This window comes from Myotis daubentonii, chromosome 8 (genome assembly GCF_963259705.1).
Source record: "Myotis daubentonii chromosome 8, mMyoDau2.1, whole genome shotgun sequence".
Classification (NCBI taxonomy): domain Eukaryota; kingdom Metazoa; phylum Chordata; class Mammalia; order Chiroptera; family Vespertilionidae; genus Myotis; species Myotis daubentonii.
Window position 1 is genome coordinate 6,324,459 of NC_081847.1, and position 60,948 is coordinate 6,385,406.

At 45.0% G+C, this 60,948-nt stretch overlaps 1 protein-coding gene across 1 annotated transcript; it reads right to left on the minus strand.

The window, feature by feature from the left end:
* Nucleotides 1–29,706: 29,706 nt before the first annotated feature.
* On the minus strand, nucleotides 29,707–58,745 carry NPEPL1 (aminopeptidase like 1). Its single transcript, XM_059705192.1, has 12 exons — nucleotides 58,344–58,745; nucleotides 57,719–57,904; nucleotides 57,190–57,360; nucleotides 54,211–54,300; nucleotides 53,661–53,742; nucleotides 51,896–52,038; nucleotides 33,673–33,750; nucleotides 32,717–32,817; nucleotides 31,989–32,112; nucleotides 31,589–31,765; nucleotides 30,959–31,069; nucleotides 29,707–30,446 (listed from the first exon to the last, which is right to left on the minus strand). Exons 1-12 carry the CDS (start codon nucleotides 58,491–58,493, stop codon nucleotides 30,288–30,290), a joined length of 1,572 nt encoding a protein of 523 aa, XP_059561175.1. The 5' UTR covers nucleotides 58,494–58,745; the 3' UTR covers nucleotides 29,707–30,287.
* Between the last annotated feature and the right edge of the window lie 2,203 nt (nucleotides 58,746–60,948).

Here is a 60,948-nt window from a genome sequence, read left to right on the forward strand (position 1 = left end):
AAGGAATTGTACAATTTTATATACTCATCAGCACTGTCTGAGAATTCCAGTTGTTCCCTGCCCTCTCCAACATTCTGTGGTCAGTTTAAACATTTCAGACATTCTAATGGCTAAAACAACCTTTAATATGATCGTTTTTAAATTACAGTTTTAATTTTATCATATTGTTTTAATTTGCAGTTACTGAAAAATGATGTTCAGCATCCTTTCATGTGTTTATTTGCCATCTATATATCTTCTCCAGTGAAGTGTCTGTTCAAATCTTTAGGCCATTTTAAAGTTGGTTGTTTGTCTTCTTGTTAAAGAGTTATAAGAGGTCTTTATATATTTTGGATAAAAGTCTTTTGTCAATTATGTGTTTTGCAAATATTTTCTCCCAGGCTGTGGCTTGCCTTTGTCTTTTATTAACAGTGTCTTTTGGCAAACAAAGCTTTTTAATTGTGATGAAGTCCATTCGGCATGATTCTCTTGAGTACATCCAAGTTGTCACATATGTCAATAGGACCACTGAGTAGTATTGCATGGTACAGATGTACCACAGTTATTTAACTGTTCACCCAGTCAAGTTCATCTGGGTTGTCTTTTTTTTTTTTTTGGTCTATTACAACTGAAGCTGCTATGAACATTTGTGTATGGGTTTTTGTGAAATCTGTTCCCATTTCTCTGAGTGAATGCCCAAGAGTGCAATTGCTGGGTCATGCCTGCATGCTTAGTTTCCTAAAAAGCTGCCAAACTGTTTTCCAGGTTGGCTATCCCTTCCTGTCAATGTATGAGTGATCTAATTGGGTTGTATGGTAAGAGTCTCTCTAGTGTTGTAAGAAACTGCCAAACTATCTTCCAAAGTGGCTGTACCATTCGGCATTCTCACCAGCAGTGAATGAGTGTTCCTGTTCTCCACCTTCCCAGCAACTGCCATTATCAATGTTCTGAATTTTGGCCATTCTGACAGGTATGCAGTGGTATCTCTTTGTTTTAATTTACATTTCCCTGATGGCGTATGATGTGGAGCGTCTTTTCATATGCTTAGTTGCTGTCTGTATATCTTTGGTGAGGTGTCTGTTTAAGTCTTAGGACCTAGGACCTAAACAAATCGGGTTATTTGTTTTCTTACTGAATTTTAAGAATTGATGAGGTCTTTACTGTGAATAGATATTGAATTTTGTCAAAGGCCTTTCCTGTACCTGTTAAGATGGTCATATACTTTTCTTGTATGGTCTGTAGATATTAATTACATTCATTCATTTTCTAACATTAAAATATCCTGAGTTCCCAGGATAAACCCTACTTCATCATGAGGCATTACATATATATATATTATTACATAAATCTGAGAGAACCTTGTTGAGGAATTTTGCATCTATGCTTACGAGGGTTATTGTTCTGTTGCTTTATCCTTGTAATGCATGTGTGTGGTTTTGGTTTCAGCGATGCTGGCTTCATAAAGTAAGTTTGGAAGTACACTCTCCTATTTTCTGGAAGAGTTTGCATAGAATTGATATTATCTGGTTCTTAAATGTTAGCAACAAAGCTATTTGGGCCTGGTGTTGTCTTTGTGAGAATTTTTTAAAGTTCAAATTCAATTTATTTAATAGTTACATGGCTATTCAGGCTTTATATTTCATCATGGGTAAGTTCTTGTAGACTGTCTTTCAAGCAATTTGTCCATTTTATCTTAGTTACTGAATTTATTGAAAAAACATTGTTCATAATACTCACTTAATATCTATAGGATCTTTAATGATTACATCTAGTTCGATATTAATAATTTATGTCTCCTTTTTCTCCTGATCAATCTTACCATACGTTTATAAATTATATTGATATTCTTTTGAAATGAGCTTTTGCTTTTATTGTTTCCTATACTGTTTTTCAGTTTTCTCTTGTACTTTGGGTTTAACTTACCTTTTTTTTTTTCCAGTGGAAGTTTAGGTCATTCAAGTTTTTTCCTACTTTTCTAATATAAGCACTTTATGCTTAAAATTTCCCTCTAAGCATTAACTGCATGTCAAAATTTTAAGTATGTTTTCATTTTTATTCAATTCAAATATTTTATCATTTTTATTGTGATTTCTTCTTTAACTCATAAATTAAATATAAGTATGTTTTTTAGCCGTGGCTGGTTTTCTCAGTGGTGAGAGCATCAGCCCCCAGACCGAAGTGTCAGTTTTAATTCCCGGTTAAGGGCACATACCTCTGTTGCAAGCTCGATCCCTGATCCCGGTTGGAGTGCAAATGGGAGACAACCAATCAATGAGTCTCTCTCACATCAATGTTTCTCTCTCTCTTTCTTTCTCTCTTTTCTCACTCTTCACCCCCCCCTCCACGCTCTCTAAAAAAGCCAATGGAGAAAAAATATCCTCCATTGAGGATGGGGGAAAATTATATAAACAAAATTATCTTTTGAATTTATACAATTTAACAAAAGGGAAAAAAAAAATTTGGGGGAGAACCAAGATGGCGGCATAGGTTAACGCCGGAGTTTGCTGCTTTGAACAACTACTTCAAAAGTGAAACCAAAAAACGGAAAGGACATCACCCAGAACCACAGGAACGCTGGCTGAGTGGAAGTCCTACAACTAGGAGGAAAGAGAAACGCACACGGACACTCAGAGGAGGCGCAGTGCTGAAGTCAAATTCTGAGGTGCGGAGTGCGCGGAGCGGGCTGGCGGCGGAGGGCGTGGTTGTTGTTTTCAATCGGGAGGGAGTCGCAGACTCTGAGAACCAGATCCGGGCAAGTCTTTAGGGACCCAGACTCAAAAGGGAGAAGCGGGACTGTCTGGCTTCGGTCAGAGCGAGTGCAGCTTTCTCTCCCAGCTTTGCAGCGGGTGCTGGGACTCAGAGAGGCAGAGCCCCTGGGGACAGGACTGAGAGCCACCATAACTGCTCTCTCCGGCCCACCCTGTTGATCCTGTGCGACCCGCCCCGCCCAAGCCCTGCACAGAGGCATTTGCCGGATAGCCTCAGGCAAAGGCTAGATTAGCACCTCCCTAGAGGACAGAAGTTCTCTCACCGCTGACACAGCTGATTCTCATAGCCACTTGGCCTGGAGGTCAAACCCTCCCTGGAATTAGCTACAACAATCAAGATTTAACTATAAGACTGCGAACAAAGACCACTAGGGGGTGCACCAAGGAAGCATAACAAAATGCGGAGACAAAGAAACAGGACAAAATTGTCAAAGGAAGATATAGAGTTCAGAACCACACTTTTAAGGTCTCTCAAGAACTGTTTAGAAGCTGCCGATAAACTTAATGAGATCTACACGAAAACTAATAAGACCCTCGATCTTATATTGGGGAACCAACGAGAAATTAAGCATATACGGACTGAAATAACGAATATTATACAGATGCCCGACAGCAGACCAGAGGAGCGCAAGAATCAAGTCAATGATTTGAAATGCGAGGAAGCAAAAAACATCCAACCGGAAAAGCAAAATGAAAAAAGAATCCAAAAATGCGAGGATAGTGTAAGGAGCCTCTGGGACAGCTTCAAGCGTACCAACATCAGAATTATAGGGGTGCCAGAAGATGAGAGAGAGCAAGATATTGAAAACCTATTTGAAGAAATAATGACAGAAAACTTCCCCCACCTGGTGAAAGAAATGGACTTACAGGTCCAAGAAGCGCGGAGAACCCCAAACAAAAGGAACCCGAAGAGGACCACACCAAGACACATCATAATTAAAATGCCAAGAGCAAAAGATAAAGAAAGAATCTTAAAAACAGCAAGAGAAAGAAACTCAGTTACCTACAAGGGGATACCCATACGACTGTCAGCTGATTTCTCAACAGAAACTTTGCAGGCCAGAAGGGAGTGGCAAGAAATATTCAAAGTGATGAATACCAAGAACCTACAACCAAGATTACTTTATCCAGCAAAGCTATCATTCAGAATTGAAGGTCAGATAAAGAGCTTCACAGATAAGGAAAAGCTAAAGGAGTTCATCACCACCAAACCAGGATTATATGAAATGCTGAAAGGTATCCTTTAAGAAGAGGAAGAGGAAGAAAAAGGTAAAGATACACATTATGAACAACAAATATGCATCTATCAACAAGTGAATCTAAGAATCAAGTGAATAAATAATCTGATGAACAGAATGAACTGTTGATTATAATAGAATCAGGGACATAGAAAGGGAATGGACTGACTATTCTTGGGGGGGAAAGGGGTGTGGGAGATGTGGGAAGAGACTGGACAAAAATGGTGCACCTATGGATGAGGACAGTGGGTGGGGAGTGAGGGCGGAGGGTGGGGCGGGAACTGGGAGGAGGGGAGATATGGGGGGGGGGGGAAAAAGAGGAACAAATATAATAATCTGAACAATAAAGATTTAATTTAAAAAAAAAAGGAAGACAAAGAAGCCAATTAAAAAATGGGCAAAGCACCTACATAGACACTTCTCCAAAGTGGACACTCAGATGGCCCAGAGACATATGAAAGAATGCTCAAAGTCACTGATGATCAGAGAGATGCAAATTAAAACGACAATGAGGCATCACCTCACACCTGTCAGAATGGCTACCATCAACAAATCAACAAATGACAAGTGCTGGTGAGGATATGGAGAAAAGGGAACCCTACCATAGTACATATGCTGGTGGGAATCCAGACTGGTGCAGCCACTGTGGAAAAGAGTATGGAGTTTCCTCAGAAAATTAAACATGGATCTTCCATTTGACCCAGTCATCCCACTTCGAGGAATATATCCTAAGAAACCCGAAACACTAATCAGAAAGAATATATGCACCCCTAGTTCATAGCAGCATTAATTTGCAATAGCTAAGATCTGGAAACAGCCCAAGTGCCCATCAATAGATGAGTGGATAAAAAGCTGTGGTACATTTACACCATGGAATACTATGTAGCAGTAAAAAAGAAGGATCTCTTACCCTTTGAGACAGCATGGAGGGACCTGGAGAGTATCATGCTAAGTGAAATAAGTCAGTCAGAGAAAGACAAGTATCACATGATCTCACTTATAACAAAATAAATAACAAAATAAACTGATGAACTGAGTGGATCCAGAGACATGAAAACATGGAACAGAGTTTGGAATCTCAGAGGGAAGGCGGAGATGAGAGTAGGGGGATGGGAAGTAATCAACCAAGGACCTTATATGCATATATGGATAACCCATGGACATAGACAATGGGGTGGTGAGGGCCTGGACCACGGATGGGGTGAGCTGGAGGGGTTTAATGCAGGGAAAAGGGGGACATATTTAATACTTTCAATAATAAAAAATTATTTAAAAAACAAATAAAATAAATATCAATAAAACCATATTTTGAAAAAAGAAAAAGCATTTCAGATTAATAACCTAATTGTACATATTAAGGGGCTAGATAAAGAAGATAAAACTCAACCCAAAACTAACAAGAGAAAGGAAATAATAAAGATTTGTGCAGAGATAAATACAATGGATAATAGAAAAACAATACAGAAGTCAATGAGACCAAAAAACAACAAAAAGATCAACAAAACTGTCAAACTATATTGACTAAAAAAAAAGGGGGGGGGGAGAAGACCCCAAAAACTAAAATTAGAAATTGGCAAGGGGACATTACAACTGATGCCACAGAAAACAAAGGATTATAAGAGTATACTAAGAACAACTGTACACCAACAAAATGGATAACCCAGACAAAACAGACAACCTCCTACTAACACAAAACCTACCAAGACTGAATCAGAAACAGAAACAGAAAATCTGAACAGACCCATAATTAGTAAGAAGATTGGATCAGAAATCAAACCGTCCCAACAAGCCTGGCCGCTGTGCTCAATGGTTCAGCGTGACACATGCACCGATGTCGCCTATTTGATTTCAGTTAGGGCACAGCCCAGGCTGACAGCTCATTCCCCAGTATAGGGCATGCAGGAGGCAGCCAGTTTCTCTCCTACTGATATTTCATTCTTTTTCTCTCCCCGACCCACACCCCCCCACCCCCCGCCATCAATGTTTCTATCTCTCTCACCCTCTTCCTTCCTCTTTCTCTAAAATCAATTTTAAAATTAACCAAACAAAAATACTAAATGTCCCAACACAGAAAAGCCTAGGATCAGATGAGGGTCACTGGTGATTCTACCAACATTAAAGAGTGAACACAAATCCTCTTCAAACGTTTCACAAAAAAAAAAAAAAGGCACTTTTCCAAACTCAAATAAATCAACACCCTAGCATTACCCTGATACCATAAAGTAGACAAAGACACTACAAGAAAAGAAAACCTATCCAACTAGAGGATATAAACCTGGTAAACATATATGCACCAATTATAGGAGCACCTAAATCTATAAAAAATCTTCTGAGAAGAACACAGTAGGTGGGATCTCAATACCTGATATCAAGCTGTATTACAAAGCCACTGTTCTCAAAACTGCCTGGTACTGGCACAAAAACAGACATATAGATCAATGGAATAGAATAGAGAACCCAGAAATCGACGCGAACCAATATGCTCAACTAATATTTGACAAAGGAGGCAAGAACATACAATGGAGTCAAGATAGTCTCTTCAATAAATGGTGTCGGGAAAATTGGACAGATACATGCAAAAAAAAATAAAACTAGACCACCAACTTAAACCATACACAAAAATAAACTCAAAATGGATAAAGGACTTAAATGTAAGACGGGAAACCATAAAAATACTAGAGGAATCCAAAGGCAACAAAATCTCAGACATATGCCGAAGCAATTTCTTCACTGATACTGCTCCTAGGGCATTGGAAACTAAAGAGAAAATAAACAAATGGGACTACATCAAAATAAAAAGCTTCTGCACAGCAAAAGAAACCATCAACAAAAACAACAAGAAACCCACTGAATGGGAGAACATATTTGCCAATGTTATCACCGATAAGGGTTTAATCTCCAACATTTATAGGGAACGCATACAACTTTAACAAAAGGAAGATAAACAATCCAATAAAAAAATGGGCAAAGGGCCCTAACCAGTTAGGCTCAGTGGATAGAGCATAGGCCTGTGGACTGAAGGGTCCCAGGTTCGATTCCGGTCAAGGGCATGTACCTTGGTTGCGGACATAACCTCAGTAGGGGGTGTGCAGGAGGCAGCTGATCGATGTTTCTCTCTGATCGATGTTTCTAACTCTCTATCCCTCTCCCTTCCTCTCTGTAAAAAATCAATAAAATATATTTTAAAAAAATGGGCAAAGGACCTAAATAGACACTTTTCAAAAGAGGACATTCAGAAAGCCAAGAGACATATGAAAACATGCTCAAAGTCACTGATCATCAGAGAGATGCAAATCAAAATAGCAATGAGGTACCATCTCACACCTGTCAGAATGGCTATCATCAACAAATCAACAAACGACAAGTGCTGGACAGGATGCGGAGAAAAGGGAACACTCGTGCACTGCTGGTGGGAATGCAGACTGGTGCAGCCACTATGGAAGACAGTATGGAGTTTCCTCAAAAAGTTAAAAATGCAATTCCCATTTGACCCAGTGATCCCACTTCTAGGACTATATCCCAAGAAACCAGAAACACCAATCAGAAAGGATATATGCATCCCTATGTTCACAGCAGCACAATTTACCATAGCAAAGATCTGGAAACAGCCTAAGTGCCCATCAGCAGATGAATGGATTAGAAAACTGTGGTACATCTACACAATGGAATACTATGCTGCTGTAAAAAAGAAGGAATTCTTACCATTTGCAACAGCATGGATGGAACTGGAGAGCATTATGCTAAGTGAAATAAGCCAGTCAACGATAGAAAAATACCACATGATCTCATTTATGGATAATAAAGACCATTATAAACTTATGAACAAAATAGATACAAAGGCAGAGCAACATCGAACAGACTGTCAAACTACAGCGGGAAGGCCAGGGAGGGTTGGGGGTGGATAGGTGGGGTAAGCGATCAACCGAAGGACTTGTATGCATGCATATAAGCATAACCAATGGACACAAGACACTGGGGGTAGGGGAGGCCGGGGGAATGTCAAGGGGGAGGGAAAGGAAACATATGTAATACTCTTTGTAATACTTTAAGCAATTAAAAAAATAAAATAAATAAAGTCAAACTTTATATATAAAGCTACTTTTATTAGAGGAGAATTATATTGCTTAAGTAAACAGTTTATTTTGTAATTGAGTTTAATTTAAATATATATAATATTATTGTGAATCAAAGTATTACTTTAATAATGTGATACAAATTTTACAGTTTAATATAGAATAAAATCAAGATTATCAAATTTTAAAGTAAATGAAATTAAAATTTTTCATGGGAAAAATATAGCAAATTAAAGATGATAAAAAAGATTAGAGAGCAAAAAAAAAAAAAAAACTTCCGGAGGACTTTAACAGAGAGATCCATAATAATACATACATAGTAGGGGACTTGAACACCCCGCTGACTTCACTGGATAGATCTTCCAGACAAAAACTTAGCAAGGAAACAGTGACGCTAAAGGACACACTGGATCAGGTGGATTTAACTGACATTTATAGAACATTTCACCCCAAAACTGCAGGATATACATTCTTCTCAAGTGCACGTGGATTATTCACAAAGATAGACCACATGTTAGGAAACAAAACAAGTCTCCACAAGTTCAAGAAGACAGAAATCACATGAAGCATCTTCTCAGATCACAGTGGAATGAAATTAGAAATCAACTATAGTAAAAACATCTAAACACATGGAGACTAAATAGCATGTTATTAAACAATGAATCGTTTACCAACAAGATCAAGAAAGAAATAAAAAAAACTTCCTGGAAACAAATGAAAATGAACACACAATAACAACCCCAAAACTCTGGGTCACAGCAAATACAGTCCTGAGAGGGAAGTTCATAGCACTACAGGCATACCTCAAAAAAAAACCACAAGAAAAATGAACAATAAACTATTTTACACTAAACCTTAAAGAACTAGAAAGAGAACAACAAGAAAAGCCCAGAGTAAGTAGAAGGAAGGAAACAATAAAGATCAGAGCAAAAATAAATAACATAAATATTAAAAAAAAATTAAAAAAAATAAATGACACCAAGAGCTGGTCGTTTGAAAGGATAAACAAAATTGATGAACCATTAGCCAGACACATCAAGAAACAGAAAGGACCCAAAGAAATAAAATCTGAAATCAAAGCAGAGAACTAACCACAGAAATACACAGGATTGTATGAAAATACTATGAACAACTATATGCCAACAAGCTGGACAATGTGGATGAAATGGACAAATTCCTAGAAAAATATAATCTCCCCAAACTGAATCAGGAAGAATCAGGAAAACTGAATAGGCCAATAACAACTGATGAAATAGAAGCAGTAATCAAAACACTCCCAGCAAACAAAAGCCCAGTCCGGACAAACTCACAGGGGAGTTTTACCAAACTTTCAAAGAAGAACTAACACCTCTACTCCTCACACTATTCCAAAACATCCAAAAGGAAGAAACTCCTCCAAGTTCTTTTTATGAGGCCAGCATTACCCTAATTCCAAAATCACATAAAGACACTACAAAGAAAAAGAATTACAGGCCAATATCCCTGATGAACATAGATGCTGAAATCCTCAACAAAATAATAGCAAATTGCATGCAGCAATATATTAAAAAATCATACACCATGACCAAGTGGGATTTATTCTGGGGATGCAAAGCTGGTACAATCTTTGCAAATCAATAAACATGATACATCACATAAACAAATTGAGAGATAAAAATCACATAGTCATATGAATTGATGTAGAAAAAGCATTTGACAAAATCCAACCCCCTTTCTTGATAAAAACCATAAGCAAAATGGGAATAGAGGGATCATATCTCAACATAATAAAAGCCCTATATGACAACCCTACAATCAACATCATACTCAATGGGCAAAAACTAAAAACATTTCACCTAAAAATAGAAACGAGACAGGGATGCCCACTTTCACCACTCCTGTTGGACATAGTTCTGGAAGTGCTAGCCGTAGCAATTAGACAAGAAGAAGAAATAAAAGGTATCCAAATTGGAAAAGAAGAGGTAAAATTGTCATTATTCGCAGATGACATGATACTGTACATAGCATACCCTAAAGACTCCCTCAAAAAATTAGGAGACTTAATAAATAAATTCGGCAATGTAGCAAGGATACAAAATTAATGCCAAGAAATCTATGGCATTTCTATACACCAACAGTGAACTTACAGAAAGAGAGACTAAAAAAACAATCCCATTTACCATCACACCAAAAAATTAAGATCCCTAGAAATAAACTTAACTAAGGAGGTAAAAGAACTGTCCCCGGAAAACTACAGGACACTGAAAAAAGAGGAAGACATAAACAGATGGAAGAACATACCGTGTTCATGGATTGGTAGAATCAATATCATTAAAATGTCCATACTACCCAAAGCAATCTATAGATTCAATACACTCCCCATTAAAATACCAATGGCATATTTCACAGACCTAGAAAAAACTCTCCAAAAATTCACCTGGAATAAAAGAAGATCCCGAATAGCTGCAGTGATCCTGAGAAAGAAGAACAAAGTAGGAGGGATCTCAACACCAGATATCAAGCTGTATTATAAAGCCACTGTTCTCAGAACTGCCTGGTACTGGCACAAGGACAGACATATAGATCAATGGAATAGAATAGAGAACCCAGAAATCGACCCAAATCACTATGCTCAATTAATATTTGACAAAGGAGGCAAGAACATACAATGTAGTAAAGACAGTCTCTTCAATAAATGGTGTTGGGAAAATTGGACAGACACATGCAAAAAAATGAAACTAGACCACCAACTTACACCATACACAAGAATAAACTCAAAATGGATAAAGGACTTAAACATAAGACAGGAAAACCATAAAAATATCAGAGGAATCCACAGGCAGCAAAATCTCAGACATATGCTGAAGCAATTTCTTCACCCATACAGCTTCCAGGGCAATGGAAACTAAAGAGAAAATAAACAAATGGGACTACATCAAAATAAAAAGCTTCTTCACAGCAAAAGAAACCATCAACAAAACAACAAGAAAGCCCACTGCATGGGAGAACATATTTGCCAATGTTATCACTGATAAGGGTTTAATCTCCAACATTTACAGGGAACTCATACAACTTAACAAAAGGAAGATAAACAATCCAATCAAAAAATGGGAAACGGACCTAAATAGATACTTTTTGAAAGAAGACAGAAGGAAGGCCAAGAGACATATGAAAACATGCTCAACGTCACTAATCATCCGAGAGATGCAAATCCAAACGACAATTCGGTATCATCTCACACCTGTCAGAATGGCTATCATGAACAAATCAACAAATGACAAGTGCTGGAGAGGATGCGGAGAAAAAGGAATCCTCGTGCACTGCTGCTGGGAATGCAGACTGGTGCAGCCACTGTGGAGAATAGTATGGCGTTTTCTCAAAAAATTAAAAATGGAACTCCCATTTGACCCAGTGATTCTACTTCTAGGAATATATCCCAAGAAACTAGAAACACCAATGAGAAAGGATATATGCACCCCTATGCTTACATTAGCAAAATTTACAATAGCTAAGATTTGGAAACAGCCTAAGGGCCCATTAGCTGATGAGTGGATTAGAAAACTATGGTACATCTACACAATGGAATACTATGCTGCGGTAAAAAAGAAGGAATTCTTGCCATTTGCAACAGCATGGATGGACCTGGAGAGCATTATGCTAAGTGAAATAAGCCAGTCAGAGAAGGATAAATACCACATGATCTCACTCATTGGAATATAATGGACAACATAAACTGAAGAACAAAAACAGATCCAGAGACAGAAAAGCATCGATCAGACAGTGAAACCTCAGAGGGAAGGTAGAGGAGGGTGAGGGTAAGGGGGAGAGATCAACCAAAGGACTTGTATGCATGCATATAAGCCTAACCAATGGACACAGACACTAAAGGGGTGAGGGCATGAGGGGGGAGGCTATGGGAGGATAAGAACACATATGTAATACCTTAATCAATAAAGAAAAAAAATAAATGACACCAAGAGCTGCTCCTTTGAAAGGATAAACAAAATTGATGAACCATTAGCCAGACACATCAAGAAACAGAGAGAAAGGACCCAAAAAAATAAAATCAGAAATCAAAGCAGAGAACTAACCACTGACACCACAGAAATACAAAGGATTGTATGAAAATATTATGAACAACTATATGCCAAAAGCTGGACAATGTAGGTGAAATGGACAAATTCCTAGAAAAATAATCTCCAAAACTGAATCAGGAAGAATCAGGAAAACTGAGCAGGCCAATAACAACTGATGAAATAGAAGCAGTAATCAAAACACTCCCAGCAAACAAAAGCCTGGTCTGGATGGACTCACAGGGGAGTTTTACCAAACTTTCAAAGAACTAACACCTCTACTCCTCACACTATTCCAAAACATCCAAAAGGAAGAAACTCCTCCAAGCTCTATTATGAGGCCAGCATTACCCTAATTCCAAAATCACATAAAGACACTACAAAGAAAGAGAATTACAGGCCAATATCCCTGATGAACATAGTTGTTAAAATCCTCAACAAAATAGTAACAAATTGTATCCAGCAACATATTAAAAAATCATACACCATGACCAAGTGGGATTTATTCCGGGGATGCAAGGCTGGTACAATCTTTGCAAATCAATAAACGTGATACATCATATAAACAAATTGAAAGACCAAAATCACATGGTAATATCAATAGATGCAGAAAAAGCATTTGACAAAATCCAACACCCATTTTTTAAAAAATATTTTTATTGATTTCAGAGAGGGAGTGAAAGGGACAAAGAGATATAAATATCAATGATGAAAGAGAAACATTGATTGGCTGCCTCCTGCACACCCCACACTGGGGATCGAGTCTGCAACCCAGGCATGTGCCCTTGGCTGGAACTGAACCCGGGGCCCTTCAGTCCACAGTCCGATGCTCTACTCACTGAGCCAAACCAACTAGGGCCCAACACCCATTTTCAAAAAAACTCCCAGCAAAGTGGGAACAGAAGGAGCATATCTCAACCTGATGAAGGCCATATATGACAAACCTACAGTGAACATCAAACTCAATGGCCAAAAACTAAAACCATTTCCCCTAAACAGGAACAAGACAGGGATGTCCCCTTTCACCACTCTTATTCAACATAGTGCTGGAAGTCCAAGCCACAGAAATCAGACAAGAAGAAAAAAAAAGGCATCCAAATTGAAAAGGAGGAAGCTAAACTCTCATTACTCCCACATGACATGATATTGTGCATAATTAACCCTGAAGACTCCACCAAAAACTACTAGATTTAATCCATGAATGTGGCAATGGAGCAGGATATAAAATCAACACTCAAAAAACAGTGGCCTTTTTATACACCAATAATGAATTCTCAGATAGAGAAACTAAACAAGCAATCCCATTTACCACTGCAACAACAACAACAACAAACAAACTAAGATACTTAGGAATAAATTTAACCAAGGAGGCAAAAGACCTGTATTCGGAAAACTAAAGGATGCTGAAAAAAGTGATAGAAGAAGATATAAACTAGTGGAAGAATATACCATGTTCATGGGTTGGTAGAATCAACATCATTAAAATGTCCATACTACCCAAGGCAATCTACAGCTTCAATGCAATCCCTATCAAAATACCAACCACATATTTCACAGATCTAGAACAAATACTCCAAAAATTTATATGGAATCAAAAAAGACCCCAAATATCTGCAACAATCTTGAGAAAGAAGAACCAAGAGGGAGGAATCATAATACCAGATTTCAAGTTATCCTACAAAGCCACCATAATCAAAACAGCCTGGTACTGGCACAAGAACAGGCATATAGATCAATGGAACAGAACAGAGACCCCAGAAATCAACCCAAGCCATTACGCTCAATTAATATTTGACAAAGGAGGCAAGAGCTTACAATGGAGTCAAGACAGTCTCTTCAATAAATGGTGTTGGAAAAATTGGACAGATACATGCAAAAAAAAATGAAACTAACCGCTAACATATACCCTACACAAGAATAAACACAAAATGAACAAAACACTTAAATGTAAGTCAGTTAACCTTAAAAGTCCTAGAAGAAATCATTGCAAAATCTCAGACTCTATCGTAGCAACATGTTTACGGATACATCTCCCAGGGCAAAGGAAGCAAAGGAGAAAATAAACAAATGAGACCGCGTCAAAATAAAAAGCTTCTGCACAGCAAAGGAAACCATCAACAAGACGAAAAGGGAGCCCACTGTATGGAAGAACATATTTGACAATAATAAATCTGATAAAGGGTTAATATCCAAAACATATAAGGAACTCATACAATTTAACAAAAGGAAGGCAAAGAAGCCAATTGAAAAATGGGCAAAGGATCTAAATAGACACTTCTCCAAGGAGGACATAGGGATGGACAAGAGACATATGAAAACAAGCTCAAAGTCACTATTCATCTGAGAGATGCAAATCGAAACAACAATGAGATACCATCTCACTCCTGTCAGAATGGCTACCATCAACAAATCAACAAATGACAAGTGCTGGCAAGGATGTGGAGAAAAGGGAATCCTAGTACACTGCTGGTGAGAATGCAGACTGGTGCAGCCATTATGGAAAACAGTATGGAGTTTCCTCAGAAAATTAAATATGGATCTGCCATTTGACCCAGTGATCCCACTTCTAGGAATATATCCTAAGAAACCCGAAGCACCAATCAGAAAGAATGTACGCATCCCTAGTTCATAGCAGCACAATTTACAATAGCTAAGATCTGGAAACAGCCCAAGTGCCCATCAGTAGATGAGTGGATAAAAAAGCTTTGGGACATTTACACCATGGAATACTATGCAGCAGTAAAAAAGAAGGGTCTCTTACCTTTTGAGACAGCATGGAGGGACCTGGAGAGTATTATGCTGGGTGAAATAAGTCAGTCAGAGAAAGACAAGTATCACATGATCTCACTCATGTGGAATCTAATGAACAAAATAAACTGATGAACGGAGTGAATCCAGAGACATGGAAGCAGGGAACAGAGTGCTGACTCTCAAAGGGAAGGCCAGAGAGGGTGAGTGGGTGGGAGCAATCAATCAAGGATCTTGTTTGCATATATATGGCCTATGGACACAGACAATGGGGGATGAGGGTCTGGGGTGGGGGCGGGGGTGGGCTGGAAGAGGCCAATGGGGGAAGAAGGGAACATATATAATACTTTCAACAATAAGGAATTATAAAGTAAAAAAAAAAGAAGAAAAAAAGAAAACCACGGACCAATATCCCTTATGAACATAGCTATAAAAATCTTCTACAAAATACCTGCAAACAGAATTCAACAGAATATGAAAAGAATGATGCACAATAACCAATTGGGATTTATTTCTGGAATGTAAGGGTGAGTCAACATACAAAATTCAATAAATGCAATATACCACAGTAATAGAATGAAGAAATACCTCATGCAGACTTAATATAACTCATGCCTGCCATTTTGCTGTTCTCTATATGCCACATGCTTTTGTTCCTCTTTTACTGTCTTTTGTTATATTTGATAAATATTTTTTGTTCCATTAAAAAAAAACCAAAAGTATCTTTTTTAGTTTCAAATATTTGTGATTTTCTAGATATTTGATGCTAATTTCTAATGTAATTCTGTTGTGTTCAGAGAATATTACTTGTGTAATTTCAGTGCTTTTAAATTTATTAAGAATTGTTATAGGGCCCAAAATATAATCTATCTTGATAAATGTTTCATCTGCCCCTGAGATGAATATGTATTCTACTACCGTTGACAGTGTTGTTCATGTCTTCTGTATCTTTACTGACTTCCTGTCTGCCTGTTTTATCAACTATTAAGAGAAGGCTGTCAAAAACTGCAATTAATTCTGGATTTGTCTATTCCTCCTTTGAAATCTGTCAGTTTTTGCTTCATGTATTTTGAAGTTCTATTACTTGGTGCATAAATATTTAAGATGATTAGGTCTTCTTGATGAATCATCCCTTTAATCATTACGAAATGGTCCTCTTTATCCTTGTAATATCCCCTGCTCTTAAATTCACCTTGTCTTGTTTAATATAGCAGCTCCAGTTTTCTTTTAGTTAGTGTTACGATTGTATCTTTTTCCACCATTTTACTTAGAAGTCTTGAAGCGAGTTTCTGATTAGACAGTGTAGAATTGGGTATTATTTTTATTTCCAATCTCTTCCTTTTAACTGGTACATCTAGAGTACTTGCATTTTGTGCGATAATTGATATGGTTGAATTTAAATGATGTTGTTGCATGTTTCATAAGTCCATTTGCTTTATTGTTTTTGTTTTTTTTGTTTTTTTAAAGAGAGATTTATTTTTAAAAATATATTTTATTGATTTTTTATAGAGAGGGAGAAGGATAGTTAGAAACATCGATGAGAGAGAAACATTGATCAGCTGCCTCCTGCACACACCCCACTGGGGATGTGCCCGCAACCAAGGTACATGCCTTGACTGGAATTGAACCTGGGACCCTTCAGCCACAGGCCAACGCTCTATCCACTGAGCCAAACCGGTCAGAGCTATAAGTCCATTTGTTTTTCATTTCCTGTGTGTGTGAGTCTGCCATTTAAAGAATGAACACCAATCCTCTTCAAACGCTTCCAAAAAATAAAAAGAAAGATGAAAGAAAGAAAGAGGGAGGGAGAGAGGGAGGGAGGGAGGGGGGGAGAGAGAGAGAGAGAGAGAGAGAGAGAGAGAGAGAGAGAGAGAGAGAGAGAGAGAAGAAAGAAAGAAAGAAAGAAAGAAAGAAAGAAAGAAAGAAAGAAAGAAAGAAAGAAAGAAAGAAAGAAAGAAAGAAAGGGAGAGAAGGAGTGTGTGTGTGTCTGGAGAAAGTTTCAGGGCCACAGCACAGGGAATGGGGATGCAAACATAGTCCAGTGACTCCATGAGTTGAGCAGAGTTTGGGGTTCAGGGAGCCCAAGGTGGTAAGAATTTGCAAGTCAGAGTAGAGAGAAGAGAAAGCTGAACACAGGGAAAAAATTAACATCTGCAGAGGTTCCCCTTGAGTCTGTAGCTGAGTGTTGATCATAAAGTGTGTGTGAGAAAACTGTCAAGGTGGTAGGAAAAAAACCATTGGAAAGCAACAGAAAGAATAATTTCTGGAGCTCAAAGTAGGCCAGGAATAATTTGTATTCCCATGATTCCTGGTGGAAAGGCCTCATAATGCATGGGGCGCAGAGCATGGCTTCAGGGATTGCTGTCTTGTCTGCTGCTTGTTCTTTATTTCACTGGTTTCTGCTTTTATCTTTATTTCCTTTATTCTCTCACTCGGGCTTAACTTGCTCTTCTTCCTCTAGCTTCTTAAATGGTAATTTATATCATTGATTTTTCAACCTTTCTCTCTTTTCCAATACAAATTAAAATCTATGAATATCTCTCGAAGCACTGTTTCAACAGCATCTGACAAATTTTATGTCAAAATGTCATTCAGTTGGAAGTATTTTTTACAATGTTCTCTGAGATTTCATTTTTGATCCATGTCTCATTTGAACATGTGTTGCTTAATTTCCAGATATTTAGGAGCTCTTCTATATATCTTTTTTATTGATTTCTAATTGAACTCCATTGTGTTGATACAATGGGAAAAAACCTAAGTTTTCAATCTTTTGAAATTTACAGAGATAATTCATGGCCTAACATGTTCTATCTTTTTTGTTGTTATTATTAATCCTCACCCAAGGATATTTCCCCATTGATTTTAGATAGAGTGGAAGGGAGGGAGGGAAACATTGATGTGAGACACATGGATTGCCTCCCACACTTGCACGGACTGGAGCTGGGGATCGAACCTGCACCCCAGGTAGGTGCCCTTGACTGCGTGCGAATCAAATCCATGACCCCATAGTCCAAAGGCCGATGCTCTAACTACTGAGTTACACTGGCCAGGGCCTATGTTCTATCTTGACGTATATCCATGTTTATGTGAAAAATGTATACTCTGTTGTTGCTGGGTATGGTGTTCTATAAATGTCAAAAAGGGAAGGTGGTTAAATATTGGAATCTTTTATGTTTATTTTTTGTCTAATTTTATCACCAATTTCAGAGAGGAAGTATTAAAATCCGTCTACAGATCTTCCCATACTTATGGCTGTTAAGTTTTGACTTCATGCATTTGAAATTTTGGTATTAGATCATATACATTTATGGCTATGTTTCCCTGATGAATTGTGTAATGTTCTCATCATTATTATAAAGTGTTTCATCATTATGACATGTTCCTTACAATCTCAGGTAATACTTTCTTTTTGTTTAAAATTTTTTATTTTTAATACTTATTTACTTGTAGTCCATATTGTTATATTAATGTAACCCTATGAACTGAATTGTGCTTGCTATTTGCATAATATATATTTTTTTACCCTTTTACTTTTAACCTGTTTCTTTATGTCTCGACTGTTGTAAATTATTTAATTTAGCATGTAGTTGAATCCTGTGTTTTTAAATCTAATTGAACAATATTTGCCTTTTAATTAGAGTGTTTAGTCCATTTGTATTTTAAGATAGTGATTTATAAGGTCACGTTTAAGCTTACTATTTCCTATTTGTTTTTGTGGGTTTTTTTGTTAATCCTCACCAGAGGATATTTTTTTTCCATTCATTTTTCTAGAGAGAGAGTGGAAGTGAGGGGGAGAGATCGAGAAAGAGAAACATCGATGTGAGAGACACATCGATCAGCTGTCTCCTGCATGAGTCCCAACCAGGGTCAGAGATAGAGTCTGCAATCGAGATTCGTGCTCTTGACTGGGAATCGAACCTCCAATCCTTCAGTCTGAGGGCAACACTCTAACCACTGCGCAAAACCAGCGAGGGCCCTATTTGTTTTTAATGTTTTTTGGGGTTTTTTTGCTTCTCTGTATTTTTCTCTCTCTTCAGTTAACAGGAGCATTTTAGTATTTTTAAAATCCCATTTTAATTCCTTGTTATCTTTTAAAATATGCAACTTTACACTTTGTTTTTAATGTCTGTTCCAGGGATTATAAACAGAATTTACCATATAATCATTTTTAAATGTACAGTTCAATGGTATTAAATATGTACATATATAATGTGCTACCATCACCACCATCCGTCTCTAGAATTCTTTTCATCTTGTGAAACTGAAACTGTGTCCCCATTAAACACTACCTCCCTATTCTCTCCCCGCCCTCAGTACCTGGTAACCACCATTTTCCTTTCTGTCTCTATGAATTTGACTACTCTTAGTACCTCATATATAAGTGAAATCAGATGGTGTTTGTCTTTTTTTGACTAGCTTATTTAATTTAGCATGTTGTCCTCAAGATTCATCCATGTTGCAGCATGTGTCAGAATTTCCCTCCTATTTAAAGCTCAGTAACATTCCATTGTATGAATATACCATACTTTGCTTATCTGTTATCCATTAATGGACACTTGGATTACTTCCACATGTTGTGAATAATGCTGCTATGAACACGGGTATACAGATATCTCTTTGAGACCCCGTTTTCAATTCTTCTGGGTATGTAGCTAGAAGTGGAATTGCTGGATCATACGATAATTTTATTTTTAATTGTTTTAGAGACCACCATACTGTCTTCCACAGAGGCTGTCCTGTTTTACATTCCCACCAACAGTGCACACGAGTTTCAATCTATCCACATTCACACCAGCCATTTTACTTCCCGGGTTGCTTGTTGTTGTTGTTTTATACTGGCCATCCTAATGGGCATTAGGTAATATCTCGTAGTTTTGATTTGCATTTCCCAAATGATTAGTGATGTTGATCATCTTTTCATGTGGTTGTTGGCCATTTGTATATCTTCTTTGCCTATTTTTGAATCAAGTTGTTTTGTTGTTGAGTTTAGGATATTAATTATCCTATATATTTAATATATATTAATATTCTGGATATTAATGATCAGATATATGATTTGCAAATATTTTCTCCCATTCTATGGGTTCCCCTTTTACTCTAAGAAAGTGCCTTTTGCTGTACCAATTTTTAAAATTTTCATGAAATCTGTTTTTTTTCTTTTGTTGCATGTGTCTTTGGTGTCATATCCAAGAAATTAATGACAAATCCAACGTCATAAAGCTTTTGCCCTATGCTTTCTTCTGAGAGTTTTATAGTTTTAGGTTTTACATTTAAGCTTTTGACACATTTTGAGTTAGTTTTTGTATGTGGTGTTAGGTAAGGTTCCAACATCATTATTTTGCATGTAGATATTCAGTTTTCCCAGCATCATTTGTTGAAAAGACTGTCTTTTCCCCACTGAATAGTCTTGACACACCTGTCAAAAATCATTTGACCATACATGCAAGAGTTTATTTATAGGCTCTCTATTCTATTCTATTCTGTATGCCAGTACTACACTATTTTGATTACTGTAGTTTTATGCTAAGTTTTGAAATCAGAAGTATGGGTCCTGGCAGTTTTCTCAGTGGTTAGAGCATCTGCCTGCAGACTGAAGGGTCTCAGGTTCCATTCCTGGTCAATGGAACACACCTTGGTTGCAGGTTCCCCAGTCCCAATAGGGGCTCACGGGGAAGGCAACCAATTCATGTGTCTTTCCCATGTGGCCATTTCTCTCTCCCCCTCCTCCCTCCTTTCCATTCTCTATAGAAATCAATGGAAAAATACCCTTGGATGAGGATTAAAAAAAAAGAAAGAAAAAAGAAAAGAAGAAGTATGAGTCTTCTGGCTATGTTCTCCTTTTTCAAGATTGTTTTGGCTATTTGTTATGGAGTCACTCAAGAGTCCATATGAATTTTAGAAGGGGTTTTTCTATTTCTGCAAAAAATAATATCACTGGGGTTTTGATAGAAATTCCATTGAATATGTAGATAGATTTGGGTAGCACTGACATCTTAGCAATATTGTCTTCCAATCTATGAGCATAGGATGTGTTTATGTAATCTTTAATTTTTTTTCAGCAATGCCTTTTAATTTTGATTGTATAGTCTTTTATATCCTTGGTTAATTCCTAAAAATTTTATTCTTTTTCATGATAATGTAAAATGAAGGTGCTTCCTAAATTTCTTTTTTGGATTGTGTGTTGTTAGTGTATAGAAATGCCACTGATTTTTGTGTGCTGACTTTGTATCCTGCTACTTGGCTGAATTCATTTATTCTAAAAATTGTTTTGTGGCATCTTTAGGATTTCCTACATATTTGATCATATCATCTGTGAACAGAGATAATTTTACTTTTTTCTTTCCAATTTGGATGCCTTTCCCCCCCTTTTTCTTGACTAACTACTCTGGCAAGAACTTCTAGTACTATGTTGAATAGAAATGGCAAAATTGACATCCTTGCCTTGTTTTCATCTTCAGGAAAATCTTGAAGTCTTTTACCACGGAATACAATTTTATTTATCCATTCATCTGTTGATAGACACTTGAGTAGCTTTTACTTTTGACTATTGTGAATAATGCTACTCTCTATGAACATAGATGTCTGATTTTTTAAAATTTACATATCAAATATTCATTGCTAATATACAGAAATATAGTATTGGCCTTGTATCCTTTACCTTCCTTAAAATAATTTCATATTCTAGGGACTTTTTGTAGATTTCAGTAGATCTCAGAATTTTATATGTAGACAATCATGTCATCTGTGAATAAATATCATTTTGCCTCCTCCTTGCCAATGCTATTTCTTACTGATCTTAGGGGAAGACTTTCAGCCTTTCACCATTAAGTGTGATGTTAGCTGCAGTTTTTTTTATAGATGCCCTTAACCGGATTAAGAAAGCACCCTCTGTTCGCAGTTTGCTGAGAATTTTTATCATATATACATGTTGAATCTGTCAAATACTTTTCCCTCATCTATTGAAATATGATCCATCTTCTTTAGTCTTAGTCTGTCAATATGATGAATTATATTGATTTACTTTGTAATGTTCAAACCCATTTGGTAAAGATGTCTTACCTTTTTATATATTGTTGGATTCGATTTACTAATATTTGATTGAGGATTTTTATGTATATATTGATGAGGTATATTGGTTGTTTCTTTTCTTCTAATGGCTTTGGTTTTGATATCTGGGTAATGTTGGCCTCATAAAATGAGTTGTAAAGTGTTCTCATCTTTTCTATTTCTGGAAGAGCTTGGGTAGAATTTGCCTTTGAAATAATCTGGGCCTGGAGTTTTCTTTGTTGGAAGATTTTTTTTTAAGAGTTCAATTTCTATAGTATATCACTTTTTTCTTGAGTTTTGGTGTTTTGTGTCTTTCAATTAATCAGTAGACTTTATCTAAATTGTTGAATTTATGGCATAGAGACATTGCCTTATTTTCCTTTTAATATCTATATTATCTGTAATGGTATCCCATTTTTCATTTCTGACATTATAACCTATGTCTTCGCTTTCTATTTTGGTCAGTCTGCCTAAAGAGCTGTCACATATATTGATTTTTTCAAATAACTAATTTTTGGTTTATTTTCTATTTGTTTTCAATTATACTAATTTCTTATCTTGCTTATTTCTTTTCTTCTGCTTTGAGTTTAATTTGCTCTTTTTCGAGTTTCTAAAGTGGAATCTTAGATTATTTACTTGATACTTTCTCTTTGGTTCTACACGTTAGAGGTATGTTAATTTCCAAATATCTGTGGAGTTTTCAGATATCTTTGTTATTGATTTCTATTTTAAGACCATTATGGTCAGGGAATATCCACTGTATAATTTTAACTCCTGTAAGGTTTTAATTTTTAATGTCACAGAATATGATTTATTTTGGTGAATGTTCCACTTGCACTTGAAAATAATAAGTATTTTGTTACTGTTGGCTAGAGTGGCCTATAAATGTCAACTAGGTCAAGTTGATAGTATTGTTCAGGTCTTCCAGATCCATGCTGATTTTCATTCTACTTATTATTCTGTTGATTATCCAGAAAGAAGTAATGATGTCCCCAAATAGAATTGTGGGTTTGTCTATTTCTTTTAGTTCAGTCAGTTTTTGTCTTGTGCTGTTTGGTACTCTGTCATTGGGGGCATCCCTATTTAGGATTGTTCTGTCTTCTTGGTGAATTGATCCTTGTACCATTATGTAACGTCCCTATTTATACCTGGTCATTTTCTTTGTTCTGAAGTATTCTTTGTCTGCTATTAATATAGCCACTTCTGCTTTATTTTGATTAGTGTTAGGTTGATATGTATTTTTCCATCCCTTTAATTTTAATCCATCAATATGAGGAGCAAGCAAACTTTTTCTATAAAGGGCCAGTAAGAAAATCTTTTAGTCTTTGTGGCCACATATGATCTCTGTCTCCTCTTCCTTCTTCTTTTCTTCATAACCCTCACAAAATATTTTTTTTAATTTCTTTAAAACAGGAGATGGGCCCTAACTGATTTGGCTCAGTGGATAGAGTGTCCGCCTGCAGATTGAAGGGTTCCAGGTTCGATTCCGGTCAAGGGCATGTACCTTGGTTGCAGGCACATCCCCAGTGGGGGTGTGCAGGAGGCAGCTGATCAATGCTTCTCTCTCATCGATGTTTCTAACTCTCTACCCCTTTCCCTTCTTCTCTGTAAAAAATCAATTAAAATATTTAATAAACAAACAAAACAAAACAAAAAAATAGGAGATGGACTGGATTTGACCTGTTGGCCAGTTCACTAGTCCCTATAGATTTTTATGTAGGGTACATTTCTTGTAGACAGCATCTAATTGGGTCCTCTTTTTTTTCTCAATCCAATATGGTAATATGTTTTTAATTGCTGTATTTAGACCATTCAGATTTAATGTAATTATTGCTAGAGCTGAATTTAGGCTTACCATTTTGTTACATTTCTATCACTCTCATTTTTTCTCTTTTCCTTTTTCTGCCTTTGAATTTGTTTGAACTCTTTTTTAAAGTATTCCATCAATTTTGTCTATTGGTTTTTTAGCTGTGTCTCTTTGTGTTACTTTTTAGTTGTTGCTTTAGGGATATATAAACCAAACTTTTCACAATCTATTTTAGAATTAACATCTTCCCACTGCATGTGAAATACAGAAGCCTTATAATCATCTTTACCTTCTCTGTGTTCCCTTCTGTTATAGTTGTCATATGTATTACATCTATATAGCCTAAATCTCTCAGATAATGTTTTCATGTTTGCTTTTTAAAGTTATACATGTTTTAAAGTACTTTAAAAAATATTCCATTGCCTGGTCGGCATGGCTCAGTGGTGGAGCATCGACCTATGAAACAGGAGGTCATGGTTCAAATCCGTCAGGGCACATGCCCGGGTTGTGGGCTCAATCCCTGGTGTGTGTGTGTGTGTGTGTGTGTGTGTGTGTGTGTGTGTGTATGGGGGACGGGGGGGGGGGCGTTGCAGGAGGCAGCCAGTTAATTATTCTCTCTTCATTGATGTTTCTATCTCTCTCTCCCTCTCACTATCTCTCTGAAATCAATAAAAATATATTTTAAAAAATATTCCATTATTTTTGGCCAGATATTTACCTTTTCTGTTGTTTTTCCTTCATTCTTGATGTTTCGAGTTTTATTCTGGTATCATTTCCCTTTTGTCTGGAGAACATTCTTTTATATTTATTTCTTTTAGAGCAGCTCTGCTGGTGGACTTGTAATTTTTTCTTCTTCTTCTGAGTATGTCTTTATTTTGCCTTCATTCATAAAAAAATATTGTTGCTGTATTTAGAATTCTGAGTTGACAGTTCATTGCATATTTTTAAAGACATTGTTTTGTTTCCCTTTCTTTTGGCCATCATTGTTTCTGATGAAAAATCTTCAGTCATTTTACCGTTCAAGTAAGGCATAATTTTCCTCTGGCTGCTTTCAATATTTTCCTTTATCTTTGGCTTTCAGTAATTTGATTCTGTTGCATCTGGGTGTAGTTTTCTTTGACTTTACCCTGTTTGGAGTTCTCTACATCTTTTGAACCTGTAAATTTAAGTCTTCCAATATATTTGGGAAGGCTTAGCCATAATTCTTTCATAAAATTGTTTTGGACTCTGGTGGAAACTACAAATATTTAGGCCATTAAAATAAATAAGTTGTAGAGATATACTGTAAAACATAGGGCCTATAATTAATAACACTGAATTGTATATTTTCAAAAAAATTGCTAAGAGGATAGATCATAGGTTAAGTGCTCTTACCACAACAAGAGAAAAACAGAAAAACAAAAGGGGAAGGAGGAAACTTTTAGAGATGAAAAATGTTACGGCACTGACAGTGATGACAGTGGGTGTACACTTCAATCTGTTTCTCATCTGCTCAAAACTCACTGGCTTCCATTGCTCTCAGATAAAACTCAACTCCTCGCATAGCCTGCAAGGCTGCGCATGCTCGGGCCCTGCTCGCCACTTGCAACCCCCCTCACCGCCCCATCTCCATCCTTTTCTCCTTTCCTTTCTGCTCTGCTACCTGGGCATCACCTGTCCCACCCTAGGGCCTTTGCACATGCAATTCCACTGCCTGAAATGATTTTTTCCATCTTCTGCACCATTTAATATCCGCTCATCCGTGCACTCAGCTCAGATGCCACTTCCTGGAGATCAGCCTGCCTCTGCTGGCCCTCTCTCCTGCGCAGCCCCTCACCTATAACTGCGACTTGTGGGCTGTGTATTTATAGCACATTTTCTTACCTGAGCGGTGGAGGAAATGGGACTTCATTGTTCTCCAGCCACAGGAGGAAACGGCGCCTTCCTGGGCCCCAGCTGGCTGGCAGGGCTGTGCCGCCAAGCCCTTCCGACTCATGGGACGCATTTGTTTAGTGTCTGAAAAATCTCCAAAAAAATGCCCTTCACAGGTGAGGGCAGCATGTCAGGATCCTGCAGGGCCCTCAGTGTGAATGTTGTCCTTGTCCACTTGCGCCGGTCCCTCTGCCGCAATGCTCAGCGCCTACTGTCCAAACGCCAACGTGCCTTCATTTTGGAGCACCAGCTGCAGCTGCACTTGGCTGCAGGTCGCCGTCATGCTCCAACCCCTTCTCTCTGGTTTGCGGGACAAAGAAACTGAGGCTCAGGAGTCAGTGGATGGCCCTGGTGCGCAGTGCAGGGCCAGGAGCCGGCCTCCGCCAAGTCCTGTTTGCTGAGCCAAACCTTTCAGCAGCAGACTCAGCATCCTGCTCTCAGGTCACAGGAAACCAGAGGGATCTAGGGCCCATCCACTTCATAGGTGAGGACGCTGGGGCCAAGCCCAGGGCCTCAGGGCTCCCTGGGGAGTTCAGCCAGCGATGAGCTGCACTGAGCCGCCGCGTCTGTCTGCATCAGGCTTGGTGCTTCTATTGATTCTTCTCCCTCCTCTGTAGGGGAGGAGCTCCAAAGGCCAGAGGTCTTAGGACAGAAGCAGAAATCAAGCAGAGAGAACACAGGTCCCCCTCTTCCCCCCAAATTTGCAAACTAGCCATAGAAAGCCACCCAACGCGTGGGTGGAAAGAAGAAGTCCCAGGCATCACTAAGAGGTCTGTAGTTACGGAGTCTGTGGAAACTTCCTAAATGGATTTGGAGGTGGGGGAAGGGGTCCTAGCAGCATGGGGCGTTTTAGTTTCGGCTAGAGGCCGCCTGCGTTCTAACTGTGCTAACGGTGAATGTAAACCAGGTCTCTGAGGTTTTCGATTTGGGGGTTTGTTTTTTCATTTTGTTTCTTGACTGAAGGATGCGCCCTGGACTGATCCCCAAAGCTTTCAGGGTCACAGTGGAGACTGAAGTGAAACCAGCGCACAGCTGGAAGTCCCTGCAGACCAGTCCTGCCCCTTGAGGGGGTGAGGGCCTTCTGGGTCTCCTGCCCTCACACGGCTGGCCCCTGGCCCCCACATGCTGCCGGGAAGACACAGCGCTCCCTGGGCCATCGGGCCTGGGCTTAGGGACCTGACTGGCAGCAGGAGGATGAAGGCAGCCTTTCTCCCCGTCCTAGCCACGCGTGCAAGGATCCCCACCTGGGCAGCACTCTCCATGAGCTGATCCTGGCTCAGGGTGCAGGGCTGAGACACCGCTCCCAGGAGGACAGCATCTCAATGTGCGTGGGGCCTGGTACTTTTCCAAGGGCTTTTAAATGCATTATCTTGTTGGAGGCTCATTTGAGGCAAGGACTCGCGGCAGACTGGAAAACAACTCATTTACTGACTCCTGAATGGGGAGGAAGCTGAATGCAGCTGTTTTTGCTGAATCTCAAACCAAAACAACCTTTTGTTAAAGAACAAACAAATAAACAAAAATGCTAAACATCAATTCACCAAATTCACCAGGGAACATGGTCTGAAGGGAGGTTCTAGGCAGAGAATCACACAGCAAATTCAACTCAACAAACATATATTGGGGTGGCTCCTGTGGCCACAGATGTGCGCATGGGGCCAGGGAGTGACGGTGAGAAGTCCTCCCTCTCATGAACAGGGCGGGGGTGGGGGAAGCGACAGCTCAGCTGTCTCAAGGTGGGCAGTGGTGAACCCGGAATCTCAGTGACCAGGTGGCTGCCCCCTCCTAGGGCTGTGGCCTCCTCGCTCTCCTGAGAGCCAGGTGACAAAGGTCTCCCTAACCGTGTCAGAGGCCCTCCCCTTGAGTGGCCCTGTCTTCCCAGGCCTGCACAAGCCCTGCAGGGCCTGACAGAGGCTCTCCTCGTGTCGCCACCTCTGCTGACACAGACCTGACCTCGGGGATGGGGTTTTGGTCTCAGCGCTGGGATTGGACTTGCGGTCCCTCTCCTGGGGTGCTGCTGACCACACTCCTCTTTTGCACAGGACGAGGCCGGCTGGCCCGCAGTGTCACAGTCTGGCTCCCGCCGCTGAGGCCTGCTACCAGCCCAGCCGCCGGGCAGTAGGTGGTCCAGGAGCGGTGGCCAGGCTGTGACCAGGGCGGGGCTGCAGCCAGGACCTGGAGTGGGTGGTCTATAGTGACAAATAGGCCCCAGAGCCCGGGCTTCCTGGCGGGATATGGGAAGGCTCTCCTGGCCTGGGCTCCTCTGACCCTTCAGGCCCCCTCACCCCTGCTTCCCAGAACAGCCGCGTCTAGGCTTCACCCTCTCACAGGAGAGTGGGGTCTCCTGCCCTCTCACCTGCTCCCCGAGTCCTGGAGAAGCCTGCTAGCTCCAGCAGGAAGCCAAGAGTTCTTTCCACCCCAGGTACCTCCTTCGCAAAAGACACTGCCCTTCCCTGTCTCTCGTTCTGTCTGCTGGGTAACGCGCTCTGCTCCTGGCTGCCCTCCAACCCCAGGCGGGTGCGGGGTCGCAGACCACTCACGGGAAGTTCCCAGGCCGTGTCAGCCTGCCCCCTCTCCGGGCTGAGTGCAGGGCTGTGGTCTCCTCTCCGGGGAGAGGGTGCCGACCCCACACGCCTCCCCAGCTACGTAGGGCTCTACCATGTCGTGTCGGTGGTGACAGTTGTGGCCAAGTTCACCCAGAAGCACTTCCTTGGCATTGCCCACTCCCTCGTGTCTGCCCGGCTGCCTGCTGTGGGCCACAAGCTCCAGCTCCGCGCACACCTTCCTGGCTCTCAAGCTGGGTGAGCGGGGGCTGGGGCAGCAGAATCTCTGTGCAAACTCACATTTCTGTATCACTCGCCAGGAACCACTATCAAGTGGACCCACTGTGCCCACCTGCCCCACCGCCACCCCCTGACCCAGTGGCCTGGGCTTCGTGGGGTCAAGGGAAGCAGCTGTCTTGTCCTAAGGTCCTTTGGCCACTGGGAGAGCAAGGCCTCCGGCTCACAGCCGCACCCCCCCGCCCCCCCGCGACAGTCTCCCTAAGGCCTGGCACATAGGCAGGCCCTGAGCCGGCAGCTGCTCCCCAGCTGGGTCCCTGGCCCTAAGGCCGCCTTTGTGCCCGCACAAGGCAGACTCAGTTCTCCTGCTCCTTGACCCTGCATCCTGCAGCCCCTGGCAGGGGGGCGGACAGTGCCAGCTGCCTGAAGCAGGAACTGGACCACCGCAGTGACCTCTGTCTCCTTCGGGGCACCGCAGAGGGAAGCTGGCGAGAGCTGCTTATTGCAAGGCCATTAAGCAAGCTAATGACCCATGAAGGCTCCTGGCCGTTCTGGCCACCCTGGTCATGCCTCCCCTGGGCTCACAGAGCCTGCTACCCACCGCCCGCCCTGTGACCGCTACTACTGTTACTTAACGTGTCGGGCCACAGTTTTCCCACCCAGGGCCAGGTCTGGGAGCTGCTGCTTGACTCTTCCAGCTGAGCTAAGGCTGTACACACAGCAGGCAGGTAATAAATATTTATTTCGAATCAAGCCCAGAAAGAGTCACCTTGATTTCCAAGGCTGGGGAAGGGACTTGAGTCTGGGGACACTTGGTCGGAGGTGAGGTAGTCAGTGGGCCAGGGCACAAACTGGGGCAATGTGTCGTGCACCTGTGCTCTGACCCGCTCCCAGCAGAGGCGCGGGCAGCTGCTCTCTGCCAGGTGGGGCTCGAGCCCCTGATCTCTTCGCCTTGGCAGCTGTGGGACAGAGCACAGGAGGGGAGAGGGGCCCTGCCTGCACTCTCGCTGAACTCAGGAGAAGTTGGCTCCCAGGCGCCCTGGGCCCCTCACCTGGGGTCAGGTGGGAGGCCTCCCTGAATCCTGGCCGCTATTGCCCTTCAGCCCTAGAATCGTGCCTTCAGTGCCAAGGAAACATACCTGACCCAGTACAACACTCAGCCTCAGGATGTGCTGGGGGTGGACAGCTTTCCCTGAGACCTGGGCTCTCAGAGCCTGATGCTCACTTGGGAGAAGGTGACAGCAGGCCTTGGGGTGGGTTTCTAAAACAGGGTGGGAGAAACAGTGAGACACAGGCCAAGATGTGATGTGGTGCAGCCACATTTAATTCAACCGCCAGTGAATTCTAAGGGGCCAGAGCAGACTCCTCTCGCTTTATAAAACTGAGTCCCCACGCAAGTCACCTCCATCCTTTCAAAAGGGTGGGCTGTCTGGACACAGCAGCAGCCCAGGCCAGAGCACGGGCCTGGGCTCTCCGTGACGAGGGCCATGTGGGGAACCTGGGGCAGGACACAGGGCCATAGGCGCCCATCTGGGCACCAAGTAGACGCAGGAGGCCTGAATGCAGGAGGCCTGAGGGCCAGTAAGCCAAAGGCGTTGGGCTGTCCATGCGGAGGCCCCAGGAAGCAAGTGCAGAAGCCGGTGGGAGGCCTGCCGACCACTTACAGAGCCCAATGCGGAATTCCAGCCCTTCCTCGGGGCCCGGCCCCTCCCACCCCCCACCCCCAGCTGTTGTCTAAGACACAGGAGCCATTTCCATCACCACAACAACTAAAAACAAAAACAAACCAAAGCCCATCTTAAGGTATAATCTTCCAATTGCTTAAAATTAATCAGTGCAAAGTGAGGCAGAGCCCCTGCCACTGGGCCAGGCGGGCAGCCAGCCTCACACAAGCCTGCGCCTCTTGGAGTCCCTGTCCGTGTCCCCCTCCTGGGGGTCTTCCTCACAGCCAAGCGGGGACACCAGGTTCAGCAGAGGGTCCTCAGAGGCTCGCCCGAAGAGTGCCAGGAGGAGGGCCACCCCGAAGCCCGTGGCGCGCTCACCCTGTGGACAAAGTGCAGGTGGAGCCCCTGCCAGGGAGCCCGACCCCCTCAGCGAGCCGCCTCTGCGGGGAGAGGCTTGGGCCAGGGAGAGGACCCCCACTTTCCCTGCAGACCCCTTCTGCTGCCCTGAACACTCGAACCAAGGAGTGCTCTGGCCTCACTCAGGTTTTATCAGGGTGCGAAAGGGTGAGACCAGGGCCCGGGCCTCCTGCTGAGAACGGCTGGCTGGGGAAGGATTGCAAACAGCAGCCACTCTGTTCCCAGGGATGAGGAGACCAGAGGTCAGGGGGGACCACAGCTGGCCGGGAGGCTGGGCCATAGACGGTATGACCCTCAACACAGAATGTTTCCGATGAGCTCAGCCTGCAGCTCTGGAGCCAGACAGGGCTCTGGACGCATCCGATGGCGGGAGCCAGGCCGAGGGGAGGGACGGGAGGGGAAGCAGACTGGAGGGCCAGCCAAGGAAGTGTCCTAACCAGGAGGGGAGGACGCCCGCTGGGGCCCTGCACTCACTGCGTGCACAGGCGCGGCGATGTCCAGGTGGACCCAGACCCCAGGCCAGTCGAAGCCAATGTGTGAGGCAATGAAAAGGCCAGCACAGGAGCTGGGGCTGTTGTCCCGGTCCTGGGGAGACAGAAGGACGGACAGTGACCCTTCCCCTCCTAGCAGTGGGGGCTTGGGCGAGGGGCTCCACCAAGAGCACCATCAGAGCCTATTGTGGACCCACCTTGCCATCCTCAGCCACCTCCCCTGGTGTCTGAAAGGGGCTAGGGAGGGTCCAGCGCAGCAGTGGCAGCTGAGAGGGACTTGGGACCCCAAGGACCTTGCATGTGAGCTTAGGTCTGCCTTCACCCCAAGGCCAGGGGGCAGTCAGCAAAGGGACTGACGGGGGACAACGGGCAGACCCCAGATGGGGAGGAAACCCAGTACCGGACGTGGTGCGTGCGCCGGCAGGGAGCCCAGTGAATGGTATATCCCCTCTTTAGATCCCCCCTGCCTCCCCCCCAGCCACAGCAAAGATCTGGGGCCTCCTAGGGGTGACCCTCGTCTACACTGCTGCTGTTTCGTGGGGTCACGCTGACACCTTGAGAGCAGGGCTCTGCCTGCCCCGCTCCCTCACCTCAGGAGCCATTCCAAACCTACCGCCACGGAGTTCTTCATGTCGGCCACGGCCGAGGTGAACTCGCTGAAGTGCAGCTCGGGACAGTAGACGAGGGGGTGCACGAGGTCCCCGCATTTCCTCCCGGACTTCACGCAGGCCGCCTCCCACTCGGCGCTGTTGGTGAGCACAGCAGCGTGGTACTTGCCAGTGGCGATGCCCTGGGGGTCAGGGAGAGTGGGCCAGAGTCCCCAGGAGAGGGAACAAACAAGGCAAGAGAGGTGGTGAGAGACGCAGGGGAGGAAGGCCTCCGCCCTGCCCGGGCACCCAGGCCTCAGTCCACGGGCTCCGCTACCTGCACCCTCCCTGGGTCCCCCACCAGGTTATGAAGATGAAATGACAGCACCCCTCTTTCCTGGAGGCCAGGTGGCCTTAGGCTCCCACCTGTGCTCCGGTCAGCGTGGCCATGTCTAGGATGATGTCAGCCCCCAGGTCCTTGCAGGCGTAGGACACGCCATCCGCTAGCACCAGCCTGCCCTCAGCATCCGTGTTGTTGATTTCCACTGTCCTGGGGGCAGCAGACACCCCACTCAGGATGGCACTCTCTGAGGCACTGGTAGTGAGTCCCGTTGGAACTGGGCGACCCCACCTAGAGCCCTTGTTTCTGTAACTCCCTCACCACCCCTCTACAGTGCCAGGGTCAAGAGCAAAGGCCATTGTGTCAATCCCGCCCATCACTGTCCAGCTAGAATCTGGACAAGCCACCCAGCTCCTGGCCTCAGTTTCCTCTTCTGTAAGACGGGAGAACAGGGTTGTGTGGGCAGCATCTACACCGCCCCCTGGCCCTAGGGAAGTGCAGGGTTACCTGTGTGGGTAACCCTGGGGATGGGCACCATGTGGCAGAGAAAGGGCTCACCCTAGTGAAGCAGGGTGGTTCCTGAGCCCCTGAGCCAGGACCCTGGTCACCCTTCTGGACACCCCTGGGAGCAAGCAGCCTGTGGGCCCGGGCTACCTGTCACAGGGCGTCTCCAACAGGGTCTGCCCCCGGCTGGAGCAAGCAAGGTGAAATCTGCCCCCAGCCAGCATGGCTCCAGCTGACCAGCCTGGCCTGGGAGGAGAGGACAGCACGGCCGAGGGCCCTGGGCTGCGTGGTGAGCGAGGGGTGGTCTTACTTTCCTGAGTAGAGCAGGTGGATGTCATCAGGCCTCGTTGCGTTGGGCCCCACTGAGTTCTCGGCCAAGCAGAACACCGCGTGAAGGCTGTCTTTGAAACCCTGGAGGAGATGTGGGCAGAGGCTCCAGTACAGGCTGGTCGTGCTCGGACCCCTGGAGTCTTTCTGACAAGCTCATCAAGGGAGGCAGCGGGCAAGGGGGGCGAGGGGCGGGGCAGGGGGCAGGAGCCGGTGCTGCCCCCCAGGCAGAGCCTGCAGTGCTGAGCAAGGTGAATGCTGGCCGCACTCCTCCTGAGTCTCCGGCCGGCCAGCAAGGGGACAAGAGGGCGGATGGCTCGTGCTCCAGGTGCCGCCTCCCCCGTGGGACCACGGTGGCCTGTGGCTTGTGGCTGTGCTTCAGAGAGGCCCCAGGAAGGTCCATTTCTAATGAGGCTGTGTGGGGCAGAAGCAAGAGCAGCCAGGCTCTGGGCCCCTCCCTCCTGCAAGTTCTGTCCTCTTGCAGGGAATAGGCTGGGCTCCTGATCGGCATTAATTAGAAACTTTGCCAAGACCTTCTGCTCTCACTTTAAGTTTACCCCCAGGAACCAAGCCAAACAGGTAGGCCCTACAGAGAGAAGAGGCCTTACATTTGGTGACAGGAAGAGCTGGGCCTCCTAGAAGCAGCTGTAGCAGCTCCTTTTAGGAGGTAAGTCGTCCCTGTGGTGGTCAGGGCACACCACCCCTTTGTTGAACACACACTTTTTACCCGTTTGACATGGGCTTTGGGCTCCAAAGGACATGCATCCCCCAACCTCACCCACTGGCAGCGATCACCGCCCCGGTCAGATGAGGAGCTGCCCTGGAGCCCTCACTTCTTCCCCTTTTAGAGCCTTTGGCCTGTGATGGGTGTGGACTCCGCAGGAAGGATAGGATGGGGGTCTTCCTCTCCCAGGATTGCAGGAGTGGGACCCCACTAACCTGCTTGACGGCAGCCCTGAAGGCCCCTAAGATGGCTGCAGCACCCCCGCAGTCTCTCTTCATCCCGGGCATGGTAGTCTGCGGACAACACCGATGGGTGAGAGAGGAGTGAGTAAATGCTGACTGGTACCCACCTGCCCCATCCCACCCTACTCAGCACCTGGGGCCCAGAGGGGTTCCCTAGACCTGCAATATCTAGAGAAGGGAAGCCAGGACACTCTCACTGGTCAGGTGGGTGTTCTCTAAAAGCAACGGGCAGTAATGGCCAAAGACCAGGGGACCCTTTCACCTGAGCAGAGTTTTGGGGGTTATCCAAGGAAACTGTGGGGGAGGAGAAAAATGAACAGGAGGAGGAGAAGGAGGAATAGGAGGAGGAGAATGAAGAGGAGGAGGAGGAGAAGGAGGAGAATGAGGAAGAGGAAAAGGAGGAGGAGGAGCCGGAGGAGAGGGAGGGGAACAATGATAAAGAACACACAACAGAGGAGATTAAAAATGGTGGCAGAGTAAGTGGAAGGTACACGGACATGCTCCCAGGACCAAACGAATTACACCTAAAATAAAGAAAAATTCCTGAATAGTCAACAGAAGATTCTCTGGAGAGAACCCTGATAACTGAGGACAGAGAGTAGAGACCACAGAGAGACTGGTGGGAGGGGCGGAGGGGCGAAAGGCCTGCCGGGCTCCCACAGACAGCAACTGAGGTTCCAGAGAGATATCTCAGCTGTGGGGGTTGCCACTGAGAACTGTGGGATCTAATCCCCAAGCTGGGCCCCCAGCAGAGAGCACCAGAACTGAGAGGGTACCCACATAACATCTGCTGTGAGGGTGGCTGTGGGCCAGGGAGAGACTGGAAATTCCAGCACTTTCTTAAAGGGCCAACACACAAAATTCCCTATGGAGCCACCCATCTTGTGCTCCAACAGAGGGCGGGCAGAGTGGACTGGAGCTGTGTGAGCAGAAGCTGGGATCAGAGGTTCTGGGATTAGAGCTCAGAAGGCAGACAGCCTAGTTTCCTGTGATGAGTCATTCCCTCACACTGCGAAGGTCATCTTTCTCACACAGACATTTGCTATACAGGTGACCTTGCCTGGGGGGAAGACAGCTGATCCACCCTATTGGAAAATGCCTTGCACCACAGTGCAGAGTTTCTGAGGCCCATTAAGAGACAGGATAACGCCCTAACCGGTTTAGCTCAGTGGATAGAGCGTCGGCCTGTGGACTGAAAGGTCCCAGGTTCGATTCCGGTCAAGGGCATGTACCTTGGTTGTGGGCACATCCCCAGTAGGAGGTGTGCAAGAGGCAGCTGATCGATGTTTCTAACTCTCTATCCCTCTCCCTTCCTCTCTGTGAAAAATCAATAAAATGTATTTTTAAAAAAAAAAAAAAAAAAAGAGACAGGATAACAATAGCATCCAGGCAGAAGCAATTGCCCCACCTGTTGAAAACACTCTTGCCACACCTGTGGATGATTGCCTGAGGGCAATTCAAGACAAAATCCTATCAGTCTGTAGACAGAGGTGATTACTGGAGGCTTTGAATCTTGCCTGATCTAATTAGTCAGAAACAGCATTTGACACTGTCTTGCACTAGAGATTGAGAGGCATAGCAGATCTACCTAATACACAGTCACAAACCCAAACAGGCAGCTAAAATTGGGAGGCAAAGAAACAAACTCCAAATGAAAGAACAGGAGAATTCTCCAGAAGAGATAAATGAACCAGAGATAAGAAATTTATGTAGTACAGAATTCAGAATAATGACGATAAAGATGTTCAATAGCATGATAAAAGATATAGTAACTATGAAAACAGAAATAAAGAATGACATAGCACAAATAAAGAATATATTGGAAGGAATAAACAGCAGATTAGGAGAAACTGAGGACTGAATCAATGAATTAGAAGACAGGGTTGTAAGAATAACTCAATCAGCAAACCAAAAAGAAAAAACAGGAGGACAGCTTAAGGGAGTTGTAGGACAAGGTGAAACATAACAATATTCGAAAAGCAGGTGTGCCAGAAGTAGCAGGAAGGGAGAAAGGGATAGAAAACGTGTTTGAAGAAATAATGGCAGAAAACGTCCCTAGCCTGGTAAAGGAAAAAGTCACACAAGACCAGGAGGAACAGAGAACCCCAAACAAGAAAATCCCAAACAGGCCCACACCCAGACACATCACAATTAAAATGCCAAAAAAAAAAGACAAAATGAGAATCTTAAAGGCAGCAAGAAAAAAGCAAATTGTTAGCTACAAAGAAGCTCCCACAAGGCTGATTTCTCATCAGAAACTCTACAGGCCAGAAAGCAATGGCATGAAGTACTCAAGGTAATGGAAAGCAAGGATCTGAGACCAAGATTACTATATCCAGCAAGGCTATCATTAAAAATAGATGGTCAAATATAGAGTTTCCTGGACAAAAAAAGATTAAAGGAGTACGCCACCACCAAGCCAACATTATAATAAATGCTAAAGGGACTGCGGTAATGAAAAGAAATAGAGAAACCCAGGAATACACAATTAAAATGGCAATAAATAATTACCTATCCATAATGACCTTAAATGTTAAAGAATTAAATGCTCCAATCAAAAGTCATAGGGTAGCTGAATGGATAAGAAAACACGACCCATATACCTGATGTCTACAAGAGACGCACCTCAGAACAAAGGACTCACACAAACTCATAGTGAAGGGATAGAAATTTTTTTTTCCAGGTAAATGGAAATGAAAAGAAAAAAAAAAGCTGGGGTAGCAATAGTTATATCTGACAAAATAGACCTCAAAGTGAAGGCCATAACAAGAGATAAGGAAGGCCACTTCATAATACTAAAGGGAGCAATTCAGCAAGAGGATATAACTCTGGTAAACATATATGCACCCAATGGAGGAGCACACAAATACATAAAAAAACTTCTGGAAGATATCAAGGGAGAGATCGCCAGCAATACAACCATAGTAGGGGACGTTAATAACCCATTGACACCACTAGATAAATCCTCTAAACAAAAAAATCAGCAAAGAAACATTAATTCTAAATGACTCACTAGATCAGGTGGAATTAATTGACATCTTCAGAACATTGCACCCCAAAGCTACAGAATATACATTCTTCTCAAGTGCACATGGAATATTTTCAAAGATAGACCACATATTGGAACACAGGCAAAGTCTCTTCAAATTCATGAAGATAAAAATCCTATCAAGCATCTTCTCAGACCACAATGGCATAAAATTAGAAATCAACTACAATAAAAACAATGAAAAAAATCAAACACTTGGAAGATGAATAGCATGCTATTAAACAATGATTGGGCTACCAAAGATATCAAAGTAGAAATTAAAAACATCCTGGAAATGAATGACAATGAAAACACAACAATCAAAAATCTATGGGTTCCCTGGGAGGCTGAGACGGTCCCTGTGTGGCCAAACACAGGGACACGTCACGGATGGAAATAGCTACATTTTCCATGTGTATGACCCGGCAACAAAAAGCATACACCTATGGATGAGGACAGTGGGGGGGTAAGGGCAGAGGTGGGGTGGGAACTGGGTGGAGGGGAGCTATGGGGGGAAAAAAGGGGAACAACTGTAATAATCTGAACAATAAAGATTTATTTTAAAAAAATCTATGGGACACAGTGAAAACAGTCCTGAGAGGGAAGTTTATAGCTCTACAGGCCTACCTCAAAAAATAAGAAAAAATGCTAATAAGTTATCTAACTCTACAACTTAAAAGAATTAGAAAGAGAGCAACAAGAAAAGCCAAGAGCGAGCAGAGGGAAGGAGACAATAAAGATCAGAGCAGAAACGAATGACATAGAGACCAAAAAAAAAAACACAAAAAAACAAAACAAAAGATCAATGAAATCAAGAGCTAGTTCTTTGAAAGGATAAACAAGATTGATGAACCTCTGGCCAGGCTCACCAAGAAGCAAAGAGAGAGGACCCAAATAAACAAAATCAGAAATGAAAAAGGTGAGGTAACAATAGACTCTATAGAAATACAAAGGACTGTAAAAAACAAAAACAAAACAAAACAAAAAACTCAAACAGACAACTGCACTCCAATAAACTGGACAACCTAAAGGAAATGGACATACTCCTAGAAAAATACAACCTTCCAAAACTCAATCAGGAAGAATCTGAAAACCTGAATAGGCCAATAACTAATGATAAAATTGAAACAGTAAGCAAAAATTGTCCAGCAAACAAAAATCCTGGTTCGTACAACTTTACAGGGGAGTTCTACCAAATACTCAAAAAAGAGCTAAAACCTATCCTCCTGAGACTATTCCAAAAAATTCAACAGCAAGGAACACTTCCAAGCTCATTCTATGAAGCTTAGATAAAGACAAAGATAAAGACAAAACCAAATAAAGACACCACAAAGAAAGAGAACTACAGGCCAATATCCCTGATGAACATAGATGCTAAAATCCTCAACAAAATTCTAGCAAACTGGATCCAGCATTACATTAGAAATATCATACACCATGACTAAGTGAGATTTATTCCCGGGATGCAAGGATGGTACAATATTCACAAATCAATAAATGTAATACATCACATTTGAGAGACAAAGATCACATAATCATATCAATCGATGCAAAAAAAAGCATTCAACAAAATCAAAAACACTTTTTTGATAAAAACTCTCAGCAAAGTGGGAATAGAGGGATCATACCTCAATATAATAAAAGCCCTATATGACAAACCTGCAGTCAACATCATACTCAATGGGCAAAAACTAAAACCATTTCCCCTAAGAACAGGAAGAAGACAGGGATGCCCACCTTCACCACTCCTGTTCAACATAGTACTGGAAGTGCTAGTCAGAGTGATCAGACAAGGAGAAGAAATAAAATGCATGCAAATTGGAAAAGAAGAAGTAAAATTGTCATTATTCGCAGATGACATGATATTGTACATGACTCCATCAAAACACTACTAGACTTAATAAATGAATTCAGCAATGTAGCAGAAATCTATGGCTTTTTAATACAATAATAATGAACTCACCGAAAAAGAAAATAAAATAAAAAACAATCCCATTTACCAGTGCACCAAAAAAATTAAGATACCTAACAATAAACTTAATTAAGGAGGTAAAGAAAACCTTGTACTCAGAAAACTACAGGACATTGAAAAAAGAGATAGAGGAAGACATAAACAGATGGAAGAACATACCGGGTTCATGGATTGGTAGAATCAACATCATTAAAATGTCCATACTACCCAAAGAAATGTATAGGTTCAATGCAGTCCCCATTAAAATACCAATGGCATATTTCAGAGACCTAGAATAAACTCTCCCAAAATTCATCTGGAATTAAAAAAACACCCCAATAAGCCACAGCAATCCTGAGAAAAAGAACAAAGTTGGAGGGATCACAATACCAGATATCAAGCAATATTACAAAGCCATTGTTCTCAAAACTGCCTGGTACTGGCACAAGACCAGATATATAGACCAATGGAACAGAACAGAGAACCCAGAAATCAACCCAAGCCATTATGCTCAATTAATATTTGACAAAGGAGGCAAGAGCATACAATGGAGTCAAGACAGTCTCTTCTTCGCCAAAACCGGTTTGGCTCAGTGGATAGAGCGTAGGCCTGCGGACTGAAAGGTCCCAGGTTCGATTCCGGTCAAGGGCATGTACCTGGGTTGCGGGCACATCCCCAGTGGGAGATGTGCAGGAGGCAGCTGATCGATGTTTCTCTCTCATCGATGTTTCTAACTCTCTATCTCTCTCCCTTCCTCTCTGTAAAAAATCAATAAAATATATTTTTTTAAAAAAAGACAGTCTCTTCAATAAATGGTGCTGGGAAAATTGGTCAGATACAGGTACATGCCAAAAATGAAACTAGATCACCAACTTATACCATACACAAAAATAAACTCAAAATGGTTAATGAACTCAAATGTAAGACGGTAAACCATAAAAATATTAGAGGAATCCACAGGCAGCAAAATCTCAAACATATGTCGTAGCTACATCTTTACTGATATAGCTCCTATGGCAATGGAAACGAAGGAGAAAATAAACAAATGGGATTACATCAAAATAAAAAGCTTCTGCACAGCAAAAGAAACCATCAGTAAAACAACAAGAAAGCCCACTGCATGGGAGAACATATCTGCTAATGCTATCTCAGATAAGGGTTTAATCTCCAAAATTTACAGGGAACTCCTACAACTTAACAAAAGGAAGATAAACAATGCAATCAAAAAATGGGCAAAGGACCTAAATAGACACTTTTTGAAAGAGGACATACAGAAGACTGAGAGACATATGAAAACATCCTCAAAGTTACTAATCATCCGAGATGCAAATCAAAACAATAATGAGGTACCATCTCACACCTGTCAGAATGTCTATCATCAACAAATGAACAAACAACTGCTGGAGAGGATGTGTAGAAAAAGGAACCCTCGTGCACTGCTGGTAGGAATGCAGACTGGTGCAGCCACTATGGAGAACAGTATGGAGTTTCCTCAAAAAATTAAAAATCAAATTCCCATTTGATCCAGTAATCCCACTTCTGGGAATATATCCCAAGAAACCAGAAACACCAATTAGAAAGGATATATGCACCCCTATGTTCATAGCAGCATAATTTACAATAGCTAAGATTTGGAAACAGCCTAAGTGCCCATCAGCAGATGAGTGGATTAAAAAACTGTGGTACATCTACAACAATGGAATACTATGTTGCTATAAAAAAGAATGAATGTTTACCATTTGCAACACCATAGATGGACCTGGAAAGTATTATGCTAAGTGAAATAAGCCAGTCGGAGAAAGATAAATATCACATGATCTCACTTATATGTGGGATATAATAAACAACATAAACTGATGAACAACAATAGATCTAGAGACAAAGAAACCCTGAACAGACCATCCAACCTCAGAGAGAAGGCAGGGGAAGGGGGGGTAAGAGGTCAACTATAGGAGTTGTATGCATGCATATTAGCATAACCAATGGACATGGACACTGGGGCGGTGGGCACTTATCCTGGGGAGCGGGAGTGGCGGGGGGGAGGGGAGTCAAGTGGGGGAAAGGGAGACAGAGGTAATACTTTAAACAAAAAGTCATAGGGTAGCTGACTGGATACAAAACTATGATTTAACTATATGTCATCTAAGAGACCCATCTCAGAACAAAAGACACACAAGGGTTGAGAGTGAAGAGATGGAAAAATTTTTCCATGTAAATGGGAAAGAAAGAAACGCTGGAGTAGCGATACTCATATCTGACAAAATAGACTTTAAAATGAAGGCCATCACAAGAGTCAACAAAGGTCACTACATCTATCCAACAAGAGGATATAACCCTGGTAAACATATATGTACCCAATATAGGAGCACCTAAATGTATAAAAAAAACTTCTAGAGGAATTTAAGGGAGAGATCGACAACAATACAGTCATAGTAGGAGAGTTTAACACACCACTGACTTCACTGGATAGATCTTCCAGACAAAAACGTAACAAGGAAACAGTGACTCTAAAGGACACACTGGATCGATGGATTTAATTAACATTTATAGAACATTTCACTCCAAAGCTGCAGAATATACATTCTTCTCAAGTACACATGGATCATTCACAAAGATAGACCACATGTTAGGACACAAAACAAGTCTCTACAATTCACGAAGATTGAAATCATATCAAGTATCTTCTCAGATCACAGTGGAATAAAACTAGAAATCAACTACAGTAAAAACACTCAAAAACATTTAAACACATGGAGACTAAAGAGCATGTTATTAAACAATGAATGGGTTACCAATGAGGTCCAGAAAGAAATAAAAAACTTCCTGGAAACAAAGGAAATGAACATACAATAACAACCCAAAATCTCTGGGACACAGCAAAAGCAGTTCTGAGTGGGAGGTTAATAGCACTACAGGCATACCTCAAAAAACAAGGAAAATCAGCAATAAATTATTTAACCCTACAACTTAAAGACTAGAAAGTGAACAACAAGAAAAGCCCAGAGTACGTAGAAGGAAGGAAATAATAAAGATTAGAGCAGAAATAAATGACATAGAGACTAAAAAAATTACAAAAAAATCAAGGAATGCAAAAGCTGGTTCTTTGAAAGGATAAACAAAATTGATAAACTGCAAGTAAGACTCATCAAAAAACAAAGAGAAAGGACCCAAATAAATAAGATCAGAAACAAAAGCGGAGAACTAACCTCTAACACCACAGAAATACAAAGGATTGCAGGAAAAATACTATGAACACCTACACTGAGTGGCCAGATTATTATGACCACCTGATGTTTGTAGGCAAATTAGCCGTACACTGCATTGTATAGGATATGGAAGCCGAAGGCCTGTTCAAACACCTTTGCTGTCTGCAGTTACCAAGATAAAACGTCTACAATTCGCACAGGAACACAAGGATTGGACAGTAGAGCATTGGAAAAAAGTCATGTGGTCCGATGAATCACATTTCCAGTTGCATCATGCAGATGATAGAGTAAGAATTTGGCGGAAATAGCATGAAAACATGCACCTCACATGCATGAGTACAACCTTTCAAGCTGGTGGGGGCAGTGTTATGGTTTGGGGCATGTTTTCCTGGCATGATTTGGGCCCTTTAATTCGTGTGGAACAACGTCTGAATAGCACAACATACCTAAGTACCGTTGCTGATTAAGTTCATCCTATCATGTTGATGGCATATTCCAATAGAGATAGCTTCTTCCAGCAAGACAATGTGCCATGCCACGGTGCTCATATTGTGCAGGAGTGGTTTCAAGAACATGAGGGAGACTTTACCTTGCTCAGGTAGCCCCCACAATCACCAGATCTCAATCCAATTGAGCATTTGTGGGACGAAGTTAAAAGCCATCAGGCAGCTGGTTCCACAGACATCAAATTTCACAGAACTGGACAGTGCTATTCACCAGGCATGGTGTCCAATTCACCTTTCAACATCTTGTGGAGTCAATGCCAAGAATCACCGCAATATTAAAGGCAAAAGGTGGCCCAACAAAGTACTGATGGGGTGGTCAGAATAATCTGGCCACTCAGTGTATATGACAACAAGCTGGACAATGAGGATGAAATGAAAAAATTCCTAGAAAATACAAGATCCCATAACTGACATAGGAGAAATCAGAAAACCTGAATAGGCCAATAAAAACTGATGAAACAGAAGCAGTAATCAAAACACTCCCAGCAAACAAAAGCCTGGGTCCAGACAGCTTCACAGGAGAGTTTTGCCAAACATTCAAAGAACTAACACCTATACTCCTTGAACTACTTTAGATTAATCCAAGAGGAAGGAATACTTCCAAACTCGTTTTATGAGGCCAGCATTATTGTAATTAGAAAACCAGTTAAAGACACTACAAAGAAAGAGAATTACAGGCCAATATCCCTGATGAACATAGCTGCTAAAATCCTCAACAAAATAGTAGCAAATCACATCCAGCAATATATGAAAAAGATCATACACCACTACCAAGTGGGATTTATTCTGGGGATGCAAGGCTAGTACAATAAATTGATAAATTGATAAATTTGATAAATCACAGAAACAAATTGAAAGACAAAAAACACAAGAGGATATCAATAGACACAGAAAAAGCATTCAACGAAATCCAACACCCATTTTTGACAAAAACTCTCAGTAAACTGGGAATAGAGGGAGAATATCTCAACATGATGAAGGCCATATATGACAAACCTAGAGTGAACATTATACTCAATGGGCAAAAAAAAACCCCATTTCCCCTAAACAGGAAAAAGACAGGGATGTCCGCTTTCACCACTCTTATTCAGCATAGCACTGGAAGTCCTAGCCACAGAGAGATCAGACAAGAAGAAGAAAAAAAAGGCATTCAAATTGGAAAGGAGGAAGTAAAACTCTTATTATTCGTAGATGACATGATATTATACATAGAAAACCCTAAAGACTCCACCAAAAAACTACTAGATTTAATCCATGAATCTGGCCATGTAGCAGGATACTAAATCAACATCCAAAAATCGATGGCTTTTGTATACACCAATAGTGAATTCTCAGAAAGAGAAACTAAACAAGCAATCCCATTTACCGTAACAAAAAAATTAAGATACTTAGGAATAAACTTAACCAAGGAGGCAAAAGACCTGTATTTGTAAAACTGCAGGACGCTGAAAAAAGAGACGGAAGGAGGCGGAAACAGATAAAAGAATAACCGTGTTCATGGACTGGTAGAATCAAAATCATTACAATGTCAATACTACCTAAGGCAATCTACAAATTCAATGCAATCCCTATTAAAATATAACGGCATATTTCACAGACCTAGAACAAACACTCAAAAAAATTTATATGAATTTAAAAAGACCCGGAATAGCTACAGCAATTTTGAGAAAGAAAAACAAAGTTGAAGGACTCACAATACCAGATTTCAAGTTATATTACAAAGCCACCATAATCAGAGCAGTCTGGTTCTGGCACAACAACAGCCATATTGACTAATGGAACAGAACAGAGATCCACAGGCTGACCCAAGCCATTATGCCCAATTAATATTTGACAACAGAGGCAAGAGCATACAATGGAGTCTAGACAGTCTCTTTAATGAATGGTGTTAGGAAAATTGGACAGATACGTGCAAAAACAATGAAACTAGACCACCAACTTATACCATAAATAAGAATAAACTCAAAATAGATAAAAGACTTAAGTGTAAGTCAGTTAACCTTAAAAGTCCTAGAAGAAACCATAGGCAGCAAAATGGCAGACATCTCTTGCAGCAATATGTTTACAGATACATCTCCCAGGCCAGTGGTCAGCAAACTCATTGATCAGCAGAGCCAAATATCAACAGTACAACGATTGAAATGTCTTTTGAGAGCCAAATATTTTTAAGCTTAAACTATATAGGTAGGTACATTGTTATTAACTTAATTAGGGTACTCCTAAGGCTTAGGAAGAGCCACACTCAAGGGGCCAAAGAGCCCCATGTGGCTCACAAACTGCAGTTTGCCGACCATAGTCTAGGGCAGCCGTGGGCAAACTACGGCCCGCGGGCTGGGTCCGGCCCGTTTGAAATGAATAAAAATAAAAAAAAAGACCGTACCCTTTTATGTAATGATGTTTACTTTGAATTTATATTAGTTCACACAAACACTCCATCCATGCTTTTGTTCCGGCCCTCTGGTCCAGTTTAAGAACCCATTGTGGCCCTCGAGTCAAAAAGTTTGCCCACCCCTGGTCTAGGGCAAAGGAAACTAAGGAGAAAATAAACAAATGGGACCACATCAATATACAAAGTTTCTGCACAGCAAAAGAAACCATCAACAAAACGAAAAAAGAGTCCACTGCAATGGAGAACATATTAGATAATGATACATCTGATAAAGGGATAATATCTAAAATATATGAGGAACTCATACAAGTTTATGAAAGGAAGACAAACAAGCCAATTAAAAAATGGGCAAAGGACCTAAATAGACACTTCTCCAAGGAGGACAAACTGATGGCCCAGAGACATATGAAAAAATGCTCAAAGTCACTGATCATCAGAGAGATGCAAATCAAAACGACAACAAGGTACCATCTCACACCTGTCAGAATGGCTACCATCAACAAATCAACAAATGACAAGTGCTGGCAAGGATGTGGAGAAAAGGGAACCCTAGTACACTGCTGGCGGGGGTGTACCCATTTTGAAAAACAGTATAGCGTTTCCTCAAAAAATTACATGTGGAACTGCTATTTTACCCAGTGATCCCACTTCTAGTAATATATCCTAAGAAACCCGAAACACCAATCAGAAAGAATGTATGCACCCCTACATTCACAGCTGCACAATTTGCAATAGCTAAGATCTGGAAACAGCCCAAATGCCCACTGGTAGATGAGTGGATAAAAAAAGCTGTGGTACATTTACACCATGGAATACTATGTAACAGGAAAAAAGAAGAATCTCTTACCCTTTGAGACAGCATGGAGGCACCTGGAGAGTATCATGCTAAGTGAAATAAGTCAATCAGAGAAATACAAGCATCACATGATCACACTCATATGTGGAATCTAAATAACAAAATAATCTGATGAACGGAGTGGATCCAGAGACATGGAAGCTTGTAACAGTGTGGAATCTCGGAGGGAAGGCGGGGGAGGGAGGGTGGGTGGGATGTGATCAACCAAGGACCTTGTGTGCATATATGCATGGCCCATGGACACAGACAATGGGGCGGTGAGGGCCTTGGACAGGGGCGGGGGCAGGCTGGAGGGGACCAAGGGGGGTGGGGAGAATGGGTAATATGTAATACTGTCAACAATAAAGAATTATTAAAAACACACACACACAGAACAGTGGGATGTCCAGAGCTGCTGCATTCGCAGTGGCCATGCTGTTACACAAACACGGCCAGCATGGCTTGGAGACCAGGCTGTGACCTGGTCTCCAGGCTGTCCCGGAAACAGGCCCACTTCCTTGCACTGGCATTTAAAGCTGGCACCATCTGGCCTCATTGACACTTTTGTTCTCTCTCTTTGCTTCTCCACGTCACTTTCTTGAGCCATCCACTTGGGATAATGTGAAATTTTCCCAAATGTCACTCTCACATCACCAAGGCGCCCCCCCCCCCCATCCCACCACCCGCACCCCCCACCCCCCGCCTCGACACACACACACACACTGGCAAGGACACCTGCAGCCCCACCACCCTGCCCAGCCGTTGGCATCTCCTGGGTAGACCAGTCTAATGAGAGGCTGCTAGAAACAGAGGTGCCTTCCTGCCACAGAGGTGATTGTGATTTTCTATAAACTGGTGGAGAGTGGTCACATATTTTTACATTTTATAGGCTCCCAACGCTAATTGACAAGTTCATATTTTAAATTAACAGCAGGTCATCACATATAAGGATTCGGGTTTGAAATGTACTGAGCAATGTTTTGAACCTTTATCAGATTACATGAGCCTGGAGTTTTAATGGAAAGTATTTTTAGGTATAAACTGAGCTGCTTTTACAATTAAATTGAGTGAAAATGACCCAGCTAGCACTATTGAAAATAAGCTGTCTCTTTTGACCTAAACTGCGAGAAAGCATAAGACTGTTTAAAAGGAAAAATAGGGTCTCGGATCTGGAAGCAAACCACTTGCAAAATGGCCCACAGAAAACTGCTCGAGATGGTCCCTGGAACTGTGTCCCTGTCACTGGCGCAGCCTCCCAGCTGCGGGCAGACAATACCAAACCACAGGGGTAGGTCTACTCATGTGTTTGCTCTGCAGCACCCCGGTACCCCGTTCCTACTTTTACAAAAGAAACGATCCCCATCTTGACACTACAGTGGCACTTCCCTTTTGCATTGGGCTGACGCTTGTATCTATGGCCCGCAAGTGAGAAGTGGGCTGCAGGCGGCACTGAGCAAGGCATGGCGCCCAGGGAGCTGCCGGTGCCCGGCCTCGTTTCCAGCCTCCGGGGAAGGAAAGCGCTGCCCGTTTCACTTGCGTTTCCTTGCTGAAGCAGAGACGTGATTAACTTGAAAACACCTCAACCACTGATGCAGCCACTTTCCATATTCGGTGGGACGGAATGAAGGTACTCGCAGGGCACCGAGGGCTCAGGTTTATGGCTGCCGGCTCCGCGGCCGGCCCCACGCACGGCCGCAGCGATGCGCCTCCATCCCGAGGCCGGACACAGCCTAGAGTTCCCACTTCGTCTGGCTTCTGTTCTCACCAGCACCCTTCCTCCTTGAAAGAACAGCTGACGCACGGTGGTTATTCGCACGTAGGTGTCTGGCAGATATTTCCTCAAAAATGAACAAAGCCAGCCTCTTACTTCCACGAAAACGGTTCCATTGTTATTTGTCGCTAATGGTAAAATTTGAGCTTTTAAGAAAAGAAATCAGAATTTTGGGAAACTTGTATCTGCCTCAGGCTTCCGAATACTCAATGACTTTTTAAATGAGACGAATGATGATATTAAGAAATGTGATTTAATGGAAGGTGTCAAGCTTTAAAAGTCTGCATAATTCTACAAACAACGTCTTCCAAATGACCCAGGCGCAACATTACAGAATCATGCGAAATCCAAGCTGGACCACTCAATTCTAATGTAACAGCACAAACGTTCACTGGCATTGTTTCAGGTTCCATAGTAGAGTGAGCCTTTGGGAGCCACTGCTTGGAGAGTTTGGTGTAACAGCAAGACGAACGGCCCCAGTTCCTCGAATTGTACTACCCTACCTCCCTTTCCAACTATGAAGTGAGTGAAGCCAAACTTTCTTTTGACATTTGACTGAAACAACCTATCACGATACACTAAATGCAGCAGACACATGGCCACACATATCTTCTATGAAGGCAAGCACTAAAGAGATTTGCAGAAATGTAACATGATGCCACTCTCCTCGCTGTTTTCCACTTTGGAAAATAGTTATTTTATAACATTTACATTAACATGCAGGTTTAAAATGGGTTTACATTATGTTCATTTCTTAAAAATCTTTACTGTTGAGAGTATTACAGATGCCCCCTTTTTATCCCATAACCCCTCCCCAACCTGTTCCCACCCCACCCCAAGCCTTCACCACCCTATTGTCTGTGTCCATAGGTCATGCATCTATGCATATAAGATCTCTGGTCAGTCTCTTCCCACCACCCTTCCTTCTGAGATTCGTCAGTCTGTTCCATGTTTCCATGCTTCTGATTCTACTTTATTCATCAGTTTCTTTTGTTCATTAGATTTCTTGTTCATTTATTTTGATTTTTAGATTCAATTATTGATAGATATGTATTTATTGCCATTTTATTGTTCATATTTTTAATTTTCTTCTTCTTCTCCCTTCTTAAAGAATACCCTTCAACATTTCATGTAATACTGGTTTGGTGGTGATGAACTCCTTTAGCTTTTTCTTGTCTGCAAAGCTCTTTATCTGACCTTCAATTCCAAATGATAGCTTTGTTGGGTAGAGTAATCTTGGTTGTAGGTCCTTGCTTTTCATCACTTTGAATATTTCTTTGCCACTCCTTTGTGGCCTGCAGAGTTTTTGTTGAGAAATTAAATGACAGTTGTATTGGCATTCCCTTGTAGGTAACTAGCTACTTTTCTCTTGATGCTTGTAAGATTCTTTGTCTTTAACCGTGGCATTTTAATTATGATGTGTCTTAGTGTGGGCCTCTTTGGGTTTAAATGAATTAGTAAATATATCTTTAAAATTTCCCTGTTTTAATTTCTTGTAGGAGAAATATCAACAGACATCAACCTTATACACAAAACCTTTTGGGATCCATATTTTTAAGAGTGTAAGGGGTCCTGAGACTAACGTCTTTGACACCTGCTGGTTCATGCTGATCCTGATTTGTCTTTGAAACTTTAGAAGTGGAGCTGTGAGTGTTCCTGCTAAACGGGGAGCAGGTGCCACCAGCAAAATGACTAATTCATAGGAAGCTGCTTCTCACTCTGACCCTCCAACAAGCCAACATCAAAAAGAAGCCTCTGATCCCAGGAGAAACCACCCCACAATTCTACTGGCCAGCACTCAGCTGCCTCTGGGGCAGGGGTGGGAGGGAGGGGGCGGCCGGCAACAGAAGACTAGAGAGGCTCATTGTCTGGGGAGAACTTAAGAGCAGTAATACACTGACTAAAAACCAGTTTGCCTGTTGTCATCAGTGGTAAATTCTTCCTCCCCAAAAAACCTGTAGCTGGTAAAAGTGAGTCCTTATCATCTAAATAAAAGCTTCAAATTGCCTATTTTAATTACTTATCCTTTTAGAAACATTATTCTAATGGATGGTAATAACTGCTGGCTTCACAGCTGGCCCCACACTCACAGCCCCAGGGCCACGCCTCCACTCTGAGGACCGTTCCCAGCGGTCAGAATGGCGCGGGCTGGCTTCCGTGTCACAGTGTCCACGGTGTCCGCGTGCTCTTCCCTTCAAACGTGGACTCACAGTAAACCCGAGGGGGCCATGAGCTCACGTCTCTTCGCCTCTCAATCCAGGTGAATGAGTGGAGTTGTGTTTGAAACGTTCTTACTCCACGGATATTTGAAAGCTGCTAGAATCAATCTCAAAGAACTGAACACATGGACAGTATAGCAATTTCTGGAGTTTCTTGGGTAATAGAGATTTTAGCAGTCTTCATCAAGAGATACTTACGCTAAAGACTGTTCCTGAGTATTTGTGTGTGTTGCTTCATGTCACAGAAACGCCTCAAAATTAAAATGAATAGTGTTTTTATGGGCCATGAGTGAAGACAGACTGACAAATCTGGTGCCTTTGTCTATCTAGTGATTGTGAAAATGTGGAGATCTTTTCTGATTAAGTCATTGACAGATCTGCAGATGCCAATGCCTGAGAACAAAACTATAGCTGACATCTACTAACACAACCAATATGGAGGCATACATTTTTTCTATTAAAAGAATTATGGCCCTGGCCGGTTTAGCTCAATGGATAGAGCGTCGGCCTGTGGACTAAGAGGTCACGGGTTCAATTCCAGTCAGGGGCATGTACCTTGGTTGCGGGCACATCCCCAGTGGGGGGTGTGCAGGAGGCAGCTGATCGATGTTTCTCTCTCATCCGATGTTTCTAACTCTCTATCCCTCTCCCTTCCTCTCTGTAAAAAATCAATAAAACATATATTTTTTTTTAAAAAAAGAATTATGCATTGGCTGGTAGCTCAGTTGGTTGGAGTGTCATCCCAATACACCGAGGTTGGGGGTTTGATCTTTAGCCAGGGCACATACAAGAAGCAACCAATGAATGCATAAATAGGTGGAACAACAAATGGATGTTTCTCTCTCTCTCTCTCACCAATACATAACAAGAAAATAAAAAATACAAATTACATTAATTCTATTTAAAAGTGTTAATCCATTACTGTTTTCTTCATTTGTACTGTAATATTTATTTTAAGAGTTTTTACTGGCATGAAAATATGTACAGAATTCAATAAAGGAGAATTCACTGTCAGTTAATTCACTATTGGTGTGTGCTTTTTAAAAACCTTTATTATAATTAGTTTCATTTCCTGATTAGTCCCGAAAATAATTTTGTTGTTTGAAGAAGGAAGAGTGTTATAAATCAAACACAAAACTAAACAAACAGATCATCCACTGTAGGAACCAAATACTAGACAGACTAGAAGTACAAAAACCAGTAGCACAATGCCTACCCTAAGTAGCAACTGACACTGGGGTTCAATGTCTGACAGGCGGCAGGGAGTGATGGGGCTTGTGGCAAACTGCAGGGTGTAGGCTATATCCATGGTGTCAGCCGCCACTGAGCTGCGGCAGAGGCTGCCAGGGGGTACGCAGGACAGGCATGGCCGGACCTTCTGAGTTTACAAAAGGTCAGAAACCCAGTCTTTTGGGAGAATTCTTCCTGTTTTTAAAAGCTGGTAACTAATTCAAATGTTAAAACCCCATTTGGGCCAACAGGACACATCTGTGAGGCACGCGGGCAGCCAGTTTTCAGTGTCTGCTCTGTATGAGCTCACTTGTCCTCCCTTCTGAAGCTTTCTCTCTGGGATGTTTGCTTCTCCTCCTTTCAGACTTCCTCCTGCATACATGTCACATGTCTGCTCTTTCCGAGTCCCTCCCTAGTCTTTGTCCCTTAGGGCCCGGCCCAGGCCTGGTGCAGTGTGTGGGGTGATCGATGAAGGTGGCTGGCTCTTCCTGTGCCCAGCTGAGTGTGGAGGAAGGCAGGCCGCTCAGAGGCCGACGGACACGGGCACAGACTGACATCCCACATGCATCCATCCCCGAGACAGCCAACTCCAAAGGCCGCCCACAGACGTGACTACTGAGACCTCAGCCTCGTAGCCACACCGCAGGGGGCTTGCCTCTGGGCCCACATACCCCTGGCTTCACCTAGCGCTGTGCTTTCTGTACAGACCACCCCTGGGCATTCGGTCCCTGGAAACATGCTCATTCATCTTCACGCAGAACAGAGACGCCTGATTCCTTGCACGCTGCCTCCCCAGTTCTCCTGACCCACCCTTTAATCACTTCTGCAGTTTGTTTCTGGATCCTATCCAGACGTTCTGTTTCCAGACCCCTGTCTGAAGTGGGGCACGTAACTATCCCTCCCTCTCAGAAGGAGAACTGGATCCACTATCTCCCTTCCCGAACCCAGCTCCCCAGAGGTGCACTCAACGCCAAGCTCCTGGCCATCTTCCTCTAACACTTGAGAGCCGTGCACCCCCTAGATTTCTGCACCCGGGACTGCCTGAGCGGCCAGCACCTCACCTTCCCTTTGATGCTGAGACCCCCGGTGTCGTAGACGATCCCCTTGCCCACCCAGGCAATGGTCTGGGTGGCTCCGTCTGGGGTGTGGCTGAGGACGGCCAGAGCTGGGGGGTGGAGGGCGGCTTTGCCAACACCATAGATTCCTACGGGAAGCACAGGGAGGGGCAGTCAGACTCAGGTTGAACTGAGCAGAGGAGACCCAGCAGCCCCTGCCCCCAGAAACATCAGTTCCCCCACAGGAAGTGTCCTCGGGCTTTGGGGTATTGCTCCTGGAGAGCTGCGCTGTCCACGCTGAGCTCCCTGCCCCCTTTCCTGCCCCTGGCCAGCGGGGGATGAGGAATGCAAATTAGTTCCAAAGCTCTGGACTGCAAACAAATTCTATGCGAAGCATTGTTAGGCAAGAAAACCCGCTGAGAAAAAAATATTGTATCGTTCCCAGAAAGAAATGAACAGGATTGCAGAATGAAATGATTTTTGGACAATGCCTCAAGGTTGCTCCAGCCCACGCTTGCTCTCCCTTCCCTGAACCCTCCATGCACTCAGCACACCACACCACCCTTTCCAAGCTCCCTCCAACTACTACCTCACTGTTCAGTTTATGCCCCATCTGCTCCAGAAAATCATGCCTGCCGTGGGCAGAGTCCATGCCTTGGGGCCCCAAGTAACTGAACTGAAGGATCACAGCAACCAGGACAAGAGCCAATAATGGCTGCCTGACAAACTCCTACTCACCCTGCAAGACCCACTGCAAAGGACCCCTCCTCTGTGAAGCTTTCCCCTATGGGAGTGGCCTCTCCCTCCACTTGTAATTGGCACCTCTAAGATGACCTCCTCCCTAAGTGTGGGCAAGATCCTGTGTCTCACTTCTTCTTGGAGGTGGTGCTGAGACATCACCTCCAAGACTGGGTTACCAAGAGACCTTGCCCTGAGGGAAGAAGCTACTGCGCTGTGCCTCTTGAGGAGAGAGCTGGAAAGGAGCAGCCAGGGAGCCCGAGGCCTGCTGGCAGAGCCATGAGTGTGCCTTGCTGGGAGCACAAGCCCAGCCCCAGTCAAGCTTTCAAATGACAGCTGCCCCAGTCCCTATCTTGGTGGCAGCCTGGGAGAGACCCTGGCCCGATTCTCTCCCCGCCCCCGCCCCCGCCTCCCGCCTCCCACAGAGCTGTGAGACATCCAGCACCCCTTTCTGCACTACCTTCTGGGTAATCTGTCCTGGGAACATGGAGAGCAAATACAGTGAGCCCCTCCCCCCAGCCGTCTGAGAGCACGTGTCCTGGTCATCACTGCACCGCCAGGGCCGGGCAGCGGGAGAGGGGGGGCCTAGTCATCGGGAAGTCTCTCTGAGGAGGTGGCTCTGAGCTGAGGTATGCAGGCACGGCAGTCCTGCCCTGAGAGTGTCTTGGGAAAACATATCCTAGATCCAGGAGTCAGTAGTACAAGGCCCTGGTGTGGACGTGACTGTGTGTATTCGAGGAACAGAAAGGCCCTGATGAGCTGGCTCGAGGACCAGGACAACAACACGTGAGGAGGCCGAAGAGGGAGCAGGCGGGGGAGGCCTTGGACCCTACGGCTTCCAGGATCTGAATCAGAACCTGAACCACTGCCTCCTTCTCCCCAGTGACAGTCTGCTTCCCAGGGCCTGGTCTTGGGGTTGGACACGGGCCGGTTTCTTCCGGGGTGAAGCTCAGGACGACACACCACGGGCACACTGCCACTCTGCCAGCCAAGTGCCGGGAGCGCCCAGTCCTGCAAGGACCAGCCCACCCACCTCCAAACCCTCTGGTCTTCAGCTCCTCGTCCCGGATGATGGTTGGGGCGATCCCCAGATCTTTTCCAACTTTCTTAATCTCCTGGATATGTTCGTGGAAAAAACAACAACACAAAGACACGTGAAGACAGCTTAACTCAAGGCGAGGCTGAGGCTTTGGGCCAAGGACTAGCTGATGGCTGCACGGTGGGGGAGGGACCAGGCTTGGGAGCCAGCGGCTCTGAGTCTCTTGCTTTGAGTGTGATTAAACCCAGGAGAGAAGGCTGGCCCTCCAAACTCTGCAATTTCCTGTAGCTCCTGGCTGGAGTCCTGCAGAGGGGCCTTCGAAAGAGGCTCCTTCCCCCCACCCCCTGGCTGAGGCTGCTGGCCCGAGAGCTGGGTGGACAGTAGGTCTTTGTCTGCAGCAGCCCCAGGCTTCCCCAGGCAAAGAACAGAGACGATGAACACTGTCCCCCTCTGGCCCCCAGCTTTCCTGTGACCCTGCCTGTGGTCTACCGATACCCACCCCATCCCGGTCCCACCCCCCGGCCTGACCCCCAGGGCCACGCACCTCAAGGAAGGTGTCTGTGTTCATCTCATTGCAGGGTGTGTCCACAATGCGGGCTGCCAGCCGGACGCCGTCCGTGGCATTGGTCAAGCACTAGAAAGAAACAGAGGCTGTCACTAGGGCCTTGAGACCAGGTGGAAGGGGGCTGTGCCTCCTGTCCATTCCCCTGGTGACTGGAAGGTGTCAGAGGCATTTGTCACCTGGGGGAGGGGGCGGGGCTGCTGACAAAACAGCAGGGGCAGGTGGAGGGGAAAGCAAGAGCCAAGCTGCCTGCTCTCACTCCCCAGCTCCTGACCCACCAGCGAGCTACAGAGTGCCAGTGGCCCTTCCGCCTGGTTAGCGTCCGGCCTGGCATTGTGGGGGCCCACCTTCTTTCCAAGCCTCCTCGCCTGCTACTGCACTCCACACGGTGGCAGGTGACCCTTGTGCTTGGCCTGCAATGTGTCCTGGGCATTCCCACCTGTGGCCTCTGCCAATCCCCACACCCTCTCTCAGGAGGAGGTGCTGACCTCTATTACGAACATGTCTGGGCCCCTCAGATGCACTGCGGAAGCCTCAACCCCCACTGGGATGGTATTAGGAGGCCTCTGGGGGGTCAACAGCGTGGGTCCCCTTGACGGAATGAGTGTCTCTACAAGCACGCTCTCTGCCCTGTAAGGCACAATGAGGAGGTGGCCGTCCGAAAGCCAGGGAGGGAGCCTTCAGCAGAACCCACCCTGATCTCCGACTTCCAGCTCCAGAACTGTGAGAGGTAGATGCGTCGGTTAAGCTGCCTCGTCTGTGGTATTTTCTCATGGCAGTCTGAGCTGACCAATACACCCTCCCTTCTCTTCTCTTGAAGACCCCAGCCAGCCCGAGGCACTGCTCAGAGGCCACACCCCCAGAAGCTCCTCTGGATCTTTCCAGAGTAAAAGCACTCCCGGCTGGCCCTCGGGGAGGCGTTTTTCTGACGTGAGCCCCTTGTGAGTGTGTGGTAGACCCAAGCCCACCCTTGTTTTCCTGGTCATCTGATGCCATTCTGCTCTGAGACAGAAGTGAGGGAAGAAACAGGCAGACCTGCCTTGTGCAGCCCATCCTCCACCCGGCACCCCAAGCCGGCCACCACAGGCACCTCAGGCAGGGGCGCACCCGTGCCTACAGACTCGTCCCAGACACTGGCTGCCCCACCCCACCCCGCCTCGGCCTTTCTGCTGAGAACTCCCATCTCACTTTTGCTTCTGCCCTGACATGGAAGTTTTCTGCCTTCTTGCCTTTGTCTCTGCCCCAGCCCACCCCCCCCCCAACAACCCCAAGCTTCAGACAGGCGGCAATATTAAAAGAGAAAAGCTGTGCAGGTTTAGCGGGGGTGCAGACAGCACTGAGTTCATCTGCGGCTTTTCTGGCCCCATGGTGTCAGGGCGGGCAGGCTCAGGGACAGCGTCAGCCCGCCACCTCCCAGGGCCTGTCCAATTGCTGCGCGAGCTCTGCCTGCTCTGAGGTAATTAAACCCCAAAGCCTAAAAGGCAGAGATACAGGACTTGACAGCTCAGATATGAGATGTGCCTGTGGGGTCCCGGTGACTGTCAGCGGGCTCTCCCCAGGGGAGGACCAGGTCCCCACCTGTGGGCGTCACACACACAAATCCATTGCTCATCTCTGACGCAGCCTGTGGCCGCTGTCTGGGAAGTGCGTCAATGCCCTGAGACTGGTCTCGAAGGAGGCCAGGTGGCTGCCGCACAGACCTCCGGTGAGCAAGCTCTCCCACGCAGCTGGCGCGGGTTCGAGGGCAGAAAACACACAGAGCCATGTGCACTTGGGTAGAGTTTGTACCTCATCACTTCACCACACACACAGGATCATTCATTCATTCATTCCATCCATGCTTATTTGAGCACCTACTGTGTGCCACACTGGATTTAGAATCCAAAGATGTCCAAGAGACTCAAGTCCAGCAGAGACCACAGCATGCCATTCCATTCAAGGCTACAGTGACCTGGAGGAGACCAGGATGCCCCCGTCCAACGGGGGCTGCAGAGGTCCCCACAGTGAGGAAAAGGCCATATAGGATATCAGCACCTCCTGTGGTCATAATTCTAGACAGACAGCAGCTGCAATGAAAAACTGACTCTACCCCTTGCTGGAGTGGCCCCAGAAAGTCACGTCATGCCGCTGAGCCTCAGTTTGCTCAGCTCTATAATGGTAACAACAACAGGACCCACCTCACGGGGCTGTTGTGACCATTCAGTGATCTGACCCGTGAGTGTGCACACATCGGCTCAGAGCTGGGCCTGCTACCTGACAAGCACTTGGAAGACACTGGTGCGCGTGTGTAAGGCAACGGGGAGGGACCTGGGGGCAGCAGGACCAGTTAAGGGACCACAGCAGTGGTCCAGGAGAGCAGGAGGTGTGGGTGGGGCACCCCGAGGCAGTGGGCGGTTGAGCCAAGTCCTGGGAAAATCATACGTCAGATCAGGCCTCTGCCCTCCAGGAGCTCCGGAGCGACAGTGACCACTTTCCGGAGACAGAAGGGTGAGATGGGGAAAGGACAGCGCAGGTGTGGCTGCTGGAATGGGACTGGAGGTGGGGAGGGATCTGAGATGGTCACCCCACAGGGGAGGGAAGCCGACCCTGCATCCATACGAGGACTTCTGAGTTGGAAATCACTTCCGGCCTTGCCTTGCTCACAAAGGGTTGTCCTGAGGTTCCGGCGAAAGAACATAAGGAGAAGTATGCCGTGAAGGGTATGTGACACGTGCGTGCACAGGCCGACTAGCATTCGAACATGAAAGAGCCTGGCACTGCGTAGGTGCTCAATAAACACCAGCTGCACAAACCCGCATCCTGAAAACAGACCACCCTGAGGGAAAGGGAGCCCGCAGCCGGCCAGCAAAGGCCTCCTCAGGAAGGACAGCAGCCCAACCGTCCTCCCCAAGAAGGGAGAGAGCACGCCCCAGACACCCCTCCCAGCGGCCCAGAGACTCCGCTGGACATCCAGACACCCACTTGCAATGTGGACACTTCTACTGGCCCATTGTCTTGTCCCACCAGGAAAAACTCCACGGTGACCGTCTTCTTCTCTGTGCGCCTGGCAGCACCGGAGCGGTGGGTGAACAGCGGGAAGGCTCGGGCCAGGGCACAGGCAGAGGCGAAGACATCGGCCCGCTCGCAGACCATCTGCAGCACAGAGAGGAGAGCGGTGATGAGGGCGGGCAGGCGGGCGGGGGCAGGGCACGGCTCACAGCAGGCTCAGAGGCCACCCTGCACACCATGTGCACACAGCCAGCCTTCACCCGGGGCCGTCCCCGGAACCACGGTCTCACAACCTGACAGTAGACCCGAGTCTGGATCTGAGTCTCAGATGTGCCTACAGAACTGTTCTGGGGGAAATGGCTTCTCTCCGCCCGAGTTTCCCGGTGTGTTAAAGGTGGGGTGACCGTGCCGGTGGCGGCAGCTCTGAGCTCTGGGCCACGCTGCGGCGGGCTGGGCTCGGAGGCAGCCCTGCAGGCAGGAGCCCTCCTCTCGGACCACTCACCACGATGCACCGGTGCGTTCCCGGCGGCAGGCAGGTCCGCACCAGCCTGGTGATGAAGTGCGCTGCGGAGGGGCTGTTGTGCCGGCTCACCCGCGAGGGCAGCGCAGCCACTGTGGCGCAGTTCAGGTAGAGGGGGCAGCTGTCCGTGGGGTTGGGGTTGAGCGTGCTTAGAGCAGCCTGCCACAGCTGGGAGGGAGGGAGAGAGAGAGACAGAGCGAGATCAGACGCCGCACGCTCGCTGTGTGTGTGCTGGCACCGGGCCCTTTGTGGGGCTGAGCAGTGCAGTGGGCAGTTGCAAACAAGGCCAGTTGGGGGGCTGCGTTACTTCGAACGCGGGAAACGCACGCTGGGGGGCCCCAGCCAGGTGCCCCTGGAAGCGGGGACGAGTGGGCACTGCCACAGGGTCTGGAAGGAGGCCGTTCCCTCGAGGAGGCCCGGTGCGCGCGAGCTGGTCGCGTCGAGGCGGCGGCCTGGGCCTGGAGGCCGGCCTGGCGCTGCGCCCGGCAGGAAGTGCGGGCGGCGGGGGTTGGGCGCGGGGATCGCACGGGCCAGGCGGCCTCCGCGCCCCCCGCCCGGGCCCCGCGTCCTCGGCTGGCGGCGCAGGGCGGCGGCGCGGCCCGCTCACCTCCTCGGTGACCCGGGGCTGCAGCTTCCCGCGGACGTGGCTCCAGGGCACGCGGTGCAGGTGGGGCAGCTGGCCCAGCAGCAGCAGGGGCCGGCTCTGCGGGTCCGCGTCCCCTGCGCTCGCCTGGAACTGCAGCCCCACGTTCGCCATCTTCGCGGCCCGCGGCCCCCCGCCGCCCGCTCCGCTCGGGCTCCGCTCCCGCCGGGCCTCGGCGCCGCCCCGGCCCGGCCCTGCCCGGCCCCGCCTCCCCCGCCGCTCCGGGCCGCTCGCGAGACGTGCAGGGCCCGCCCGGGGCGCGAGGGGGCGCGAGGGGGGGAGGGCTGGCCGGCGCGCGGAGCGGACCCCAAGGTCCGGGCCCCCAACTCCGAGCAGGCCCGAGCTCCGCAGGCCTCCGCCCGAGCAGGCCCCGAACCCGGGCAGGCCCCCAAGCAGGTCCTGCCCTCCAAGCCGGAAGCACCGCCCGGACGGCGCTCTGGCGAAGGGCCTGGCCGGCAGCCCGCCCGAGCCCGCGGACCTCGGCCTTGACCTCCAGCGGGGCCTCGGCAGACTCGGGCCCAACCGCAAGGCCACCCCAGCAGCGCCCACGCCCACCGCCCCGTGTCCATGAGCCCCGAGCAGGCCCCGCTCCCACGGGAGGCAGGCCCCAGGAGTCTCAGGACCCCGTGGTGACCCGGGGGGACCCACGCAGGCAGCTTGCCCTAACCAGCCTGGCTCGGGTTGGGATGGGCGTAGTGGTTTTTGGACCCGTGCCAGCTCCAAGTTGTTAAAGCCCCTGCCTGGCATGGTCAAGCCTCTCCTTCCTCACTGAATGGGTTCCTCCATAACGCTCAGGCCCTTGCTGTGTGCCGGGCGCTGTCCTGGAAGTGACAGAGGGTCAGGGACGCGGCCTTCCACCCAGGTTGCTGTGTCGGGGGGTGGCCACTTATAAATCCAGGTTATTGCCTTGTTGAGTCGTCGCCCCCCCCTCCCCCGCAACAGCCTGGGCAAGCTGCAGGCTCACCCAATTTAGGGAAATAAGAAGGTACAGGAGAAGGGGGGAAGCAGTGGTTTATAAGACAGCACCTGAGTTATCTCACTGAAGAGGGGCAGTGCCTGAAGGGTGTTGGGGGCACCTTGTGGATGGTGGACGATGTTGGTAAGGGCCCTGGCTCCTGCTGTGGCTCAGGTACAAGATTCAGGGATTGATGACCCAGTTGTGGAAGCTGTACCCGTCATTATCCAAAGGCCTTTTGGTTGGCACCCCTCTTCTTACTGTTTCCTTTTCATAATCAGCCTTTGAAATAGCACAGCCAACTCCCTAGTGTGGCACCCAAGGCGCTCAGCCCCTTTCCTGTCTCCCTCCCTGACTTGCAATCCAACCACAGCCACACTTTCACCTTCCCTGCTGCTCGCTGGGTTCCTTGGAAACACCCCACTAGACTCCGCGCTTCGAGCTTCGGCATTCTGCAGGCAGGTCTTTTTGTCTGCTTTCTCCAGCGCCTGGCAGAGCAGGTGCTCAAAACACAGTTTTTGAATGGCGCAATGAATTCCTTCGAAACCCTCAGCTTTCCGACATAAAAGTCGGTGCTAATTGGATCTTATTTTCTTCAAAAGATTTTGCAGCAGCTGAATGTTTTCACACATTTGTAAAGGGCACGAAGCACACGTATGAAGATCTATCACTCTTTTCTTGTTTGCAAACACACTGCAGACAAGCGCAGGGCTTTCTAGCAGGGGTGAGGCAACAGGGGACCGTCCCAGAGGGTGAGGGAGGTAAGGCTGTGCCTGATGGATGAAACGGGACTCCCACAGGCAAACAAGACCGGGGAAGGCAGCTAAGTGGGGAGAGGTCTGGCAAGAAAGTGCAGACCCGGGGTGTCCCTGGAGAACAGAGAAGGGGAGGAACGGGTGATGGTGGTGGGCTGGGGAGTCTGAATCACTCCATCTACTTTTACAAACTGTGGAAGGATCCAAGAAGTGTTTCAGAAAGCCAGACCCGGGCGCTCTGTGTGGGGGGAGCTGGAAAGGAAAGGAGCTGTTGGTGATGAGATGATTTGGGAGGGTCTTTCCTTTCAGATGGCCCCAAGACAGGACGAACAAGATGATTCAATGCAACCACATTTATTGAACACTTATTCCATACAAAGCAAGAAAAAAAATGGGATGTGCTTGTTGGAAGCAGACATTACTGATTCTGGTTTTAAGCCACCCCTGAATCAAAGAAATCCAAACTAAACAGAACATTAAGGAATTATTCCACTTCAAATGCCTGACAGTTTCCTCAAATGCAGCCCGTGACAGACACAAATACCTCCCAGGAAAGGACACTTTCCACTGCACTTTCCAGACTTCAGACTGAGACAGGCGCACTTTGTTCAGATGCATTTTATGAAGCGGTTAGTCCACAGGTTGGAATATATTTCACCATCAATAAAAAACTCACCTTAATTACATTTTCTTTTAAAAATGCAAATGCAAAATAACTTACCAGATCTTTAATGCAATCCAAGAAGTAACTTAAGTTTTTGGTGACTTGAGACTCCTTCCAAACTCAAGTGGGTGTTCAAGACTTAATTTAGGAATTAGAAGGCTAAAAACTTCTGGAAGAAATCAGAATAAAGTTCCC

Bases quoted from the DNA above. Each gene is read 5' to 3' on its own strand.
- NPEPL1 (XM_059705192.1), bottom strand. From the start codon at position 58,493: ATGGCGAACGTGGGGCTGCAGTTCCAGGCGAGCGCAGGGGACGCGGAC. The intron at 52,039-53,660 runs GTGGGTGGGCTG...TGCTTCCCGTAG, and splicing joins GAAGACCAGAGGGTTTGGAG to GAATCTATGGTGTTGGCAAA. The intron at 30,447-30,958 runs GTGAGTGCAGGG...CTTTGTCCACAG, and splicing joins TCGCCGCGCCTGTGCACGCA to GGTGAGCGCGCCACGGGCTT.